Source organism: Sorex fumeus, unplaced genomic scaffold (genome assembly GCF_029834395.1).
Source record: "Sorex fumeus unplaced genomic scaffold, SorFum_2.1 ptg000019l, whole genome shotgun sequence".
Lineage (NCBI taxonomy): Eukaryota > Metazoa > Chordata > Mammalia > Eulipotyphla > Soricidae > Sorex > Sorex fumeus.
The window spans coordinates 31,781,157-31,853,245 of record NW_026606076.1 but is presented as its reverse complement, the minus strand read 5'-3'; the positions used below and the strand labels follow the sequence as shown (position 1 = coordinate 31,853,245).

General features: G+C 48.1%; 1 protein-coding gene and 1 pseudogene across 1 annotated transcript; one reads left to right on the top strand and one right to left on the bottom strand.

Annotated features, from left to right (window-relative positions):
• Positions 1-40,072: 40,072 nt before the first annotated feature.
• Positions 40,073-51,401, bottom strand: LOC130022179 (zinc finger protein 420-like). The gene is made up of 3 exons (XM_056112943.1): positions 51,396-51,401; positions 41,156-41,173; positions 40,073-41,071 (listed from the first exon to the last, which is right to left on the bottom strand). The coding sequence occupies exons 1-3, from the start codon at positions 51,399-51,401 to the stop codon at positions 40,073-40,075; spliced, it is 1,023 nt and encodes a 340-aa protein (XP_055968918.1).
• A 582-nt stretch (positions 51,402-51,983) lies between these two features.
• On the top strand, positions 51,984-57,320 carry LOC130022178 (uncharacterized; annotated as a pseudogene).
• Positions 57,321-72,089: the final 14,769 nt, after the last annotated feature.

Here is a 72,089-nt window from a genome sequence, read left to right as displayed (position 1 = left end):
AAAGCATTGTGAAATGATTTGCTTTCTACAGCTGGGTTTAAGAATTAAATGATGTCGTGCGGCCGCAATAGTGGCCGCGCGGTTTTGGATTTCTGCTATTTTACTTATTAACCCTGGAAGTATTTCTAATCAAAGTTAGATAGTTAAGAGATTGGTTTCTGTGCTCTGGATTCATGGCCGTGCCAGAGAGCCGCTCATGGGGGGCAACTGGTGACCTCGGTTGGGCGTGAAGGACGGACCGGAACGCCCCCCTTCCCATGAGGTCCCTGCCGCCCCCACCCCCGGCTCAAACCTGCTGTCCACAAGGCTCCCGTGCGGCCGCCATCTTTCTTTCCAGAGGTCAGGGCGAATGGGGCAACACCCTTTCCCTTCCGGGCAGGCATGCTGGCCCGGTTTAACACATAGTCCATTCGCTTTTCTGCTCCATGCATTTGGCTTTCTGCGCTAAGTCCTTGTGCTTCTGGGGACGTGGCCATGCTGGAGAGCCGGGAAGCAGAAATTCTTGACCTAGAAAATAAGACAAAAAAGTTGGGACGGGAGACAGTAAAGCGGGTAAGGGAATTTGCCTTGCACGTTGCCAACCCAGATCAATCCCTGGCATCCTATATGATCCCCGAGTACCATCAACAGTAATTCCCAACTGCAGGGCCAAAAGTAAACCATGAGCATCTCCAGATATGGTACACAAGCCAAACCAAAAAAATAATGAAGGGGCTGGAGGAAAAGCAGAGCCAGCACAGCATTTACTTTGCATGTGGCTGACCCAGATTTAATTCCCAGCATCCCATCTGCTCCCCTGAGCATCGCCAGGAGTAATTCCTGAGTGCAGAGACAGAAGTAACCCCTATACATCACTGAGTGTGATCCAAAACGAAAAATAAATAAATAAAGTGGGCTGGAGCGATAGCACAGCGGTCGGGCATTTGCCTTGCATGCAGCCAACATGGTGAACCCGAGTTCTATTCCTCTGCCCCTCTCGGAGAGCCTGGCAAGCTACCAAGAGTATCTCGCCCGCACGGTAGAGCCTAGCAAGTTACATGTTATGTATTCGATATGCCAAACACAGTAACAACAAAGTCTCCAATGAAGTCATTACTGGTCCCGCTAGAGCAAATCAATGAACAACGGGAGAACAGCAAAGAAAGAAAGAAAGAAAGAAAGAAAGAAAGAAAGAAAGAAAGAGAGAGAGAGAAAAGAAAAGAAAAAGTTTCAGCTTCCAAAACCTCACCCATTCACAGGGAATGAGCCACTAGGTGGCCGTTTCACACCACAACAGCCAATCAAAGCACAGAGGAGAAATGGGTTTCCTGCTGCAAGGGGGGGGGGGGGGGGATAGGGGCCTGCCCTTTGAAGTGAATCTGAAGTGAAGCCAGGGCAAAAGTCTCTGGAAAGAGGCAAGCTCATCCCAGTGCTGGCAGGTTTGAGAGGGCTAAGACCCGCCCTGTGCAGGTCCCTCAGCCCAGCACCCACCCACCTCTGAGCCCTTCCAGAGCGGGAGGTGATCTTGGCTAAGGGGACCCTCCAACGATCATTTGCTTACACGTGCGAACCCTGCACCACGGAACAGCCCCCGCTCCACTGCCCAAAGCCTCTGGTCCCCCTAAAGCCTTTGACATACCTCAGGAACTGCCTGGATGTCAGGAACGAGTGAAAAACAAGGGAGAAAGCGCCCCCAAGCTGGCCCAGCTCTGCCACTCACAGTGCAGGCGACTGGGAGGCCGCTAGTATCCTGCCACAAAATCGGCCTCCACAGTCCCCATCAAAGGAGCCGCCAATTCCTCCTCTAACCACGAGACCAATGGCAGCCTGAGCCAGGCAACCACAACTAGAAAAGAAAGGATGCTGAAACTACCAGTTCTGTGATGTCACTTCCGCACCTGCCAGGATCCTTAAAGGGCCATTTTCTAGATGCAGAGACCCTCTGTCCCCATCCAGGTAAATTGGTGCTTTAAGGGGGCTGGACTGGATATAGTAGTGGAGAGGCAGCTGCTGGAGTGGTGGGTCACACAGTGGGGCGCTGGGGTAAGGACAAGAGCCCTGATCCTGTACCAGTTAGTCAAACATTGAAACAATGCTCTCACAAACAGTCCATCAGGGAAAAAAATATGTGGGTTGATTCAAGGTCAAACAGGCAGGTTGGTACAAGGCACCTGACATTGAGTTGCGGGAGGAAGTCATCAAGATGGGGTGAAAGCAGTGACTCTGAAGCCAACCCTGGAGATGCAGAGAAGAACTGGCCTAGCACTAGCCCAGACAACTGGACAGACCCTGTAAAGGGGCTAAACCTATTAAGACCATAACAGAGCACTGTCCAGCCAACATGCTACCTCTTGAAAACGCCTGACCAGTGGAATCTTGCCTACAAGAAAAAACACAGGAGGCAGTTTCAGAAACACACCTTCAAATCCAGAGTATGAAAAAGAGAGGTAGTACAGTGGGGTGGGTGCTTGCCTTGTATGTGGTCAATCTGGGTACAATTTCTCATAATTCCAAATGGTCCCCTGAGCACTGTAAAAGCGAAAATCAAGGACTACGCTCTGCGCACTGCCAGGTGTGTACCACCAACAAACATAGTGATAGCACAGTGGGTAGAGCATTTCCCTTGCAAACGGCCAACATAGCGCACCCGAGTTCTATTTCTCCGCCCCTCTCGTAGAGCCAGGCAAGCTACTGAGAATATCTCGCCTGAACAGCAAAGCCTAACAAGCTACCTGTGGAGTATTCGATATGCCAAACACAGTAACAAGAAGTCTGAAAATGTGACTTTACTGGGCCTGCTAGAGCAAAATACATGAAAAATGGGAGGACAGTTTGGTTTTTTACATATATATATATATAATATGGAGTATTCGTATAATACATAATGAATATCATAGAAATTACATATATATCAAATTTATATCTATGTACATGTATGTACACATAAAAACCTAGAGTATATTCTGAACCTAAGAATGGAGGATAATAGGCAGCAAACCATTCCGGTCACTTTGGAGCCTTTTATGGCCTTTAAACAGATCTGAATCCTTTTTATCATTGGGGTGACTGTGAGATTGATGGATGTTTCCTAATTCCAAATAGAATGCTTATTTTATTTCTCTGATAATATTGAACTGACGGGTGGGATCCAGGAACCTGACCAACCTTGTGAGTAATCACAGGAAAATGGAAGGGCCTGCTAGGATGTGGGAAGCCTGGGGACTGTTGGGATGTGGGGAACTGACCCATATTCCAAACATTTGTCAGATATTTGAATCAGGGGGCCCCTTCCAACCTTTCAAACGTCTTTCTACACACAGTAAAGTTCATTTAAACTGTTTCAATTAGGGGCCAAAGAGACAGGACAGCAGGGACGAAGTTTCTCTTGAATTACCTTTAAGAGGGTCTCAGAGCACCACCAGGAGTAATCCATGAGTATTTCTAGGTGTGACTCAAAAAGACGGCGCATGCCCAGAACTGCAAACAGAGAAGCGAGTGAATGCGGGACTATGTGACCGAGCAGGCAAGGCTCTCCAGAGCAGAAAGGACAAAATAGGGGAAACACATGTCCTGGGATCTGAGCCACCATAGCTACTAGGGTGAAAACAGGGCCAGCATAACCTAGGGGACCCATGATGTGCCTGAGGTGGGAATATAGAGCACAGAGCCAAGAAGGCCTGGGCACCTCCACTGTGCAACAAAAATAAACAGGAAAGAAAATAAAGCAGCAGGATGGAGTAACAGAACAGAGGGTCGGAAGATTGTGAACCCAATCTTCCCATATGGTCCCCCAAGCACTGCCAGGTGCAACGCCAGAGTGCAGGGCCAAGAATAATCCCCAGAATCATTGGGTGTACCACTCCAAACAAAACAAAATACCCAGAAGCAGGTGTTCGACCCCCAGCACCCCATATGGTTCCTGAGACATGTCAGGAGTCATCCTTGAGCACTAAGGTATGAGTACTCTTTACCTGGGTGTGGTTGAAAAGCCAAATACAACAGAACTGAAATAAACATAGCCTAATAAAGAAAGTATTGGGCCCTCCAAAAAGGAGGGACAATACAGGATCCTCCCTGAAACAACTCAGAGACATTTGGCCCAAGAAGACTGAGTGCTCCTGTCACTGCATCATCTTATCTTGTCACTCTCTTCCTACCTAGGGATGGGATGTCCGATGGCATATCACCATCTTCTCCTGCATCTGATTTTCCCAAGGATCAGAGACCTGAAGGAGGAGTCACAGCAGTGAGCACTGGAGAGGAGCACAACCCCCAGCCCCGACCAATCACACCCTCGGGCACTGGCTCACAGACTCTCCTGGGGGACACTGCCTAATGCTACTGTCACCCCAGGAGAATCAAAATCGGTTGGCAACTGTTTTGCCTTTCACGACACAAGCTCTGGGCTTGGTTACAAAGGAGAAAACTCAGCCCTGCCTTGGCCTGAGGACTCCTCCCTGGGTCCCACAGAAGGCTCTCACAGGCACAGCAGAGGCTGACTCAGAGGCCAGATCACATGCATCAGCGCACCTTGCAGGCTAGCAGCAGGGCTACCTCCCACAACCATAGCTCAGAATGTGGCTCGATCATGGGGACAGCCCTTCTCCTCTTAAAATAACTCAATTTCTACACACACACATACACACTCACACACACCCTTTACTCCCAGTACTCACCTAGATAAACAGGGGACTAGACAGGGCTTTGCAACTTGATGTGAAGAAGCAGAAATTCCTGTTCTGGTAGACAGTAAAACTAGCAAGATGCTTGCCTTGTTGACACCACTCAATCCTCTGCATCCCTAAGCATCCCTATGGCCCCCAGAGCACTCCAGAATGAATACTTCAGCCAGCAGCCAGAGGAAGCCCTCAGGGTATCGTCGGGCATGCAGAGCCCTCCATTCCCCACACCAAAAATAGACCCAAAAGGAAACTAAAACCTCTGTAACCTGCGGATACACTGCTTCGAATGGCCCCATCATACCAGGGAAGCCATTGAAAAAGTCAGACGGTAACAGGGTCTCTTGGCATTGCAGGAGCTGCCACTCTGCCAAAAGTGAATCTGGAGATTTTACAGCAGCGAGTCTGGGACCTAGGTCCCAACGTAGGCCAGCAGGAGGTCAGAACGGTCAAGCCCCTGCCCTCGGCAGTTCCTTCACCCCAAGGCCCACAGCCCCCTTGCTCAGCCCCGTAGCCAACCGCCGGTGCTCAATCGCATAGCTGGAGGCGATTGTGGCCGCAGCAGCCCCCCAGGATCACTCACTCACATCCTCCTCCCTTGACCCAGTCAAACATCCACCGCACCTCAGGAACCACCTGGTATCAGGGAACAAGTGAAAAACAAGTGCAAAAGTGTCCCCAAGTTGGCGAGGACCCGCAGCTCAGTGTGGACACGGGGAACTGTCAGGCACTCACAGGAAATTGTCCCCATTCTGCCACAAAGTTGGCCCTTCAGAGTCCCACTTTCTCCCAGGGGCCCTACTCTGTCCTGTACCCATGTTAACAATGACACTGACCCAGTTTCCAGGAATAGAATCACCAGGAAGGGCCTCCTGTGATGTCACTTCTGCTTCCACAAGCAGTCTTAAAGAGCCAGACTCCAGATGTGGAGAGACCATTATGCCCACCTAGGTGGATCTGTGGCGCAAGGGGGATGGGCTCACATAAAGGGATGGAGGCAGCTGCTCTACTGGACGCTCACACAGTGGAGGGCTAGTGACAGGTAAGAAGTCCTATTGGGCAAATATGAGCCAAGGCTCTCACACACAGTCCATAAGGAAAAAAGCAAAGAGGGTTCATTCAAAACAAAAGAGGCAGATAGGGGGCAGGTGGTCAAGGAACAATGGGCTTCTCCAGGAAATCAACCATCAAGGTAGGGTGAAAGCAGTCACTCGAAGCCAGCACAAGAGCAGAGAGAAACTGGCCTAGTAGCAGCCCAGAGAGCTGGAGAGACGCTGGAACAGGAGCAAAGGCTCGTAAGAACATCAGAGAACACTGTCCACTCAATGGTCTACGATTGCCAACACGCGAGCAGTGAACACTCATATACAAAGAAAACCCAGGAGGCAGTTTCCGAACCCTGAGTGGGGCTGGAGAGATAACACAGCAGATAGGGCGTTTGCTTTGCATGCGGCCTGCCTAGGTTTGATTCCCAGCAGCCCATAGGGTCCTGTGAGCACTGCCAGGAGGAACTCCTGACTGCAGAGACAGAAGTAATCTCTTTTCATTTCCAGGTATGACCGAAAAAGCTAAAAAAAAAATAGACCCTGAACAACTGTGAATGTGGTACACAAGCCAAATCAAAACAATTATACTGAAAAAGTGTCATTTGCAAAACCCAGCCTCTGGCAGGAATCAAGCCATCATGTGGTCTTGCCATTTCACAACAGTCAAAGGACAGACAACAACAGGGGGGCTGGAACCCTTCCCTTTGAAGTGAATCTGAAGGTTCTACACGAGTGAGTGATGCCAGGGCCAAGTGCTCTGAAACAGTGCAGAGCAAAGTCCCATCCTGGGAGGGTCAGGACATCCAAGCCCTGCCCTCTGCAGGTCCCGCAGGCCCCGAGCTCAGCCCCTGCGCTCAGCCCCACGCCCACCTGCTGCTGACCATTCATGGAGCTGTAGGTGATGGTGGCCAAAGGGGACTCCCATGATCACCCACAGACACCGCAACCCCTGAACCCCCTAAAACCTCTGGGTTCCCCTAAAGCATCACTCATGCCTCAGGAAATGGCTGATATCAAAAATGAGGGAAAAACAAGCACAAAAGGGCCCCACCAAGCTGGAGTGGTCCTGGCACTCACAGTGCGAAGAATAGGAGGCACCGGGCGCTCACGGACCGCCACACACGTTCTTACAAAAAATAGGTCTTCACAGTCCCCCTTCCACAAAGGACCACCATTTCCTCCTCTACCACCTGACCAATGGCTGCCTGATTAGGCAAACACAATGGGAAGAGAAAAAATATCTGAAGGTTCCTGACCTGGGACGCCACTTCCACTGCTGCCAGAACCTGAGCCTTAAAGGGCCCTGTTCCAGATGCACAGACCCTTTTGCCCACCCAGATGAATCTGTGATCTAGGGGGATGGACTGGATAAAGGTGTGCAGAGGTGGCTGTGGAGACTTGTGGGTCACACAGTGGGAGGGTGGGGATAAGAAGACCCCAGATTCTGTACTCCTCAGTCAAACAATGACTCAATGCTCTCACACACAGTCCATCAGGAAAAAAGCAGCAGAGATGATTCAAGGTAAAACAGGAAGGTTGCTGAGTTTCTTGGGGAAGTAATTAAGATGGGGTGGAAGCAGTTACTGCAAAGCCAGCCCTGGAGATGCAGAGAGGAACTGGCCTAGAAACAGCCCAGAGAGCTGGACAGACACTGGAAAAGGAGGATAGGATGGTAAGAACATCAGAGTGCACTGTCTGGTCAACACACTACCCCTTGAAAACACCAAACCAGTGGACTCTTGCCTACAAGAAAAACCGTTTCAGAAGCACAATTTTAAATCTAGACTATGGGGCAAGAGGTTACTACAGTGGCTTGGGCGCTTGCCTTGCATGTGGTCAATTTGGGTTCAACCCTCATAATTTCAAATGGTTCCCTGAGCACCATTGAATTGCAAAGCCAGGAGTAGGCCCTGAGCACTGCCAGGCTGCACCAACATCATCATATATTCCGACCCTAAAAATGGAAGCTAATGGGCAGCAAGCCATTTTGGGCACCTTAAAGCCTTTTTTGTCCTTTAAGCAGATCTGTATCCTTTTTATCATTCTTGTATCTACTACACTGAGGGGTCTTTGCTAATTTTAAATACGACACTTAATTTTTTTCTGTAATATTATTAAACTTGGTGGGGGGATCCAGGAATGTGACCAACCTTGTGAGTAATCATAGATAAATGGAATGGCCTGCTGGGATGTGGGGAGCTGACCCATATTCCCGGCATTTGTCAGACATTTGATGCAAGGGGCCTCTTTCATACTTTCATATGTCTTTCTAAAAACAGTAATCTCTGAGTATTTCAAGATATGACCCAAAAAGACGGGAATAAAGTTCAACATTTAAAAACAAACTGTTTTTGCGGCACTTCATTAAAGAACCTTGCCAGGGCCATTTAACTAAGATAACACTATCTGAAACATTTATTCTTTATACTTACACAATGCTAGCTAGTATCTGAACACATGGGAGGCAGAGATGGCATGGGGGAAGGAGCTGGTCACACACAGCCCACCTGGATTCCAACCACAGTGACCCATAATGATCCTGAGTCCCCCAGGTAGGGATTACTGAGCTGAGAGCGAGGAGTAGGACTCAGCTGGGTGTGGCTCCAAAGAACATGAATCAGGAGGCCCTGAAGAACGAAGATGTGGCTGTTTTTCTGCTATAATCCCCAAAACCAAGGGCCTCAAAGCCAAGTCACAGGGGCTGGAGCGATTGTCCAGGGGGAGGGCTGTTTCCTTGCGTGGGGCCACCCCAGTTTCAATCCCTGCCATCCCATATGGTACCGAGAAACCACGAGGAGTAATTACCGATTGTAGAGGCAGGAGTGATCCCTGAGCATCGCTGGGTTTAAACCAAAAAGCAAAAAGAAAGTCAAGCCAGAGTCACTATAAAGAATGAGATAGTGGTGAGTCTCGACAGCCCTGAGCACAGGGGATTTTTTGCCTTTTAATTCACATTCCTCCTGGTTTTCACCAGAAAATCCAAAAAGTACATGTTAACATACTCATCAAGTTTAAATGCTGGAACCTTTGCATAGACTTTCCCTTATAAACTGACATCCCAAAATGTTTGTTAAACACTAAAGGATTATTTCTTTCCTAGCTGCACTTTTGTAGCACAGCATCCCATGGTACAAAGAAAACAAACTTTACCAAAAGGGGGCTGTTTTGACATTAAAAATTGTTATTAGGGCATTGACTTACGCAATATGAATTTTCTGATGTTTCCTAAGACCAGAAATAAACAAAGGCCTTCCCACATTCTTGATATATATAAGATTTCACACCAGTGTGAACTGCCCTATGTACATTTAGGCCAGAGGCCTGATGGAAGGCCTTTCCACATTCCTTACAAACAAAAGGTTTCTCTCCAGTGTGAATTCTCACATGACCAGTAAGGGTTGAGGAACAAACAAAGGCCTTCCCACACTCCTTACAAACATAAGGTCTCTCCCCAGTGTGATTTATCATATGCCGAGTAAGACTTGAGGATTCAACAAAGGCCTTCCCACATACCTTACATCCATAAGGCTTCTCTGCAGAGTGAATTTTCATACGATGAGTAAGGCTTGAGAAATAAAGAAAGGCCTTCCCACATTGCTTACAAACCTAAGGTCTCTCTCCATTGTGACTTCTCATATGCCTAGTAAGGCTTGTGGATGCAACAAAGGCCTTTAAACATACCTTACAGCCATAAGGTTTCTCTCCAGTGTGTTTTCTCATATGACAAGTAAGTTGTGAGGGATACCAAAAGGCTTTCCCACATACCTTACATCCATAAGGCTTTTCTCCTTTGTGAATTTTTATATGGCGAGTAAGGTTTGAGGAATAAGTAAAGGCCTTCGCACATTCCTTACATATATAAGGCCTCTCTTCAGTATGAGTAAGCATTGAGGATTGAGTGAAGGCCTTTCCATGTGCCTAATATTTATGGCATTTCTCTCCATTATGAATTTTCCTGTGTCTGGAAAGTGTGAAGAGTAAGAAAAGAGCTTCCCACATTGCTAACACAGATATGCTTTCTCTCCAGTATGAATTCCACAATGTTTTAAGAGGTATGAGGGTCTATTAGAGGCCTTCGCACAGTCCTTACATGTATGTGGTTTCCCTCCTGTGTGGATGTTCATGTCATCACAAAGGGGTGACGCTGGATTCAAACCATGCCCTTGCCGCCGACACTCCTGGGGATTCTGTCCACTGTGGGTTTCAAAGGGAACATCATGGTCCTGGGAACACGGGGAAGCTCCCCCACATTCCTTACTCTTGGACAGCATTAATCCATGGTGACTTTGCTTGTGGGCCTTTCGGTGTGAAGGACTCACTATAAACAGTGCTCCTCTCCCACATTCTAGGGACTGCCCCAATGTTGAGGTTTCTGTCTGTGGACCGAGAACAACAGACTGTGTGAACCTTTTCCCCGGGGAGGGATTCTTCAGAGTGAGGTTGCTCTCTCCATTCTCAACATCCTCAGAGGCTATCTTGCCTGCCTTAGCATTCCCATGTGGCTGAGGGCACAAATGCACACTCGAGACTTTTTCACAGTGTGAAGGGTCAGAGAAATTCCAGTCGGGCTGGCTGCTTCACTATAGAACAGCAGAGGATTCCAATTATTGTTCTATGCCTTAAGAGTCTCCATGTTAAATGAAATTGATACCTGCAGATTGGTTTCTAACATTTGCACCACACCAATGCAATTCCCGTAAGGTGGATGGCATTACCATGGACCAACCTAATGTTTCTGTAAGACAAACATAGAAAATTGATGAATGAGAGGCCATTAATTTGTTAAATATTTTTTCAACTCAATAAACAGGCAGGAATAACTCCCTCCACAGAAAACTGATGCACCGGATTCAAAAGAAAAATAAAACACACTAAACTCTGGGTTCAGTTCTATCTCACTGTGGAGCAGAGCCCGGAAAGCATTTGTGAAGAAATGCTGCATCCCACACTGCTGAGACTGACCACAGGGGACATTGAAAACATCTCACCACAGGCAGATTCTTTTCAGGATCAATGACTTTTTCTGTTCTGTAGTTTGTTTTCATTTGGGTGAGGGGGTGCACCATGCAGTGTCAGGGATTATTCCTGGTAGGTCTCTGTAAAACACATGGAGAAATGTGGATGGACCAGTTTAAAAGACCAACTCCTTTCACGATTACCATTTGTAGATACTTTCAATCAAATGAAAAAGCACGGCATTTACATGAAACATATTACAATTTTCCTTGGGTTTTGAGCAGAGATGTCATCACCCAGTGAAGATAAGGGTCCTCGAACTCAAGCATCATACCCTGAATTTCCTTCTGGCCATTCCCGAACTGCACTTTAAAAATAACATGCTGGTCCACTGACATTTTCCATTAGTACTATAATATTGATTACAAACTTGCAAATCTTACCGGCTCACTCATACTCACTGACTGAGTTCCCAAATCCTGAAGCCATGCTTTGAGTTCTGAAACGAAACACAATATACAATGTAAGAATTATTGAATGAAACATGCTTAACCAGGCAGTACAGCTTGAGGGCATCTCTATGGTCCTCACAGTCCAAAAGATCCAACAGAATAGGTAAGGTCCCTGGGGAGGATTGCTGTGAAAAGCTTGGCAATCCTACAAGACATTTTTTTCTTGTTTGTTGGGGTGAGGCCCTAAGAAATAAATGAACTGTGCTGGGTGCGATATTTCAGCAGGCAGGACACAGACACTGCACACACGTACAGTATTGGTCCCCAGCAGCACACAATGCCCCGGACCACAATCAGGATGAATAACTGAATACTCAGCCAGAAATAATCCCTAAGTGTTTGTAAGTATAACCCCAAACCAAAGCAAAACAAAATAAAAGGGAATGCCTTGCCATAGAGGCAGTGTGGACTGGGGGATGGGCGTGGAAGGGATACTGGGATTAGTGGTGGTGGAGAATGGGCACTGGTGGAGGGATGTGTAATTGATCACTGTATTACTGAAACCCAAGCACAAAAATTTGTAAGTATACAAAAGTACCTCATGGTGTTTCACTAATAAAAATGAAAAAAAAAAAAACTAAACTAAACCAAAATAAACAAAAATAAATTAACTGAAGTTGTGGGGCAGGTGCAATAGTACCAGGATTAAGACAGCAACCTTTGTGCCTGACAAGCATGTTCAATCCTCAGCACCCCATGGCCCCTGAGCACCCCCAGGAGTGATCCCTCAGCACAGAGACAAGAATATTCAAGTTGTGCCCCAAATAAAAGCAAAACCAAAATACATAGAAATTATGTGTAGTACAAGAAATAATCAGAGAACTCAGCATTGGCAGGAACCAGGAACATTTTAGAGAGACCTGAGCAATGGTACAACATGTGGGGAGCTTGCTATCCACGGGGCTAACCTGGGTCAATCCCCAACACTCCAGATTCATTAAAACCCACAAAGAGTGATTCCTATGGACAGAGCTTAGAGTAAGCCCCGAGCATCGCCAGGTGAGCACCAACAACAACAAAAAAAAAACAGGGAAGGAACTAGAGGAACAGCTACTGCATGGCTGTCCTCAGCAGGACATTCACAGCTACTGTTGGACACACAGTCACGGCCCAGCACAGGGAGCCCATACCGGTCTGTCCAGACAAGGTCGGCCCCGCACTGCTCTCACCAATGGTCGACAGGTGCTCGTAGGTCTCCAGCATCACGTCCCTGTAGAGCTTTCTCTGAGAGGTATACAGGCATGTCCACTCCTCTGGGGTGAAGCTCACAGCCAAGTCGGAGAAGGTCACCGTGTCCTGAGTCGACATACAAAGAGGGGCAGGAGTCAGGGTCTGTCCCCACCATGTCCCCTGGGCTGTGAAGCCAGGACCCCCAGGCCCTAGAGGGGCTCATGGTCTGTCCCCTCGGGAAGAACCAGTCTCCACCTGAACTCCTGGCAGATGGGTCCAAACTTCTCTCTAAGACAGCTGCGTCTATAAAAAGTGAGGATGTTCTACTAGAAGATTCCTGAAGGTGGTGGTCTAGCTTCTGACCCCAGGGAATTCCACCACTGCTACTATGAGCACTGCAGAGAGTGCAGTGCTGAGCACACAATCAGTGGGACACAAATGAGTGACCCTGCTTTCAGCTCAAAACACTAAACATACACGCCCTGCATCCCACAGCCCATGTTCCAGGGAGAAGGGGACACTCAATGTCCAGCCACCGACTGAAAGCTGTGCATGTACATATGTGCCTGTTGAACTCTGATCATGGTTCAGGGCCACTCCAAATGCCTCTCAAAGTGTCTTAAGCCCAACAGCTCTGATGGCCCCAGAGATCTTTTGCTCTGTCTCCCTAGGACCAGCACATGCCCAGAACCGCAAACCGAGGAGCCAATGAATGCTGGACTGTGTGATAGAGCAGGAGAAGCTCTCCAGAGCTAGAAGGACAAAATAGTGGAAACACATATCCCGGGGCCCGAGTTACTGTAGCTGCCAGGGCACACACAGGTCCAGCACACCCGGGGACCCATGATGCACATCAGGCACAGAGCCAAGAGGAAGCCCTGAGCATCTCCCCTGTGGCGCAAAAATAAATATGAAAAGAAACAAAGCAGCATGACTGTGTAACAGGACAGTGGGATGGGGATAGTGGGTAGTGCTGGTGATCCCCACCATTCCATAGGGTCCCCTAAGCAGTGCCAGGTACAATGCCAGAGTGCAGAGCCAAGAGTATAATCCCCAGAATAACTGCGTGTGGCTCTGAAAACAAAACAAAATACCCAGACACCAGCCTTTGATGCCCAGCACCCCATATGGTCCCTGAGACATGTCAGGAGTCATCCCTGAGCACCAGTAATCCTTGAGCTCTTGTGATCCAAAAGGCAAATACAATGAAACTAACACACGTGGCCTCAGACAGAAGAGAGCTGGGCACTCCAACAAGGCGGCAGGATCTTTCCTGAAGCAAGTTAGAGACAGACAGCCCTGGAAGCCTGACGCTCCTGTCACAGCATCACCTCATTTTGTCACTCCTACCTGGCGTCGGTGTGTCCGATGGCACCTCACCATCTTCTCCTGCCTCTGTTTTTTCTGAGGATCAGAGACCTGGAGGAGAAGTCAGAATTGTGACCACTGGACAGTAGCAAAATTACCAAGTTCTGACCAGCCACACCCTCGGGCACTGATTCACAGACCCGCTTGGGGGGCACTGCCTAATGCTTCTGTCTCCCCAGGAGAAGCAAAATGGGTTGGCATCTGTGCTGCCTTTTGCAACACAAGTTCTGGGCTTGGCTTCAAGTGAGAAAAGTCGGCCCTGCCTTGGTCTGGGGACTCCTCCCGGATCCCACAGAAGGTTCTCCCAGGCCCAGCCAGGAAGGACTCTGAGGCCAGGAAATCCCATGCATCAGCGCCCCCTTCTGGCCCCGTGAGAGAGCCACCATTTGGGCTATGATTGTATGAGGGAGCCCCTGTCTTCTTAAAAAAAAAAAAGAAAAAACAGGAGTTGGAGTGGTCGAACAGTGGGTAGGGCAGTTTGCTTTGCAAAGTGGCCAACCTGGGTTCGATTCCCAGCATCTCATAGCTTCCCCTGAGCACCACAGGAGCAATTCTTGAGACAGAACCAGGAGTAACCCCTTGCATCACCGGGTGTGAACCAAAAAAGCAAATAAAATTTTTTAAAAACTTTCTACTGGGGCTGTAGCAATAGCACAGTGGGTAGGGTGTTTGCCTTGTAAGCGGCCAACCCGGATTCAATTCCCAGCATCCCACACGGTCCCCCAAGCTTTGCCAGGAGTGATTCCTGAGTATAGAGCCAGTAGTAACCCCTGAGCATCGGCTGGGTGAGACCAAAAAAGCAAAATAAATAAATAAATAAATAAATAAACAAACTTTCTACAGACATACACTTTTACCAGTAGTACATGAACACACACAAGGGCATGCACACACACACACCCTTTACCCCCTGTACTCACCTCGATAACCAGCGATCTGGGTAGGACTTTGCAACGTGATGTCAGGAGGCAGATATTCCTATTCCAACATACAGTAAACCTGTTAGGATGCTTGTGTTGCTGACACTAATCAATCCTCTGCATCCCCAAGGCCCCCAGAGCACTGCCAGGAATAATATCTGAGGCCAGAGCCAGAGTAAGCCCTCAGGGTATCTCCGGGAATGCAGAGCCCCCTATTCCACACACCGAAAATAGCCCCAAAAGGAAAATATCATTGGCAAACCCAGACACCTGCAGATCCACCAGCCGGGCCTGACCTATGAGGGCAGCCGATGAATAAGCTGGACGGCAACAGGGTCTCTTGCCTTTAGGGGGGCTGCGGCTCAGCGCCTCAAAGTGAATCTGGAGATTCCACAGCAGCGAAACTGGGGCAAGGACCCAACATGGGTCAGCTGGAAGGTTCGGGAAGGCTAAGGCCCCGCCCTCGGCAGCTCCTGCACCCCAAGTCCCGCAGCCCCCGCGCTCAGCCCCGCGCCCACCTGTGGCTGCCCCAAAGCAGAGCTGAAGGCGACCGTGGCCACACTAGCCCCCCAGGATCACACAATCACACCCGCGACCCCCGCATCTCACTACAGCCCCCTATGAACCTCCCAAAGCTCCACACCCTGCAGGACTCCATCATACCTCAGGAACCGCCTGGATATCGGGGAACACAAGAAAAACAGGCGCAATAGGCCCCTTGAGCTGGCGTGGTCCCACGGCTCACAGCGCGGAGACGAGGAGGCTCAGAGTACTCACGGGAGGCCACCCCCGACCTGCAGCAAGACAAAATTGGCCTTCAGAGTCCCCTTTCACACTGGGGACCTACTCGGTCCTTCACCCACGTGAACAAGGACTCTGTGACCCGTTTCCAGGAAGAGAAGCACCAGGAAGGTGCCCCCGCTATGATGTCACTTCCGGTGCTACAAGCAGCATTAAAGGGCCAGACACCAGATGTGTAGAGAAGTATTAACCCCACCCAGGTGAATCAGTGGCAGGAGGGGGATGGATTTGAATAATGGAGTGGAGAGGCAGCTGCTAGAGTAGCTGGTCAGTGTGCGAGCTCGGATAAGAAGTCCCTTGATGCCTCACTGGCCAGTCAAATGTGGTCAATGCTCTCAAACACAAGGCAAGGCCATCAGGAAAACTGCAGCAGGGTTGATCCTGGTAAAACAAGCAGTTAGGGAGTGGGTGGGGCACAGGAAAGTGAGTTTCTTAGGATTGTTAATTTTTTATGGGGGTTTGATGTGAGCCCGCGAGATTCTGGGGAACATTAGAAATGCCTAGGATTGAAGCTCATTTGCCACAATGAAGGCAAGTTTCCATTGTTTAAAAAATTTAAATAAAGGGCTGGAGAGATAGCACAGCAGACAGGGCGTTTCCCTTGCACGCGCCCGACCCGCATTCAATTCCCATCATCCCATATGGTCCCCTGAGCACCGTAAAGAGTACTCCTGAGTGCAGAGCCAGGAGTAACCCCTGTGCATCACCGTGTGTGACCCAAAAAGAAAAGAAAATTGTAAATAAAAATATTATGTTCTCTCTCTGAGCAAGTCAAGTTCTAACCCCCCTCTGTTTATTCTCTGGCTGAACTACTTCATAAAAGTTTCCTGTTATTGTGTACCCCACAACCTGACACCCTAAATTTTTGACGGTGTTCTCCTCCCATTCTGTGAGAATGAGGAATGTGGAAGCAAGATTCATCTCGGTACCCCACTAAGGTTCCATCTGAAGGAATCTTCCGACATCAGATTGAGGATGCTCTGATTTCTTTCCTTTTTTATGTTTTGGGAGTCACAGCTGATGTTGCTCAGGGGTGACAACTGGCTCTGTACTCAGGAATCACTCTTGGCATAATTGGGGGTTCTTATGGGATACCGGCAAAGGTACCCAAGTCTGCAGAACACAAGACAAGTGCCCTAAGGGCTCTGCTACTGCTGCATGCCCCAGGCTGCATGCTTAATCCTTAATTACACCACACCTAACATGGAAGTTAACCCAAGGGCAGAAATTTTTACACTGTGGAACCGCCCCACAGCGGCATCTCGTGGCGGTTAAGCGGAACTCCCATTGCCCGAGATGCCCACCCTTAAGATTTCCAGCCATCGGATTTGCTTCAATGCTGGGGCTATTAAGAATCAAACACGCAGCCTGGGACCATAGTGGGATAACAGTTGGTAGGGCCTTGCATCGGTTTGGAGCTCTTGCACCCCATATAGTCCCCTGCACGCCAACAGAAGTATCTAACAATTGGCGGAACCAACCCCTGAGCATTACTGTGTGCCCCTCCCCCCCGAAACAGAAGCTTGCCGCCCTCCAGAGCCCCACCCACACACTCTCTGACCCCACAAGAGTCTCTGGTTTCTTAATTAGGTGTCCAGAATTTGCTATTCCTAGTGGGGTTTGAAGCCACATAAAAAAACATGATCTTCATTCCCTCCCCACCCACCATACTGACTATCTGGGCAAGTGACACTGGGTTCTTTATTGGGGAGAGGGGTCGGTGGCCACAACAGACCTACTGTGGGCACTCAAGAACCCTACATAATGCCGGGAATTGACCAGTGTTGAGCACAAAGCATTGCCTCCCCCCATCTTCTATCTCGAAGATCCCCATCTGAAAGGTTTCCTCTCTTGGTCACCCCCATACCTCATGACCCTGCATTTCAATAAAAGTCATTTCTCTGTTCTGTGTGTAACTGGTGAGGTCAAAGCAAGATTCAGCTCGTTGTTACTCCGGGCCTGAGGTGAAGGAATCCGCTGACAAAGAAACTGAGGTTATGGTTTTCGTTTGCTAGATTCTGGTTGGGGGCCACACCCGGCAATGTTCTGGCGTGACTCCTGGATATTCTTTCCTTAATTACCCCTGCAGTTGTTCAGGGCACTATAAGGGGGTGCCTGGGTTTGGACCCGGTTTAACTGCTGCAAGGGGAGCGCTTTTCTACCCACTTTCCTCCTGCTCTATTGCATGAGGCTTGATCCTTAATCATTGAAGCAAAACCCAGTTCTGAACATCTTCCCTGTAAACCCGGGACGCACCTCATCCCCTCTGTCACCACAAGACGGCGCTATGGAATATATTTGTCCCTGCCCAGGGTCCTTTCTCTCAGGAATGTTCACCCTGGCCCTCTCCCCCTTCCAGAACCTACTGAAGCTCCCCAGGACTCTTCAAGCTCTCTGCAGAGAGACCCCTGATCCTTGCCCAACTCTGCAGCCGCCAACACTGCCACACAAGTGCCCTGGCTTTATTTGTGAGTGGTCACAGCAGAACAAAAGGTGTGGGGGGTGCAAGGCTTTCTATGGTGTGGGGGATGGAACCCAGGTTGGCCAGAGGAAGCCAAGAGATTTCTCAGAGTTCTGTCTCCTTTATCTGACCCTTTTTCCCATCATGGTCATCCTCACACATCTTCCCCCTCTATACAGTTTTTTGCTTTTTGTCATCACACGGGATGTTGCACAGGGGTTACCGCTGGCTCGATACTCAGGGATTACTTGTGGCGGTGCTCAGGTGACCATAGGGGATGCTGGCTATCAAACCCGTGTCGACCACGTGCAAGGTAAACACCCAACCTGTTGCACATTTGGAAGGACCCCAAACATTCTCTTACTCCCTGCCAGAGTTTTGGGGATTCCATAGATTTGAGATGTTCAAAACATTGTGCTTGTGCCACTTTTGTGGCAGCCACGAAGTACACTTTCTGCACTCCCCACTCCCTTGGCCACACAAAAGAGGTTCTTCTGAGAGGTCCTGTTCTGACACTGTAAATGTTTATTAGTCATTCAATATGAATTTGACCATGTTTCCAAAGATCAGAGGGAAACAAGAAGGTCTTCCCACATTCTTTACATACATAAAGTTTTGTTGTGTAAGCCTTTTGATACGAGCAGTATCTGAGGATGTAGTAAGTGGGTGGAGATGTAAACAAAGGTCTCCCCGCATTCTGCACATGTATATAGTTTCTCCCCAGTGTGAATTCTCCTATGTACTGTAAGCTTTGCGGATCAAGTAAAGGCCTTCACACACTCCCGACATATATAAGGCTTCTCTCCAGAATGATTTTTCACATGCAGAGTCAGGGCTGAGGATTGAGTGAGGGCATTACCAAACACAAACATTTATGAGGTTTCTTCCACTCTTAATTTCCCTATGTGTAATGAGGAGTGACAGGTACTGAAGAGGTTTACCACAAACCTCACATATAACAAGCTTTTCTCCAGTATGTATTTTCTTGTGCTTAAAAAAGGCTTGAGGGACTGGATAGACAGCACAGCAGGTAGGGCATTTGCCTTGCTTGAGTCCTATCTTCCCATATGGTCCCTTGAGTACCGCCAGGAGTAACTCCTGAGTGCAGAGTCAGGAGTAAACGCTGTGCATTTCAAGGTGTGACCCAGAAAGCAAAATAAAATAAAATAAATAAAAACAAAAAATAAAAGGCTTGAGTAAGAAGCAAAGGGCTTCCCACTGTCCTTACATGTCCTTACATGGTTTCTCTCCGGTATTAACTCTGCTATGTATAATAAGGTCTCCATTGGAGACTTTGTTGTTACTGTGTCTGGCATATCGAATACGTCACGGGGAGCTTGCCAGGCTCTGCCGTGTGGGCGAGATACTCTCAGTAGCTTGCCGGGCTCTCTGAGAGGGGCGGAGGAATCGAACTCGGGTCGGCCATGTTGGCTGCGTGCAAGGCAAACACCCTACAGCTGTGCTATAATAAGGTATCAGGATTTATGGAAGACCTTCCCACATTCTTGACACGTATATGGTTTCTGTCCTGTGTGGATGTTCACATGGTCACACCGGGATAGTGCTGGACGCAAAGTTTGTTCTTGCTGCTGACATTCCTGGGGATTCTGTCCACTTCTGTGGGTTTCGAAGGAGATGTCAAGGTGTTGATGACCTGGGAAGGCTCCCCCACATTCCTTACATATGGACAGGTTTGTACCATGGTGACTTAGGAGACTGTTGGAGTGAAGGACTCTCTATAAACTGTGACCTCTCCCACCGTCCAGGGGCTTCTCCCCTGGGATGGTTTGTGTCCATGGACTGAGCACAACAGTCTCTGAGTAGCTTTTCCCAGGGGAAAGCTTCTTTGCAGCAAGGGCGCTCCCTTCCTTCTGGTCACCCAGAGAAGACATCCCACCTGTCTTGGCATCCACACGGGGCTGAGGATCCAACTGGTTGCTCGAGATTCTGTAACAGTGTGCATGATCAGACAACCCACCCAGGCTGGTTGCTTCCCTGAGGAACAGCAGAGAAAGCTTCCAATTAGTTTGCTGTGCCTGAGAGTCTACTCGTCCAGAAAATTCACATCTGCGGGTTGGTTTCTAACATTTAACCCCCTTGATTGAAATTATGACATGAGACCGGATTTTCCAAGCAACGGCTAATGTTTCAATTAGACGGACAAGCAAAAATTGACCGATGCGGGGTTACAGAGCTATATAAATTTTTTGAACTCAATGAACAGACACAGTAAGTGGAAATAACTCCCTCTGCAGAAAAATGAAGTACCAGTTTAGACTGAAAATAAAAGGGACCTGAGACTGGGTTTGGTTCCAGCTCAGTGTGGAGCCCAGGATACATGTGCGAAGGCAAAGATGCATCCCCACACACCCGAGAGGGACACTGTGAAAACATCTCACCTGAAGCAGATTACTCTCCAGGATCAATGAGGTTTTTGTTTCTTGTTCTGTTTACTTAGGTGGGGAGGAGGTCACACCGAGCACTGCTCAGGGATTCCTGCTGCTGGAGCTCTGAGGGACATGTGGAGTGCTGGGAAGGAGTCCAGGTCTCATTCCTGGTGCAAAGCAAGTACCCTTCCTAACGCAAAATCAATAGTGCTGCACCATCAGGTTCTTTTCAACAATCGCCACTTGTCTTTGCTGTATATCAGATCTAAAATCACAGTATTTCCTCTGTATTAAAAAGAGATTTCGGGGGGTCAGAGCCATACTACAGGTGTAGGATGTTTGTCTTTTATGCGGCCGACCTGAGTTCAATCTTGGATATCCCATATGGTCCCTTAAGCATCGCTAGGAGTAATTACTGAGTGGAGAGCCCAGAGTAACCACTGAACATCGCTGGGTGTGACCCAAAAAGCAAAAAAATAAATACAAATAAGGTATTTTTAGGTTTTAGAATTACTGATTTTATGCAGCAACAGGGTCGGAATGAAGATACGCGTTGCGTGAAGTTAGCCAGAAAAAGAAACACAAACAAAATGATGCACCCATCTGTGGAATGCAGAACACTGGATGCAGAAAAGTACTGTAAAGGGTGTGCTTAAATCATCCCTGATTCAGTGTTTAGAGACTGTTATAGTGCATAGAATCAGAGACATTCCATCGAGGCTGGCTGCTTCCGTGGAGAACAACAGAGGAGGATTCTAATTATTTCTTGATTTCTTGAGAGTCTCCATGTCAAAAAAAAATGTCGAGCCCTGCAGGTTTGGTGTCTAACATTTCCACCAGGCAAATCTAATTATCGAAACCTGTATGGCTTTTCCTGGAATGACAAAATGTTTTTGGAAGAAGGACATGCAAAATTGACAGAAGTGTTTGTCATTAACTTGTCCATTTCTTTCTCAACTCAATGAAGAACACATTACGTGAAAATAATTCCTATACAGAAAATGGAAGCACCAGTTTCAAACAAATAAAAATAAACCAGAGTCTGGGTTCGGTTGTAACTCAGTATGGAACTCGGGATGCATGTATGAAAGCAAGGCTGAATCCCCACAAAACTCAGAACACAGGGGCCATTGAAGACATCGAACCTAATTGAGTTAATGTCAGTTAATGTTAATCAATGAGGTTTTGGGGAGTTTTTTGTATTTATTTGTTGGGGCAGTGTCACACAAAATAGTGCTTATAGATCACTCCTAGTGGGGCTGTGGGGACCATATTGGGTGCTGGGTATAGAACCTGGTTCCATCCCTAGACAAAGCAGTTCACTTCCCACTACACTACTACTAGGGCCAAAAACCCAGTACTTTTCAACAATGTTCACCTGTGCTTACATTCTATAAAAAAAAACTCAGTATTATTTTGGTATTGAAAAAAAACAGAATGCCTTTAAATCTTAAAATTACTGAATTTATCACCCACTGAGGCTAAGAGCCTATTACTCTTGGCATAAGGCTGTGGATTTCCTCCCTGTGATGTCCAGAGTCTGGAGATCTGCTGACAGCAAAGGATACCAGGTGCCCCCATTCAAGCCACATGCTTGGTCCACTGAAAATCCCAGTGGCATAATAATTTATTCTGAACATGCAAACCTTTCCAGCTCACTTGTACTCGATGATCCTGTTGTACTGCATCAAAATGTGGTAATACTGAATCCCACATTTGGGGTTTGATTTCTGAAATCAAACAAAACAGAATGTAAGAGTTACTCACTGGATAGTAGAATGAGGTACAGCATATAGCGGACATCTTGATAGTTCTCACAGTCCAAACAGGCCCACAGAAAAGGGTAGATATTTTGGGTGATCACTGTGATGACCTAGACATTACCCAAACTAGCTTTTGGGTGTTGTATTTTGACCAGACCAGATACTGGGACCACATTAAATGCAGGGGATCAAAAATCAGTCAGCTGCCTAAAATGCAAGTGCGCTCCCTGCTATCCATGTCCTGATCCAAACTAATTTTGATATGGACTTATTCATTACTTTAACACAAAGGCAAAAATATCACTAAGAGGAACACGAAAGAACAGGAGAGAGACCATGTGCTTAGCTTGTGGCAGACAGGCTCAGATCTCAGATCCCTGAACACCTCGGGTACAATTCCTGAGCGCACGGCCAGGAGTTACACCTGAGACACACAAGGAGTCGTGTATTACTATGGCTGGGCCCAAAACCTAAACAACGATAAACTTCTTAGATACTCAAAAACATATAATGATCCTAGGGCAAAGATAAGCATGGTGTTAGAGAGGGCAGAGGGGTTCTGACTGCTCCAGAAAAGGGGACCCGGAGTTGCAGGCTCCACAGCCACCCTGCTGAGGCACATAAAGGAAGACTGAAGGCTGAGATTCCCATGGACTATTCTACACACCTGACAGATAAGGAAGATCAACGACAAAGCCAGGAAATTAAAGCACAGATCATTCCATGATGGACAGTCCAAGGGGGAAGAAGGGGAGCACGAACTTGGCACAGATGCCTGGATCCAGGAGCTTGAAGCCCTACGGCCTCAAACAGCAGAGAGCCGGGCACTCAGGCTCGGAGCCACATCCCACGTCTCCTTCCTGAAACAACCCAAGACCCGAGAAGCCTGTGCGCTCCTGTCACTGCACTGGGTCATCTTGTTGCTCTCATGCCTGAGGATGGTGTGGCAGAGGGCACGTCACCACCTCTTGCCTTTGTTTTTCCTGTAGATCAGCAGGAGTCTCCATGGAAAGACCTGAGCCGTGAGCACCAGAGGAGCAGAGCCAGCCACGCCCCCAACCAGGAAGTCCCTGCATTGGAGCAAGAAATGTAGTGACTTGCCAGACACTTGGTCACTGGCTCACAGACCCATCCGCAGGGATACACTGCCAGATGCTCCTCCCTCTCCAGGGGACAGAGAAGTGGGTTGTGACCAGGCTGCCTGTTGGGACAGGAGGGCTTGTCTCAGCCTACAGGGGAGGAAACTACAGCCCTGCCCGAGCCCCGGGAATCCACTCAGGGCCCTACAGGAAGGTACCTAAGGCCAGGGACTAACTCTTAGGCCAGGAGCTCCCATGCAGAGATGGCCCCTGCAGGTCACAGTGACAACAGGCCCATTAGTGGCTCTGCGTGGGGGCAGTCACAGGGACTCAGGGTGGACAAACCTTCAGCTGCCCTCTTGTATAATGGGCGGGGTCATGGGCCTGGGAGCTTTCTTCCAGGGAACAAGGTCACTCCTGCACTCGGGTGAGTCCCAGGTGCCCCATATCTGATGTGCTGGACCTACGCCATCCTGGTCCTGATTTACTGTAATACCGAATCATCACATGAGCCTCCTCCAGCACTTGCTCCTGTTTTGCAAGAACAGCTCTGAAAACCATGTAAACAGTGTCTTGTATCACAAAATTATCCAAATATCCAGGGTGTTTACTATGAGCCATGATTTTACGTGTGTCTAACAACTGGAATTTCTGGAGTGGGTTTACTTTTTTTAATGTAGGAGTACTGCTATTTATTCAGTCACTGATTAGCTGATTGAATTGTGCATGAACTCCACCTTACTTTTTTTCATTTTTTTACAATTTTATTTATTGAATCACCGTGAGAAGTTACAAAGCTTTCGGGTTTAAGTCTCGGTCATACAATGAAACACCCGTACCTTCACCAGTGCCCATTCTCCACCACCAAAAACCCCAGTATACCCCCATCCCACACCCTCCCCCTACCTATGGGGCAGATGATTTTCACATTACTCTACTTTGATCACATTCAATATTTCGACACCAGACCCACCATTATTATTTGAGATTTTACCCCAACACTCAGATCTGCTGAAAAGGCAACAGTAGACAATTTGTGTTCTATTGCTGGTTATGAAAAACATATGATGTCGTGTGGCTGCAGTAAGGCCATGTGATTTTGAAATTCTAAAATTTTAACACTTAAATCTGGAGGGATTTCTGACAAAAGCCACTGGGTTTTGAGATTTGCTCCTGAGTCTCTGGGATCATGGCTGTTGAGCAGCTTGATCAGGAGCCAGAAAGGCCATTTGTGGGCGATGACTTGGGGTCTTATTTGGGTGGGGAGGACAAGCCCGGCTCCACCCCCATCCCCTGAGGCCCAACAAGTTTCGTCACTGGGGGCCCAAGCCTGACTCTCCAATGGCCTCTGGAGGATGACGGCCACTGAGCCGCCAGGAGGAAGCAGGTGGAAAAACAGAACCCTTTCCCCCCTGGGGTGGCCCAGCGACAGCAACCTACTGCAGGGTCCGGATACATTTCTGCCAAAAGCTGCTGGGTTTCAAGATTTGTTTCTGAGTATCTGGGATCATGGCCATTAAGCAGCTTGATCAGGAGCCAGAAAGGCCGTTCGTGGACAATGACTTGGGGTTTCATTGGGGTGGGGAGGACAGGTCCATCTCCACCCCCATCCCGTGAACCCCAAAATGTCTCATCACAGCGGGCCCAGACCTGTCCGTCCAATGGCCTCTGGAGAATGACAGCCACTGAGCCTCCAGGGGGGAGCAGGCAGAGGGACAACACCCTTTCCCCACTGGGGTGGCCCTGGAACAGTAACCTACTGCGGGGTCTGGATGCATTTCTGCCAAAAGCCACTGAGTTTCGAGATTTGTTTCTGAGTCTCTGGGAGCAAGGCCGTTAAGCAGCTTGATCAGGAGCCAGAGAGCCCGTTCGTGGGCGATGAGATGGGGTCGCGTTGGGGTGGGGAGGACAGGCCCGGTTCCCCCCGCCCCATCCCGTGAGTCCCAACAAGTTTTGTCACTGCAGGCCTGAGCCTGACTGTCCAATGGCCTCTGGAGGATGACAGCCACTGATTCGCCAGGGGGGAGTAGGCGGAGTGACAACACCCATTCCTCCCTGGGGTGGCCAGGTGACAGTAACGTACTGTGGGGTCCGGACACATTTCTGCCTAAAGCCACTGGGTTTTGAGATTTGTTTCTGAATCTCTGGGATCATGGCCATTAAGCATCTTGATCAGGAGTCAGGCCATTTGTGGGCGATGACTTGGGGTCTTGTTGTGGTGGGGAGGACAGGAGCGGCTCCACCCCCATCCTGTGAGGTCCTGCGTGTCTCGTTACAGTGGGCCCAAACCTGACTGTCCAGTGGCCTCTGAAGGATGGCGTCCACTGGGCCACCAGGGGGAACAGGCCAAGGCATGAAACCTTTTCCCACCTGGGTTGGCCCAGCACCGGTAACTTACTGCAGGGACCGGACGCATTTCTGCCAAAAGCCTCTGGGTTTCGAGATTTGTTTCTGAGTCTCTGGGATAATGGCCATTAAGCAGTTCAATCAGGAACCAGAGAGGCCATGCCTCCAATTCTATAGCTGAGCCGGAGGTGGTTTGTGGGTGTGTCTCCCACATACCTAACTTTTGGCCGTTTACATTCTTGGTTAAGCTTTGCCCCAAATTTTTGGGGTCTGGCTAAAGGCACACCAGCAATTTTCGGGTATCTGGAAGTCTGAAGTCGCCATCAGGCTGCTGATGCACTCGCCTAACAGGTACAGACTGACCTGCTGGCGGCAACCATACCCCTTGGGTCTACTTTTAAACCATGAATATAAAATCTTGTGGATTGGTGTGGTAATACAGCAGATAAAACATTCACCTTGCACTTGACTGACCCAGGTTCAATACACTAGCACATATATGGGCTCCAGACCTCTGCCAGAAGTGATCCTTTAGCTCGGACGTAGGAATAAGCCACAGACAAAGAAGGGTGTTTACCAAAAATACTGCAACATCAAAAGGTAACTCTAATGAAAGGAAACAAGAACAACAAATACTCAAGTGTGAATTCTGAGGCACCCTTCCCAGGTTGCCAGATGTGAAGAATACTGAATTGGTAGGTCCCATAGTATGAGGTGTCTGGTGTTCCGCTCTCCAGAGAAACAAAGACACGGGGACCACAACAACTGATGGCAGATGGACCAGAGCACAGTGATCCCTTAATTCAGAACCGAATAGCATACTTATAGAACATCTGAGGGAGATCGAGGTACAGGACTGCATGTATTGTGATTTACCATTTACAGAGGTCAAGCTTTTCAACAGAGGCAATTCTTTGGGGGGGTCGGGGTGGGGGAATTAACTCAAGGAGATGTTCTGTCTGATAAATTCACTCGGGGGTTACAAGATCTGTGTTGCTTTGCTCTTTCCGTATGTGTACGTATTAAAGAATCAAGTTTACTTCTTATCAATATTTGCAGTTATCTGGATACACACAATAAGAAACATTCCAAAAATTACATCTCTGGGTCCAGGAACTAATGTTAAAAGATGACTGTGCGTTTTTTCCATAAATTCCACATGGAGCGCTTAGTCTTGTTACCCAATGGGGTCTGGTCTTTTAGGTCATGACGAATTAGAAACTACACCGTACTTTATGATTTCTAGACTGATTCTAGATACTGAAGCCAATGTAGCTTTGATGCTTGCCCCAGGTCAAACCAGAGATTCTCGGTTGGATCCAGTTTTCTGGAGTTAGAAAATACAGTAAGTGAAGCCTGAGTCAAGTAATTATGATGAATGCCCAGAAGTAAATATATTTTAAAGTCAATTAAACCTCAAATATTAAGCACTTCATATTAACTTTATTCCTTTTTGAAGCAAAGAGCATTGCTCTATAGTAATAGATTATACTTTATATATGTTAGAGGGGAAAGAGAAATGCAAATAAATGACTACAGATACAAAGAGCAAAGTCACCAGAATGTTTGACTTATAAGTTAAAGATAAACTCGGGGGACTGGGAGTGCTCTAAGTGCTCTAAAGAGTAACCTTCTCTGAGGGGAAGAAAAGTTGGCAATTCACTGACCAATTCTGAAACACTTAGGGTACATATCCAACACTCATATGTAAAGACAAATTCTAGAGTGAAACATTTAAAGCAAGTCCTTAGGCCCCCTTTTCTTTGTTTTTTATGCTGCAGAAATCTGTATTTTCTCTTAAATACTAGTAGTCCTTTTTATTGTTCTCACATCGTATGTGTGTGTTTGTCTCTGTGTGTCCATGTGTTTCAATTTTGGACCACAACTGGCAGTGCTCACGGGTTACTGCAGCTCTGGGATCAGGGCTCAGTCCTACTGGGGCTGAGGGACTATGTGAAATACCAGGTGTAGATGGAACTTGAGTTGGCCGCGTACAATGCAAGCACCCTACTGGCTGTACTATTGCTCTGGCCCTTTCTAACTTAATTATTTCCACCGCATCAGGACTGACCCTAACCAAGGCTTCGAGAACACCACCATACAACCCAGAAATCAACTATTTCTCTTAAAAAAAAAACACAAAGGGGCTGGAGAGATAGCACAGTGGGTAGGGTGTTTGCCTTGCACGTGGCCGACCCAGGTTTGATCCCCAGCATCCCATATGGTCCCTTGAGAACCATCAGGAGTAACTCCTGAGTGCAGAGCCAGGAGTAACCCCTGTGCATCGCCGTGTGTGACCCAAAAAGCCAAAAAAAAAAAGTTTCACTTGCAAACCTCACCCAACCACTTGCTCACACATGCGAAACTTGCACCCTGGCACAGGCCCCACTCCACTGCCCAAAGCCTCTAGGTCCCCCTAAATCCTTTGCTATACCTCAGGAACCGCCTGGATATCAGATACGAGTGAAAAAGAAGTGCAAAATCGTGCCCCCAGGTGCACCAGCTCTGCCACTCACAGTGCAGGAGACTTGGAGGCCGCTAGTGTCGGGCCACAAAATCGGCCTCCACAGTGCCCCTATCAAAAGAGCCATCAATTCCTCCTCCACCCATGACACCAATGGTGGCCTGAGCCAGGCAACCACTAGAATAGAAAGGATGCTGAAAGCACCAGTTCTGTGACATCACTTCTGCACCCGCCAGGATCCTTAAAGGGCCAGATGCAGAGAGACCATCTGTGACCATCCAGGTGAGTTGGTGCTCTTAGGTGGCTGGACTGGATAAAGTAGTGGAGACGTAGCTGCTGGAGTGGTGGGTCACAGTGGGGGGCTGGGGGTAAGGACCAGAGTCCTGATTCTGTACTGGTTAGTCAACCATTGAAACAATGCTCTTAAACACAGTCCATCAGGAAAAACACATATGGTTTGATTCAAGATCAAACAGGCAAGTTGGTACATGGCACCTGACATTGAGTTTCGTGAGGAAGTAATCAAGAATGGGTGAAGCAGTGACTCTGAAGCCAGCCCTGGAAATGCAGAGAGGAACTGGTCTAGCACCAGCCCAGAGAACTGGACAAACACTGGAAAGTGGAAAAGCCCGGTAAGACCATCAGAGAGCACTGTCCAACCAACACGCTACCTCATGAATACACCTGACCAGTGGACTCTTGCCTACAAGAAAAAACACAGGAGGCAGTTTGAGAAACACAATTTCAAATCCAGAGTATGGACAAGAGGGGTAGTACAGTGGCTTGGGCGCTTGCCTTGTATGTGGTCAATCTGGGTTCAATCCGCAGAACTCCCAATGGTCCCCTGAGCACCATCAAATTGAAAATCCAGGAGTAAGCCCTGCGCACTGCCTGGTGTGTACCACCAACAAACATACATACATATATATATGGAATGATAGAACAGCATGGGAGAAGAAGCTGGTCACACACAGCCCACCTGGATTCCAATCACAGTACCCCATAAAATGATCCTGAGTCCAGGTGATCCTGGGATTGAATCTGGTCGGTTACAAGCAGGGTGAGATTATTTTGTCATTGTTCTGTTCACTTTGAACAAGAAAAGTTATGAGCCCTCTTTGCTCTGTCTGTGGCCCAGCTCTTTGGAAAGGTCTCCAGTTATAGTCAACTCCACATGTCATCACCCCACTTTCTGAGGATACCCCAACCCTCTTCTACATAGAAAAGGGGTCAGGGATACAGCAAGATACAGCTCAAAACCAACGAAGTTAGGGTGGTGGAATCTGCCATCACGGGACTGAGGCTGTTTTGGTTTTATTTGGTTTGTTCATGGTTTGGAGACCCAACACCAGCAATGCTCAGGGTTACTCCTGGCTCTGCACTCAGGAATCACTCCGACATGATGGTGGGGCTCAATGAAGAGCCAAAGAAAGAATCTTCTTGGGGATCGAGTGGGTTGATCCCGCTTTGTCTCTGGACCACGAGGGGTGCAGAGGATTGAACTGACGTTGAAAGTGCAAGGCAAAGTCATTTAGTTTCATTTTTATTCTCTTCACTGAGCTAGAAACCTTCTGAAGCCACTTTGCTATGTCTGTGATCAAGCCATTGAGAAATATTTCCTGTTATGGGCAACCCACACCCCAGCACCCCACATTCTGAGGGAGCCCAAACCTCTACTACAAGGAAGAGGCAGCATGGATACAGCAAGATACAGCCCAGAAAACCCCACATTGGGGTTAGGGAATCCCGCAATAAGGGGCTGGGGCTGTTTTGGTTGTATTTGGTTTGTTCATAGTTTGGGGGACACAAATCCAGCAACAGCAGAGGTTCTCCTGATGTTGCATTCAGGAATCCGGCATGATGGTGGGGCTGTATGGAGAGCCAGAGAAAGGACCGGGGCCTGTGACTGCAAGCCAAGAGCACTAACCGCTCTGCTCCCGCTGCAGCGACCCAAGTGGCTTGCTTGATCCTTAATGACCCTATTCCTAACATTGAAGCAAAGAAATGGGCTGGAAATCTAAAGCATGGGGAAGCTGGGCCACGGCAGTTCTGGTGATACACCACGAGATGGCGCTGTGGGAGTTTCTGTCCCTATCCGGGATCGTTTGGGCGTTTGCCTTGCAGGCAGCCAACGTGGCCGATCCTAGTTCGATTCCTCTGCCCCTCTCGGAGAGCCCGGCAAGCTACCGAGAGTATCTCGCCCGCGTGGCAGAGCCTGGCAAGCTCCCCATGACGTATTCGATATGCCAAACACAGTAACAACAAAGTCTCCAATGGAGACGTTACTGGGCCCACTCGAGCAAATCGATGAACAACGGGAGGGCCTTTACCTTTACCTTTTATTTATTTATTTATTTATTTATTTATTTATTTTCATTAGTGAATCACCATCAGGTACAGTTGTAGACTTACAAATTTTTCTGCTTGGGTTTCATTTATACAATTATCGAGTACCCATCCCTCCACCACCACTGATCCCAGTTAGTCCTCCCATTCCCATCCCCCCATCCCCCCCTGCCTCTGTGGCAGGGCAATCCCTTTTGTTCTCTCTCTCCTTTTGGGAGCTGTGGTTTGCAAATGAGGCATTGAGTGGCAATCATGTTCCGTCTAAAGTTAAATTTCAGCATGTATCTCCCATCTTTGGAGGATCCTCCCAGCACCCTTTATTTGGTGCTCCTTCTCTATCTGAGCTGCCTTTTTCCCTAGCGTGTGCAGCTGGCCTCCATGCCATGGAGTAAACCTCCTTGCGCTTGTCTCGGCTATTCTTGGATGTTAGTCTGAAAGAAAGGGACAGACATAGAAAGATCGCTTTCATCTGGGAAACATAAGTTAACAAAACATGCTCGTTTCTCTAAGAATTTTCCACCCTTGGTTTTGCTTCAGTGTTCAGTATGGGGTAATAAAGGATCAAGCAAGCCTCTTCCACAGGTGCAGCAGTAGGAAGGAAAGCCTGCGGTTGCTTGTCTTTCAGTTGAGTAATCTGGGTTCGATTCCAGCCTCAGATCTTTGTGGGTTGGATAGCTGAATAGCCTTGGGGGTCAAGTGGGTTGCCCTAGCTTTGTCTCTAAACCTGGAAGGGTGCAGAGGATTGAACTGAACCTTTAATGAGCAGGGCAAGGTTATTTTCTCACATTAATTGTTCTTTTCTCTCTGTACAAGAAAGGTTCTGAATGCACCTTGTGATGCCTGTGACCGAGCCCTTTGAATGTTTCCTGTTATGGGCAACCTACATCCGATCACTCCACATTATGAGGATACTCTGTCTTCTACACCGTTGTGGGGAAAGGAAGAATATACAGTTCTGACACCCTCAAGTCGGGGTGATGGAATTCGCCATCAAGGAACTGAAGCTCTGTTTTTTACTTTTCTTTCTTGTTTGTTCCTTTATGGTTGTGACCACACCCGGATATGCTCAGGGCCTTCTCCTGACTGCACTCAGTAATCACTATAGGCATGACTAAAGAACTGTAGGGGAAGTCTATGACTATACCCGGGTCCTATGGATGCAAGGCAAAAGCCCTATCCGCTCTGCTCCCGTTGCAGCATCCCAAGATGGGTGCTGGATCCTTAATGACCCCAGACTTTATATGTAAGCAAAGAGAAGGGCTGAAAATCTTTAACATGGGAAAATTTGGACCGCGGAAGTTATGCTGAAACGCCATGAGATGGAGCTGTGAGCGATTCCGTCCCTCTCCAGGCCCATTTCTCTAAGAATTTTCACCCTTAGGTTTGCTTCTGTGTTAAGTATGGGGTAATTAAAGATCAAGCACGGAGCTTCAAAGGGGCAGTGGTCAGAGAGCCTTGAGGGTGCGAGTCTCTCACATAGGTGACCAGCATTTGATTCCAGCCTTCAGATCTTGTGGGATACATGGCTGAATCACCTCGAGAGTTGAGTGGGCTGCTCATCTTTGCCTCTAGACCAAGAGGGGTGCAGAGGATTGAACCTGATGTGGACAGAGGAAGACAAAGCTGCAAGGCTGGAGCGATAGCACAGCGGGTAGGGCGTTTGCCTTGCATGTGGCCGACATGGCCACCTGGGTTCGATTCCTCCACGCTCTCGGCAAGCTCACAAGAGTTTCAGGCCCACACGGCAAAGTCTGGCAAGCTACCCGTGATGTATTTGATATGCCAAACACGGTAACAAGTCTCACAATGTTACTGGGCCCCCTTGAGCAAATCAATGAACAATGGGAGGACAGTGACTGTGACACTCTGAGATAAAAAACATCTGAAGCCACTTTGTTATGTCTGTTACGAAACCATTTAGAAATATTTCCTGCTATGGGCAACCCACACCTCATCACCCTACGTTCTGAGGGTACCCAACCCTCTTCTACGAGGAAGAGGCAGCAATAATACAGAAAGATACAGCTCAGAAACACCCACGTTGGGGTGAGATAATCCTTCAATAAGGGACTGAGGCTGTTTTGGTTTTATTTGGTTTGTTCATGGTTTGGGGGCAACAAATTCAGCAACGCGCAGAGGTTCTCCTGGTTCTGCACTCAGGAAGCTTTCCGACATGATCATGGGGCTGTATGGAGAGCCAAAGAGTGTGAGAGCTTTCTTTCACTTGGGTAACCTTGGTCCAAATCCAGTCTTCATATCTTGTAGGGTACATAACTGGTACATAACTGGACTCACTATAAACAGTGACTCTCCCACAGTCCAGGGGCTTCTCCCCTGGAGTGGTTTGTGTCCATGGACTGAGCAGAACAGTCTCTGAGTAGCTTGTCCCAGGGGAGCGCTTGTTTGCAGCGTGGGCGCTCACTTCCTACTGGTAACCCACAGAAGACATCCCACCTGTCTTGGCATCCTCATGGGGTTGAAGGCGTAACAGCTCACTCGAGATTTTGTCACAGTGTGCATGACCAGAAGAATTCCACCTGGGCTGCTGCTACCCGAAGAACAGCAGAGAAGACTTCCAATTACTGTGCTGTGCCTGATAGTCTTCTGGTCAAAAAAATTCTAGACTTGCAGGTTGGTTTCTAACATTTACCCAACTCGCTTGCAATTCTGACACGTGGATGGATTTTCCAGGCAAAGACCTACGGTTTCAGCAAGATGGACAAGGAAAATAGACTGACAGCAGGTCACATAGCTGTGTAATTTTTTCCAACTCAAAGAACAGACACAGTAAGTGGAAATAACTCCCTCTGCAGAAAATTGAAGCACCAGTTTAGAGTAAAAAAAAAGGGGGGCCCGAAACTGGGTTTGGTACTAGCTTAGTGTGGAGCTTAGTGGGATAGCTTAGTGGGATACACGTGCGAAGGCAATGATGCATCCCCACATAGCCGAGACAGACCTTTGAAAATATCTCACCTGCAGCAGATTCCTCTCGAAGATCAATGAGTTTTCTGTTATCTTGTTCTATATACTTAGGTGGGGAGAGGCTCACACCAGCATTGCTCAGGGATTCCTGCTGCTGGAACTCTCAGGGCCGAGAGCGATAACCACGAAAAAACCGCCTTTCTTCGAACACTCTTGAACTTATTCGCCAACGTGGCTTGGCACATGCCTCAGGAAACAGCAAGCGAACGTCCAAGCTCGCAAAACAATTTAGAGAAGCCATCAAGGATGACCTCAAAGACAGGAGAACAGCAATGCTGGTAGATGCTGCAGAAGCTGGGAAAAGCCTTCGTAATGCCCGCCTGTGATCGCCAACTACAAGATCAAGATGACTACCCTCCAACATCCTGATGGATCTATCTCATCTTCAAGAAGGGCAATGGAGAAGATTATTCATGACTTCTACTCAGCTCTCTTTAATAGCCACGTCAACTTTCCCACATACCACATTCTGCACGATTGACATATTGTTCCCAATGTTCTCCCTTCCAAAATTCAACACGCCATCTCTTTGGTAAAGAAACAAAGAGCACCTAGCCCAGACACGATCAGACCTGAACACCTGAAGAACTTACATTCAGTACTCATCAATACACTGGCTCGGCTCTTCACACGCTACCTGTCTGAATGCAAGGTTCCATCCCAATGGAAAACCAGCAAGACTGTACTACTATAAAAGAAGGGAGACATCCACAACATTGGCAACTATCGCGCAAACTGCCTATTGTCATCTGCAAACTGTTCACTCAAGTCATCTTGAATAGGATTAGCAGAACACTAGATGAAGAACAACCATGTGAACAAGCCGGGTTCCGAAAAGCATTCAGTGCCATCTAAAATATCCACAAGATTAGTAAGCTCATTGAGGTTTCTCAGGAGTTCAAGATGCCGCTCTGTCTAACGTTCATTGATTTAAAGAAGGCCTTTTTTCTGTTGAGATGGAAGCGGTCATAGAAGCCCTAGCCAATCAGGGTGTACAAACTCAATACATCAGGATCCTCCCTGAGCTGTATTGAGGATTCACTACCAGGATCTAACCATTCCACAAAGAAGTAATTATCCATGTCGAGAGAGGGGTTGGGCAGGATGATACCATTTCACCAAAACTCTTCAGAGCCTCCATCGAGAACATCATGCGATGATGGGAATGGGAAGGAATGGGAGTTAAGATAGATGGTCGGCAACTACACCACCTCCGCTTTGCTGATGACATCGTTCTAATAACACCAAACATCAGCCAAGCGGCACAAATGCTGACCTACTTCGACCATGAGTGTGGAAAAGTCGGACTACAGCTGAATCTTATGAAGACAATGGTTATGAGAAACAGCCTCGTTCCTGACACTCCATTCGCTCTCAATGCACCACCATCTCTGAATGCAACAGTTATATATACCTAGTTCGAGAAAGAAACATGATGAATGACCTGGTACCTGAGATATGCAGGAAGAAGAGAGCGGCTTGGAATGCCTTCAAGAGCATTGAAGAAATAACTAAGAGGACAAAGAACCTCCAGCTTCGAGCACATCTCTTTGATTCCACTGTGCTTCCTCCATTAACATATGCCTTAGAGACCTGGGCCCTACGAAAACAAGATGAGAACGCTACTCAGGTCTCTCAAAGAGGAATCGTAAGAGCTATGCTTGGAATATCACACATCACTCAAATGAGAGATATAATCTGGAGTTCTGATCTCCGTCAATGGTCAAGAATCAGGGACGCTGTCTCATCTGCCTAGGCATCAAAAATCAGATGGGCTGGACACGTAATGAGGTTTACAGACAACCACTGGCCTAGAGCCATTACTGACTAGATTCCACGGGACGTCAAAAAGATCGCGTGGACACCCACCTACAAGATGTTCAGACTTCTTTGTTAAGACCCTGAATGATTGGTTTGGGGCTCTGCATGTTCCTAGAACAAACAGATGCCATTGGGCTACACTACCACACAACAGGCAGGCATGGATAAGTTACTGGCATCCACTCTAATTAATCGATGAATAAAGGGGAATCAAGTGATATATTTTTTAGGTTTTATTATTACTGCTTTTATGCAGCAACACGGTTGAAACTGGAAGATACCATCTTGAGAGAAGTTAGCCAGAAAATGAAACAAAAACAGGATGATGTTCACTCATCTGTGGAATACCGAACACGGGATGTGGAAATGTACTGTAAAGGGGCTGCTTAAATCATCCCTGATTCCAGTGTTTAGAGAGAAGCCGGACAAAGAAGGAAAGAAATTTGGGGAGGAAGAGAGCCAGAAGTTTACAGGGATCAGGGATTAATTTATGCCAGTGACATGAGTGAGGGGTGTAGCCATTTCCACAAAACACAGATGCAACAGAACTTAAAACTAGAGATCTAAGCTGTAACCACTGAAACCTAGTCATGTGCTTGTCCAGATGACAGGCAGGGGTAGAGTGGGGACTGGGGTGGGGACGGAATATGGGAACACGGGTGGAGGGAAGCTGATGCAGGGATTGGCGTTCAATTATTGTACGCCTAAATACAACTATCAATAACTTTGAAAATACTGGCACTTTAATGAAAACTTTAAAAAACAATACAATAAAATAAATTTCCATATTTCAGGACCCACTGAGGTTAAAGACCCTCTAGTCCCAGCATTAGGCTCTGATATTTTTCCCGTGAAGCTGAGACCATAGATGTGGTTGTGGGGATGGAGGAGCTCAGCAATCCCCCAAAAAATCCTTTTGGATTTTGTTTTTAATCAGACCCAGTGATGCTTGGGATACCATAGGGGATGCTGGACATCGAAGGTAGGCGGCATCTGTAAGGCGAGAACCCACCGTGATGCACTGCTGTTCTGGTCCGACTTAACTTCACTATGGGCTCACAGTGACAATTTAGCATAAAGGTAAAGGTAAAGGCCCTCCCGTTGATCGTCGATTTGCTCGAGCGGGCCCAGTAACGTCTCCATTGGAGACTTTGTTGTTACTGTGTTTGGCATATCGAATACTCTCGGTAGCTTGCCGGGCTCTCCGAGAGGGGCGGAGGAATCGAACTCGGGTCGGCCATGAGCGATAGCACAGCGGGTAGGGCGTTCGCCTTACAAGCGGCCAACATGGCCGACCCGAGTTCGATTCCTCCGCCCCTCTCGGAGAGCCCGGCAAGCTACCGAGAGTATTCGATATGCCAGACACAGTAACAACAAAGTCTCCAATGGAGGCGTTACTGGGCCCGCTCGACAATTTAGCATACACACAATAAAACATTTTTTGGTGCGTACAAGCGTACAGCAGGTATGCATTTGCCTTGCATGAGATTGACAGGGGTTGATCCTTGAATACTGCCAAAAGCAACTTACAAGAACCACCAGTAATAACTGCTGAGCATCCCCAGGACCCAAAACAAAAGAAAACTAAATTTCTTCCCATATTCAAAAAACCAAGGCAATGATCCAAAGGCCAATATATGCAAGGTGTCACATTGACTGAGCGGAGTCCAGAAAGAGCACCCAACCCTTTAGGTGAAAATTCAGGCTTGTTTTACAGCCGGGAAAACAAGGGCCTTGAAACACATGGACTACTCGACATACCTGAGAGATGAGGAAGAATGACAACAAAGTCAAGAGGGCAAAGCACAGGATCTCTCCGTAATGAACAACTCCAGGGAGAAGACACCCCTACCCCATGCCACACCCCCACATAATATGTTCTAGGAATGAGAAGAGGACACTAAATATCCAATGATTAACTCAAAGATGTGGACTGGAGGACTCCTGTGTTGGCCACATGCAAGGCAAGCATCCTACTTGCTCTACAATTGCTCTGGCCATTTCTAAATAAATGGGAGAAAACGGGAAAAAATGGGAGAGCAATTGCAAAACTTTCAGGTTTAAGTATCGGTCATACAATGAAACACCCGTCCCTTCACCGTGCCCATTTTACACCAGTAAAAACCCAAGTATACCGCCATTTCACAGCCTCCTCCTACCTGTGGGGCAGATAATTTCCACATTCTTCTCTCTACTTTGATTACATTCAAAATTTGGCTCAAGACCCACCATTATTATTTGGGATTTTACCCCAGCACTCAGATCTGGCAAAAGCACAACAGTAGACAATCCTTTTTCGATTGCTGGTTATAAATAACATATGATTTTGGAATTCTGAAATTTTAACAACTAAATCTGGAGGGATTTCTGCCAAAACCTGCTGGGTTCCAAGATTTGTTCCTGAGTCTGTGGGATTATGGCCATTAAACTGCTTTATCAAGAGCCAGAGAGGTGGTTCATGGGAATGACTTAGGCTCTTGTTGGGGTGGGGAGGAATTGACCAGCTCCACCCCATCCTGAGAGGCCCCACGTATCTTCGTGAGTGTGGGCCCAAACCAGACTTTCCAAAGGCCTTTGAAGGATGGAGGCCACCAAGCCGACAAGGGGGAGCAGTTGGAGGGACAGCACCAATTCCCCCTGGGGTGGATCTGGGACAGTAACCTACTGCAGGGTCCAGAGACATTTCTGATAAAAGGCGCTGGGTTTCGAGATTTGTCTCTGAATCTCTGGGATCATGGTCACTACGTACCTTGATCACAAGCCACAGAGGTCAATCGTAGGTGCCAGACAACCCGGGGTTTTATTTGGGGTGGGGAAAAAAGGGCCGGATCCACCACCATCCTGTTAGGCCCTGCATGTCTCCTTACTGCAGTCCCAAACCTAACTGTGCAGAAGCCCTTAGAGATGGCGGCCACTGAACCGCCAGGCATGAAACCTATTGCCACCTGAAATACCCAGCTTTGGTAACCTACTGTGGGGACCAGACACATTTTGCTGAAAGCTGCTGGGTTCCGAGATTTGTTTCTGAGACTCTGGGATCATGGCCGAGTGATCAAGAGCCAGAGAGTCCGTACATGGGCAGCGACTCGGGGTCTCATTGAGATGGGGAGGAAAGGGCAGAGTCCACCCCAGTCCCATGAGACCCCGCATGTCTTGTCACTGCAGGCCCAAACCTGTCTGTCCAATGGCCTCTGGGAGATGGTGGCCACCGAGCCACCAAGTGGGATCAGGCAGAGACACACACCCTTCCCCCCTTGTGGTGGTCTGTCGCCGGTAGCTCATTGCTGGAACCGGGCGCATCTCTGCAAAAAGCAGCTAGGTTCCAAGATTTGTCTCTGAGTCTTTGGGATCATAACCTTTAAGCAGTTTCATCAGGAACCAGAGAGACCTTGCCTCCAATTATATAGCTGAGCCGGAAATGGTTTGTTGGTGTGTCTCGCACATACCTAACTTTTGGCCGTTTACTTTCTTGGGAGACTTTGTTCAAAGTTTTTGGAGTCTGGCCAAAGGTACAGCAGCAATTTTGGAGTATCTGGAAGTCTGACGGTGCCATCAGGCTGCTGATGCACTCAACTTACAGGCACAGATTGACCTGCTGGCGGTACCATACTCCCGGGAAGTAGAAATTCTATATATGGAGAAAAAACACCAATAGTGGGGTTGGACTCACTGTGAAGCGACTAGGATGCTTGCCTTGCTGATCCAGGACAAACCTCCCCATCCCATAGGAACCCAGTAGCACCACAGAATAATTCCTGAGATTCACAACCAGAAGTAAACCTTGAGCATCAAAGAATCCCTTCCAACTACCCTGAATAAAAGCAGCTATTAAAATTAATCCAAAGAGGGGCTGAAGTGATAGCAGAGCGGGTAGGACATTTGACTTGCACGTGACCAACCCAATTCAAATTTCAGCAACAATATGGTCCCCTGAGCTTTACCAGGAGTAATTCCTGAGTGCATAAGTCGGGAGAAACCCATGTGAAACACTGAGTGTGACCCAAAAAGCAAAAAAATAAATAAATAAAATAAACCAAAGAGTAAATTTTCAGAGGAAAATACCTCCCACTTGTCCAAACACACGCCAAAGTCCCAAACCCAGCAGCACTGAAGCCAATGAAAATGACCGATGGCAAAAGTGTCCCTTTCTTGTGGGGGCTTCCCGTGAACATATCTGGAGCTTCGATAAGTGTTATGTCCAGTCCAAAGGCTCCAAACAGGGTCTTTCGCAGTCTCGAGTAGGGAGGAATGAAATCGCAAAGACCCCCCACTCTCTGCAGGCTCCTCACACCAAGGCCTGAAGTCCATGTGCCCACCGTCCCAGTGCCATCTTGGACCTGGATGTGATCGTGGCTGCAGGGGCCCTCAGGAAAACGCACTCTCACCCATGACACCTGAGCCACAGAACAGCCTCCAATGCATCCCTAAAAAGCTCCACATCCACTAAAGCCTGGATATCCAGAACAAGTAAGAAACAAACGTGAATGCACGATACAAGTAGGCATGACCTGACGCTCTGTTTCCCAAACCGGGATTTGCAGGGTGCTGAAGCATTCCAAATCCTAACCCAGGGAAGACTGAAGAATGAAGGTTTACCTGTTTTTCCATTTTCAAAGTATTCAATGCTGCATCTTGGTTGATTTCTGCCATAATTCCCGCTAACCAGCCCCTCTGGGCCAAGCCGGAAGCATAGCAAACAATAACAGAGTAGTGAGACATGACAGCTCTTAGCAGGAAGGTGTTTCTGTACCTGTTTATTCAGTCACCTTCCTCCTTATTTTCATCACCACGACCCATTATTTACAAGTTAACACACAAGCAAATCCAAGCACAAGAATACTGGCATAGGTGCAGCCCGGGTGAAAATCAGCAGGCTTCAGCAAAGGACTTCCCACATTCCATACAAATATACGGTTTCTCTCCACTGTGAATTCTCCTATGTACAGTCAATTGTGAGGATGAAGTAAAGGCCTTCCCGCACTCCACACATATCTAAGGTTTCTCTCCATTATGAATTCTCATGTGTAGAGTAAGAGAATAGAACCGTGTGAATGACTTCCCACATGTCTGACACTGATGAGGTTTCACTCTGAGATGAATTTTCATATGTGAACTAAGTCTTGAGGCTCCAATAAAGGCCTTTCCACATTGCTTACATATATATGGTTTCTCTCCAGTGTGAATTCTCCTATGTACACGAAGTGTTGAGGCTTCAGCAAAGGCCTTCCCACATTCCTTACATATATACGGTTTCTCTCCAGTGTGAATTCTCCTATGTGCAGTCAATCGTGGGGATGAAGTAAAGGCCTTTCCGCATTCCTTACATATATATGGTTTATCTCCAGTGTGAATTCTCCTATGTACCCTAAGGTTTGAGGCTCCAGCAAAGGACTTTCCACATTCCTTACATATATACGGTTTCTCTCCAGTGTGAATTCTCCTATGTGCACTAAGACTTGAGGCCAAAGTAAAGGCCTTTCCACATTCCTTACATACATAGGGTCTCTCTCCAGTGTGAATTTTCCGATGTTCACTAAGTCTTGAGGCCAAAGTAAAGGCCTTTCCACATTCCTTACATATATACGGTTTTACTCCAGTGTGAATTCTACTATGTACACTAAGTCTTGAGGCGTCAGCAAAGGTATTTCCACATTCCTTACATATATACGGTTTCACCCCAGTGTGAATTTTCCTATGTAAACTAAGTCGTGAGGCTACAGCAAAGGCCTTTCCACATTCCTTACATATATATGGTTTCTCTCCAGTGTGAATTCTCCTATGTATACTACGGCTTGAGGATTCAGTAAAGGCCTTCCCACATTCCTTACATATATACGGTTTCTCTCCAGTGTGAATTCTCCTATGTATAGTAAGTCTTGAGGCTCTAGCAAAGGCCTTTCCACATTCCTTACATATATACGGTTTCTCTCCAGTGTGAATTCTTCTATGTATAGTAAGTCTTGAGGGTCTATCAAAGGCCTTTCCACATTCCTTACATATATACGGTTTCTCTCCAGTGTGAATAAATGCATGTTTATTGAGGCTTGACAACTGAGTAAAGGCCTTGCCACACACCTGACATATATAAGGCTTCTCTCCACTATGAGTTTTCATAGGTCTGTTAAGACTAGAGGTCTGAATAAAGGCCTTCCCACATGTCTGACATTCATGAGTTTTTTCTCCTGTATGAATTCTCCTATGCATAATAAGATGTGATGATTCATCGAAGGCCTTCCTACATGCTTCACATGAAAAAGGTTTCACTCCTGAATTTATATTCATATGGTCATGATGGAATAACCCTTGACTCACTCTTTGTTCTCCGGGCTGACTTTTCTGGGGATTCTGTCCACTGTGGTTTTCTAAGGGAACACCACAGTGCTGAAAACATGGGGACGCTCCCCCACATTCCTTATATGTAGATAGGTTCTGCTCACGGTAACTGTGGTTGACGGTATGTTGCTGTGAGGGACTCACTATAAACAGTGCTCCTTTCCATAGCAAGTGCCTCACTGGGGAATTTTGTGTCTGTGAACTGAGAATAACACACTCCAAGGAACTTTTTCCAGGAGAGGGCTTCTTCAGAGTGAGGTAGCTCTCGCCATTCTGATCACCCTCAGAAGACATCCCGCCTGTCTCGGGGTCCTCATGGGGCTGAGGGCAGGACTGCTCTCTCGAGACATTATCATACAGTGCAGGATCAGAGACATTCCACTCCGGGTGGCAGCTTTCCTGTAGAACAACAGAGGATTCTAATTATTGACTAATTCACTGAGTCTTCCTGTCAAAAATCTGAGCCCTTCAGATGTGGTTTTGATGCACCGCACAAATGCTATTACTGACATATGAATTGTCTTACTATTGAATAACTTCATGTTACTGTAAGTTGGACGCACAAAATTGATGGATATAGAGTCAGTAAATTCTGTGACTTCCTCCCCTTTAAATTAATGAAGGAATACAACTGGAAACAATTCCTTCTATAGAAAACGGATGCATCCATTTCAAGAGAAAATGAAATACATCCACATGTGGGTTTGGTTAAAGCTCAGTGTGGAACCTGTGATGCAGGGGTGAAGACAACGCTGCATCGTCCCACAGCTGAGACAGACCACGTGGCCATTGCAAAGCTCTCACCACAAGTGATGGCTTTCAGGATCAATGAAGTTTTTTTCCTTTGTTTTGTAGTTTCTATTTATTGGGGGTTGGGTGAGTGGAGGGGCACACCATGCAGTGTCCAGGATCAGTTTTGTCGGTCTATGCTGTCTATAAGGTGTGCTGGGTAAGGAACATCTGTCCATGTGCAAAGCAATTATATTTCTCACTGCACCATCTCTAGGGCGCAGAAATTAGCTTTCTAAACAACAACCACTGTCAAGCAAATCAAAACTCACAGTATTTTTAAACATGGTTGATTTCAGCACCTAGTGAAGCTAAGGGTCCTCTACGCCAAGCATCAGGCTTTGGAAGTCCTCCCTGCAATTCCCAGCCTTCCACCTTAACAATCACATACTTGGTCCACTCCTGCTGGCATAATAATATTTATTCTGAATTAGCGAATCTTACCAACTCACTCGTACTTGCGGACCCCATTCCCAAATCAAAGTGCTGTAATGCCAAATCCTGAAGCCGCAGTTTCAGTTCTGAAACTGAACAAAACATGCAATTCAAGCACTTGTCAAAAAATATAGCAAAATGATGTCATGTAGTTAAGAGTACATCTCTGTGGTTCTCAAATTCCAAAGAGTCCCACACTAAAGAAAAGATTCGGATAGTGGAAAACTGTGAGGATCTTGGCAATTCTTCACTAGGTATTGTTTTTGTTTTTGAGCAGACCTGGTAATGTTCGGAGAACCAGGTTATTGAACACATTATTGAACAGATCACCTTCAGGCACTGCAAGGCATTCCCTGCTGTACTATCGTTCAGATCCAAACTAGCTCTGTTATGGTCTTACTTATTCGAAAGCCATGGAAGCAAATTACAGGATCATTCTGTGACTGACATTCCAGGGGAATGAAGAGGAGTGTGTATGCGGGACAGAACCAAGGATTCAGGAGACCAAGGCCCCGATCTCAGAGGCGTGTTTCATACATGCTCAGGACACCCATACACTGCACAGGGCCTGAGCCAGGAAGGGTCCTCAGACACTCACCTGCACACATGCCTCTCCTCCCCGACCTCAGGGCTCCTCCTTCCAGCCAGGAGATCACCGCAGGCTTCATCCCAGAGTGCCCTACCCCGACAGAGACAGAGGCATGGATAAGTGACAGGGAAAAGGTGAAAGGTAAATCCCCATGTTTTCCTGATATAACTTGGCAAATATATGAAAGACATGAACAGAATGTCCATTTCCAAAATGCCACATATTTCTAGTTATTCAAGAGTTAAGACCCAAGAAAATATCACAAATACTCTAGACCTGGCCTTGTGTATGGCGGACAGGGGGTTGCTCAGCACAATATGTTGTTGGTTTTTGTTTTGTTTGGGGTCTCACCTGGCAATGCTCAGGGGTGACTCCTGACTCTGTATTCAAAAATCACTGCTGCTGGTGTTCGGGAATGACATGGGTTGCCGGGGATTTAACCAAGTGCGCCGCTTGCAAGAAAATCACTTTCCTCCCTGTATTGTCTTTCTAGGCCCAGCAGCACATGGAGTTTCCTGAGCCCCTCATGAACTAATCAAGGAATTCAGTAAAACTAAGTGCATAATAAATCTGGAAATGGCTAAGGGTGGCAAGAGACCCTTATTTTTTAAAGCTAAAAACTGTATCCAGAAAGAGAGTAGAGCAGGAGTTTCTCACGGACCAGGTATGATACCCAATATCTCATAGGGTCCCTCATGCCAGTCAGGAGAGATCCCTGAGTGCATAATCCAGGAGCAAACCCTAAGTCCTGCTGAAGTCTCACAAGAACCATTAGAAGTAAATCAAAGCACTGAAATAGGGCAGCGTCTAATGAGTTGAGAGACGAGATATCAAATCCCCTGTGGTGGGAGAGAGATAGTACAGCACATAGGACAGAACCGATACACACACATGTGGGTTTGATCCCTGGCAGCCCATATGGTCTTGGAGCAAGGCCAGGTATGGATCCTGAATACACAGGCAGGAATAATTCCTAATCCCTAAGGAAAAAATTAAATGCAAAAACAGTTGTGTGACTGGTGCAAAAGTACTGGGGGTGAGGCACCAACATTTTAAATTACCAAGAGGTTTCAGTCCACGGTACCTCATGGCCCCTGAGCAGTCTTAGCAGTCATCCCTTAGCACAGAGCCAGGAGAACTGTGGACTGTGCCCCCAAACAAAGGCAACAGCAAAACCAATTAAACATACAAAAGTTCATGTAGTATACAAAGTAAATTGATTCACCAATGGATGGATCTATTTAAAAGGACCTGAGCGATAAATGGGATAGGGATCTTCCCATGGACACAGTCGAAATGGATTGATCTGAATCACTCCATAGGTTCCGGCTACCCCACACGAGTAATTCCTGAGGACAAAGCTGACAGTAAGCCCTGAGTATCCACAGGTGAACCCAAAAAAAAACACGAGGGAGGGAAGAGCTACTGCATGGCTGTCCAATATCCCAGCCCGTCACAGAGCTACTGTTGGACACACAGCTGCCACCCAGGAAGCCCTCGCAGGTCTGTTCAGACATGGTTGGCTCCACACTGCTCTCACCGACAGCCTGCAGATGCTGGTAGGTCTCCAGCATCACGTCCCTGTACAGCTTCCGCTGAGAGGCCTTCAGGCATGACCATTCCTCCAGGGTGAAGTTCACAGCCACGTCATTGAAGGTCACGACATCCTGAGTCAGCACACGGAGAGGGTGGGAGTCAGAGTATATCTTAGCCTCATTCCCACTACTCTGATGCCAGGACCCAGGGTCCTATATTGTCGCTGGGCCTCTCCCCTCCGAATGAACCAGCCTCCATGCACACGCATGGCTGACGGGCCCCAGAAATCACATAAGGCAGCTGGATCTGTTAAAGTGGGAGGACGTTATACAGAAGGTTCTTGGATGTATCTGCCTTTCCTGGTAACCCCAGGGCCAATTCGAGCACCACTGGTCTAGTGAGCACTGTAGAGAGGATCACCTGAACACAGACTTGTACGATCCAAAACACTATCCCTGGGTGTAGCAAAAACCACTGCATGCTCACCGCTGCACCCCCAAAGCACATGGCCACTAGGATTGAGAACATGAAGTCCATATAGACAATTACTCAGAGCAGTGCATGCCATGTGTGCCTGTAGGAACTCACTGCTCAGGACCGCCCCAAATCCCGCTCAAAGAATGTAGAAGTTTCTTTACCCCAGCATCTCTACTGGCCTCAGAGATCCTTGTCTCTTTCTCCTTGGGATCGGCGCATGACCAGAAATCAACACACAAGAATATGTGGACGTAAGACTATATGACCGAGCAGGTAGTCTCTCAAAAGTAGGAAGGACAAAACAGGAGAAAAGCAAGTCTGGGGGCCCAAGTCACTGTAGTTGTCAGGGCGCAAACGGGGCCAACACACCCCAGGGTGCTCTGAGGCCCGTCACTTGTGAATCCAGAGCACAGAGTCAAAAGGACAGTTGATGACAAAAACAATGCAAAAGAAGCCAAAGCAGCAGGTTGGCGTAACAGGACAGCTGTTCCGGGGACAGCATGTGGGACTGGTGATCCCCAACATCCCATATGGTCCCACAAGCACTGCCAGGGGCAATGCCAGAGTGCAGCACAAGGAATGATTGTGAGAATCGTTGCTCTGCCATCCCTAATAAAACAGAAAACCCAAGATGAAACCTTTGGACCTCCAGCATCCCATTGGTCACCTAGACCTGTCAGGAATGAGCATTGAGCACTGAGCTTTGAGTACTCCTCATGCACCACTGGTTTGGCCCCAAAGCCAAATAAAACAAAACAAACATACACAAAAGCAGCTTCAAACAGCAGAATGGGACGATCCGATCGGAAGTCTCATCTTGGAATCCGTCCAAAAGAAACTCAAAACAGAAGGCCCAGGAAGCCTGGGCACTCCTGGTACTCATGTCATTCTATCCCTCTACTCCTACCTGGGGACGGTTTATTAGAAGCCGTGTCACCATCTTCTACTGTCACTGTTGTTCTGAGTATCAGCAGGAGGCTCCAGGTGTTGTCTGCTCAGAGAGAGATGAAGAGTCAGGGGTGCTTTGCAGCTTGATATGAAGGAGCTGAAATTCATGATCCGGAGAAAGAAACACCAGTATTGTGGTTAGAAGGCAATAATGTGAATTGGGTGCTTGACTAGATAAACCGATCAATCCTCTGCATCCCATATGGCCCCCAGTAGTGCCAGGGAAAATATCTGAGCTTAGAGACTCGAGTAAGCCATGAGCATCTCCGCGTGTGTGCCCTCTCTCCCCCCCAAAGTCTAAAGAAACAAAAATAGCCCCCCAAATACAATTTCATTGGCAAAACTCAGCCACCTGCAAGTCCCCTTCCCCCAACCCCCGCATGACCCGGGCTCTCACGGCAGAAAATGAAGATGACAAGCAACAGGTCTCCTGCCATTAGGTGGAGGGGCTGAAGCTCTGCCCCTCAAATCTGGAGATTCTACAGAAGCGAGCTTAGGGCCGATGGTTCAAACATGGGACTGCTGGGAGGGTTGGGACGGCCAAGCCCCTGGCTGAGTCCCACATTCACCCACTGTTGCCCCATCCCGGAGCTGGAGACGATCGTGGCCAAGAGGCCCCCCAGGATCACGCACTCACAACTGCGACCTCTGCAACCTGATACAGCCCCCACTGCACCGCCAAAGCTCTGCATTGCCCTACAGCCTCCACCGCACCTCAGAATCCACCTGGATGTCAGGGAACAAGTGAAAAACCAGCACAAAAATGCCCCCCAATCTGGCTCAGACCCTCCACTCACAGTGTGGAAATGGGAAGGTGTGGGGTGCTCACAGGAGGCTGCTCGAATCCTGCCACAAAATATGCCTTCACAGCCCCCCTTCCAGGATGGGGTGCAAATTTACTTGTCCTTTGCCAAGTGAGCAAAAGCCCCAGTGTCTGTGTCAGGGATGGAAAATGAACCATGACACACTTAAGATATCACTTCCATTTCCATAAGGTTCCTTGAAGAGCCAGAGTCTAGGCAATGGGAACCTTTTTGCCACCCAGGTGAATCTGTGCTGCAAGGGGGATGGACTCAAATGAAGGAGTGGAGAGGCAAATGCTGAACTGGTCGGTCACACACTGGGGGCCTGGGGATAAGGAGAAGTCCCCTGATCCTGCAGTTGTCACCAAACATTGAACCAATGATATCTAGACACACAATGTTACCCTGAATCTTGTCAAATGATCCCTGAGCTCAGAGACAAGAGTAAACACTGAGCACTGTAGGGTGTGGTGAAAAATATAACAAGAAAAAAAGGCAAATTCTACCGAAGGGGGGGGGGAAATGATATACAAAGAGAAATTCTAGAGTGAAACATTTAGAGTCAAATTTCTGGTCCTTAAAAATCCCCTATTCTTGGGGCTAGAGAGACAGCACAGCGGGTAGGGCGTTTGCCTTGCACGCGGCCAACCCGGGTTCGATTCCCAGCATCCCATATGGTCCCCTGAGCATTGCCAGGAGTAATTCCCGAGTGCAAAGCCAGGAGGAATCCCTGTGCATCGCCAGGTGTGATCCAAAAAAGAAAAAATAATCCCCTATTTTTCATCTATCCCTGCTACAGAAACTCACAGTTTCTCCTGAATCCCTATTGTTCTTTCACCATTGTTTGTGCATATATGTGTATATATGTGATTTTGTGTGATTTTTGTTTCGGGGCCACAACCGGCAGATTCAGGGCTTACTCCTAGCTCTACACGCAGGAATCACTCTGGTACAGACCATATGGGATGCAGGGGATAGAACCTGGGTCGATTGCTTGGATGGTTAAGTCCTTACCCACTGTACTATGGCTCCGGCCTTAAGTAACTGTGCTCCTAGCACAACCAGTGGGATTCCTGAGCAAATGTCCTTACTCCTCGAAAACCAAAACTTTCTTGCTTAAAAAAAACAAAACCCTTTACCCTGGTTGGATTCTAGTTCTAAACAATTTAGGTTTAACATTGGGTCATCATTTCTCCTCTGCTACAAGGAGCTTAGGCTTACTGAGTAACACCCATCCCAATCTCTTCCATTTCCATAGTATTCATCTTTAACTTCCCTGTGCTCTGCTTCCACTATACGTCAATCACCCATTTCCCATAACCACAACCTGTGAATTGTAAAGTCAGATTCTTCAGAGATCTCTGGATTTTGTATTTGGAAGTGAAATGTTGACTTTCTATTTCCTTTATATCCTCTGCAGTTTACTTTAGACAAATATCTTTTTTTGATCCTGGAGAAGGATCAGTGCAGTCCCAGGTAGGGAAGATTGTGCTGGGAGGATTGGGATGGCCATGCCCCCAGCCCTCAGCTTTGTATAGACAAAGGAAGGCAATACTATGCTTTTGTAACTTCAGAGTTAATTGACTGCAGATACTATATACTCCTGGGCATTGTCATGCTTATGAGACTTAAGCCTCAGCTGCCCTTTGTTCTTAGCACCTCAAAAGCAAGAGACTGGATGGACCCAGGAGAGCTGTGAGCTACCCTGGCATTGAAAAGGGACAGATAAGCACCATAACATAGGAATGACTGATCATTTACGCAGATAAACATATGGCAGAGGAAATTCTCATGGGGAGATCTACCCAAGGAGACACTCTGTCCCCCAGGGACATCTACTTTGCTTTTATCTTTTCCTCTAATTGCATAAGTTATCAACACTTGTAGTTGTTTGGATAAACACAGTAAGAGACAAAGATCCCAACACTTAGTTCTCTGGGCTTTGACAGCAAACGAGGCTTTTTTTTTTTAACATTTTTTTGCTTTTTTTGGGTTACAACCGGTGATACAAGGGGTTACTCCTGGCTCTGCACTCAAGAGTTACTCCTGGCGTTTCTCAGGGGACCATATGGGTTGCTGGGAATTGAACCCAGGTTGGCCGCGTGCAAGGCAAACACCCTACCCGCTGTGCTTCCTCTCCAGCCCCCAGAGCAAATAAGGCTTTTAACACTTACTTCTATGGGCTCTGAGAGCAAGCAAGGCTTTTACTGTAAATCCCAGATTAAGTCTTCAGGCCAGTTCAGCTTGTCCTTCCCCATGGGGGTCCTGTCTCTAACACTGTCACAGTTTGCATCAAGACCCTGCATACGTGCATTCTAGAATGTTCCATTTCGAAGCCGGGGTAGTTTTTCCACTTGCCCCAGGTCCATCCAAGTCCCATGGCAGAACCTCCCTTTTGGTGTGGTAGGAACTACAGCAACTGAAGCCCGAGTCAAGTAACTATGACCAAGCAATTATGCCCAGGAGTAGATATACTTGAGTCCATCAAGTCCCAAATATTAGGAGTATAAGCATTGATGGTCTTTCTGTGTTTAACCAAAGAACAGTGCTGTAGATTAAAAACATAAAAAAGCTATAGGGGAAACAGGAAAGCAGGTACAAATACACAGCCACTTCAACTACAAAGCAGTACAAATACAAAGTTGAGAATTACCAGAAAGTTATGGTTTATAAGTAATCAAGACTGACCTGGGAAACTGAGACAACGCGAGGAAAAATACAAAGGACATGTTAAAGATAAACTTTAACGAAATTAGGGATGTTAGCAAGGACATGATAAGTTTTTCTGGGAGGAGGAAAAGGGGCAATTCAGAGATGAAGCCTAAAAGACTTGGGTTAATATCCAGCAGATCACCAACAGCCTGGCCCCTTCTTCGATCCTCTGTCACCCTTCACCGGCCAGGGTGGGTAGACCAATCATAGCCACCAAAGGCACGCAGCGCATGTCCAGACATTATTTGAACACAACTCTCAGTAACTCAGTGTAATAGCCAAGTTTTGCCTGATCAGGGAGAGAGGAAGAGTCAGGGTGCAATTTTCAAGTTGATTTTAGGATACAGAAATTCTACATTAGAAAAAAATAACAATGTGGAGTCAGAGATAGTAAGCTGGGAGGGTCGCTTCCCATGCTGACCCAGATCGATATTCGGCATCTCACATGACCCAGAAAGAACATTAAAAAAAAAAAAAGAATTCCAGAGTGCTGCTCCTGAAGTAAGCACACATACGTGCCCAAAATACAACCAAAAATAGCCCCAAAGTAAATTTTCAGTTGCAAACCGCAACCACCCCTAGAACCCCACCCAAGGGGTGGTCTGGAAATCAAGGCTACTAATGAATAGTGACCGAGGGCTACAGTGTCATTTGCTATTAGGGAGCTGCCCCCCTGCCCCTCAAAAATGAACAGTCCTTTTATAGTTTTGGAGGCACCACCGGCGATATGGACGAGGAACTTGACTCTGCGCTCAGGCACCCGTCCTGGTCGAGCTTGGAGATTGATCTTAGGTGGCCAGATGCAAAGCAAACATTCTAACTGCTGTGCTATCTCTTTGGTCCTCTAAGTGAATCTGCAGGTTCTACAGCTGTGAGGCCAGGGCCAAATCATCCAGGACAGGGCCCAGCGCAGTCCCCTGCTGGGAGGGTAGGTATGCCCAACCCCGACGCTCTGCAGTCCCCGCGCTCGGCCCCATGCCCACCTGCCGCCGGCCCACGGCGGAGCTTCAGGGGTCACCCAGAACCACGCACTCACACCCTCGATCCCTGAGCTCCAGTACAGCCCCCACTGCACTCACCAAAGCTCCACGTCCCCCACCAAACCCTGGCAGGCTCAGGAACCACAGGGATAACGATTGAAAATGGAGCTTAAAAGTATCCTTACCACTGGCTTGGCCCCGCCCCTCAGTGCAGATGAAAGATAGCCGCATGGCAATTGGGCCCTAGCAAAGCAAGTCCCAGCCCATATCCTGCCCTGAAGCTGCACCCGGATGACAGCACCAAGTACCCCCATCTTCTTCTTGTTGCCCCTGGAATTCGCCACAAAAGACCACAAGGCCGGAAAAGGCCTAATGAAGTATTTCCTTGCCCTCAGAATCCGCCTAATAAGGCCACAGGCCCAGAGAGGGCCTAATAAGGTATTTCCCTGTTTTTGGAATCCACCTAATATGGCCATAAGGCCAGAAAAGGCCTACTTAGCTGCCCGTTGGGATGGCCTGGTGACCTGTACAGAAGAGAGTGGCCGGTGCTGATGGCTTGTTGCAAAATGATTGGCTGCCTGTGCGCAGCTTCTAATGTAATAGTTCAAATGTATTGGATGACTTGTGCATGGGCTTTCTGAAATGCGCGGGAAGATGCCCTATAAAAAGCCCCCTTTGAAAAGGCCCGGGGCTCTCAGCCACTGACTGTTTGCGGTCATGCTGTGAGCCCAAACATTCTTGAATAAACCTCTTGCTTTTGCATGGACTTGTTCTCTCAGAGTTTTCCTTGACAGGTATGGTTGTCCTGCGCTCAAACCCTAACATCTGCGGGCTCGCCCGGGATTGGGAGCAAAAGGACCCTTGCCCACCTGATCAAGATCTCCCTGATAAGACGTTTCGGGGTGAGTAAGGCGCCTGTACTCAGCGATCACTAAATCGGTGTGTATGTGTGTCGACCGGTCAGGGGATTCTCGCAGTGGCTATGAGATTGGGTCCGAGAGGGCCCTCTGGCTGTGGCGAACAGACGTGATCCGAGACCAGAGGCCACGACCCTGGGGGACGCCCCAGTGGTGGTAGAACCCCGGGGACACCCGAAGGCTCCGTTTGGGGTGAAGGAGACACGGACGCCTCCTTCCAGGCAGAGCGAGACAGTGAAGTTTTTACCGGTACCCCTTCCAACAGCTGGAAGACTTCTTCCCTTGGCGTGTCTGTGGACGACCCTCCTGGGTCGCTGTGTGACTTCCTGTCTCCTTCTCTCTCTTTGTCTTTATCTCTTCCTCTCTGAAGTCTCCACACTGGCCATGGGGCAGACCCTCCCAACTCCTCTTTCCCTTACTCTGGACCACTGGTCGGAGGTCCGTAAGCGAGGATCTAACCTCTCTTGTTTCGTTCAGAAAGGAAAGTGGCGGACCTTCTGTTCGGCCGAATGGCCGACCTTCAGAGTCGAGTGGCCGGCGGATGGAGCGTTCGACTTGGACTTGGTCCGAGCAGTACAGGACGTTATTTTCAGACCTGACCCACTTGGTCACCCTGACCAACAATCCTATATTCTTCTTTGGAGGGACCTTTGTGAGAACCCCCGTCCCTGGGTAAAGCCGTTTCTTTCCAAACAGACACCGAAAGAAGAATCCAAGGTCCTCATGGTCCAGGGAGAAACGCCTTCGCCGCCCACTAACCCCAGACCGCAGATCCCGTCAGCCCCGATTCTCCCCAAGTCGCAGGGGGACCTTATTCTTTTGGATTCCACCCCGCCTCCTCCTCCCCCTTATCCAGCTGTGCCACACATATACGCAGATCTCCCCCTTGCAGCAGGAGGAGACCTGGCTCCGGCTCCTCCCCTGCAGGCAGTAGGAGCTGGGCAGAATGCGTTGGGGAGGGAGCTGGAGCCCACTACGACGGCCGCTGAGGGCAGGTGAGGACAAGCCCAAACTCTCCCAGCCTGGTCAGGAATACTCGAGCCCCCCCGGCCAAGGCACCCGTGCACGGCGACGACGAGCTCCACAGAAGGAGCCTGAACCGTTCGAGACTCATCCCCGAGAAACAGTTGCTCTCCCCCTGTGTCCATATGGTCCCATGATAGACGATGGGCATGGGGGGTGGTTGCAAACTTTACAATATTGGCCCTTTTCTACCTCAGATCTTTATAACTGGCGGAATAACAATTCCACTTTTTACGAGGACCCCACCAGGTTGGCTGGGCTGGTTGAGTCTATCTGCCACTCCCACCAGCCTACCTGGGACGACTGTCAGCAACTTTTGGACACTCTCTTCACCACCAAGGAATGGGACCGGATTCTCCTGGAAGCCCGCAAGAATGTTCCAGGAGATGATGGGAGACCGACCGCACTCCCTAACGGCATTGAGGATCAGTTCCTGCTGCGTCGCCCCAATTGGGACTCAACAACTTACAAGGTAGGGAGCATCTGTCCAATTATGGCCAGATTCTGTTGGCGGGTCTCCGGGGAGCCTCCAGGCGCCCCACTAATTTGGCCAAGGTAAGGGAAGTGAGTCAGGATCCTGATGAATTCCCCACTAGGTTCTTGGAAAGGCTCATGGAAGCCTTCCGGAGATACACACCCTTTGACCTCGAATGTGAAGAGCATAAGGGGTCGGTGGCCATAGCTTTTATTCGACAGTTCGCTGCAGACATTCGGAGAAAACTACAAAGACTAGACGGGATCCAGGATCTGACCTTGTGGGACCTAGTTAAGGAAGCTGATAAGGTGTATCTCAAGAGGGAGACCCCAGAAGAGAGAGAAGAGAGAAAGGAGAAAGAGAGGGAAGAAAGGGAACGCAAGAGAGTTGAGAAAGGAGAAAAGGGAAAGACGGAGGGATCAGGAGGTGACAAAGATACAAGCCGCTATGTTGCAGCCAAGCAGGGGAGAAATTAGAGGGCCTCCCAAGGGGTCCTGTTGACCCCTGGGGCAGGAATTCAAGACCCCATGCTCACGACTGCGGACAGACCAATGCGCTTACTGTAAAGAGTTTGGGCATTGGGCCCACGAGTGCCCCCAGAAAAGGAAAGGAGAAAAGCTTGTAAACTTGCTGGTCCTTGATGACTAGGGTCGTCGGAGCTCGGACCCCCTCCGCGAGCTCAGGGTAAAGTTTGAAGTGGAGGGGACCCCCATTGACTTTGAAGTAGACACGGGAGCAATGCACTCGGTGCTGCAAAAACCTCTAGGGAAACTGTCAACAAAGAAATCTCTAGTTCATGGGGCAAACGGCAGCTGCTACCGACCCTGGACCACCAAACGGATCATGAATTTGGGAAAAAGAGAGATCCAGCATTCATTCTTGGTCATACCAAATTGTCCTGCTCTCTTACTGGGAAGAGACTTGCTAACCAAATTAAGGGCCAATATCGCCTTTGACCCAACGGGCTCCAAGGTAACATTCCAGAATCCATTAGTTGGATCTGTGGAATTGGACGATACCCCAGTGACTACCATACTAACCCTGAGGGCAGATGAAGAATACCGACTGTATCAGGCCGCGTTGAAGGAAGCGGATGCCTGGTTAAGACAGTTTCCTGAGGCCTGGGCAGAAACGGTGGGGATCGGCCTAGCTACCCAGCAACCTCCAGTGGTGGTGACCCTCAGAGCCACTGCCACCCCAGTGCGGGTTCGTCAATACCCGATGAGCAAAGAGGCTAGGGAAGGGATCAAACCTCACTTTCATAAATTATACCAGCAGGGGGTGCTAGTGCCCTGTCAATCAGCCTGCAACACACCTCTGCTCCAGAAGCCGGGGACAGGGGATTACGCCCTGTACAGGATCTCCGGGAGGTAAATAGCAGAGTAGAAGATATCCACCCCCACTGTGCCGAGTCCTCATAATCTCCTCAGTTCATTGGGGCCGAACAAAACTTGGTACACTGTCTTGGACTTAAAAGATGCCTTTTTTAGTCTGCCTTTGCATCCTTCCTGCCAGCCTCTCTTCGCTTTCGAATGGACTGACCCCGAAAAGGGGATTTCAGGTCAACTCACCTGGACGCGACTACCACAGGGGTTCAAGAACTCCCCCAACATTTTTGATGAGGCACTCCATGAGGACCTGAACGCCTTCCGCCGGGGAAACCCAGACGTAACCCTGTTTACAGTACGTAGATGATCTGTTGCTGGCGGCCGAATCTGAGGAGGCCTTGAGTGCGGGACACAGACTCTGCTCGCCGAGCTGACTAGACTCGGATACCGAACTTCTTTTCGAAAAGCTCAGCTATGCAAGAGAGAGGTAACGTTGCTGGGCTATAAGATTCGGGGTGGGCATCGCTGGCTCACAGAGGCCCGGAAAAAGATGGGAACCCAGATCCCCGCCCCCAGTTCCCGCCGTCAGCTAAGGGAATTTCTAGGGATGGCAGGATTTTGCCGACTGTGGATCCCCGGGTTTGCCTCCCTAGCCGCGCCTCTGTACCATCTTACCAAAAATGATATTCCCTTTGAGTGGGGGCTTGAGCAACAGAGGGCATTTGATGACATCAAGAAGGCTTTGCTCAGCGCACCAGCATTGACCCTTCCTGACATAGAAAAGCCCTTTACCCTCTATTTGGATGAGAAAGGAGGGATAGCCAAGGGTGTATTGACTCAAACCTTGGGACCATGGAAAAGGCCGGTGGCCTATTTGTCAAAAAGGTTGGATCCTGTCACTAGTGGATGGCCCCGGTGCCTGAAGGCAATAGCAGCTGCGGCCCTCTTGGTAAAACACGCAGACAAGCTGACGCTAGGCCAGATAGTGATGCTGATAGCTCCACACACCCTGGAGAGTGTGGTTCGCCAGCCACCCGACAGGTGGCTCACGAACGCCCGCATTACATACTATCAAAACGTCCTGTTGGTCTTTACTGGGTAACTTTCAGTTCCCCTTCCATCCTGAACCCCGCCACCCTATTACCCGATAAACAGCAGGAACCAGTCTTACAACTTGCCAAGACATCCTAGCCGAAGAGATGGGAGTAAGGCGAGATCTAAAGGACTAGCCCCTGCAGAACCCGGATGATACCTGGTACACAGATGGGAGCAGCTTTCTCCCGGACAGAAGGAGGAGGGCGGGGGCAGCCGTGGTGAGTAACGAAGCTACCATTTGGACCAAAAAATTAACTGAAGGAACCTCGGCTCAGAAGGCCGAGCTCATTGCCCGGGCCAAACATTAGAACTGGCAGAAGGTAAGAGAACTACAATTTATACTGACAGTAGGTATGCCTTTGCCACTGCCCACATACATGGGGCCATTTACCAGCAGCGGGGTCTTTTGACATCAGCTGGGAAAGAGATCAAGAACAAGCCTGAGATCTTACGGCTCCTGGCAGCAGTCCTCCTCCCTGCTGAAATAGCCATCGTCCACTTCCCGGGTCATCAGCGGGGATCAGACCCGGTGGCCACTGGGAACCGCAAGGCAGATGAACAAGCCCACTGGGCAGTTGCTTTCTCCCCGGCTGCGTCAATCCAGGTGGCCGAAGAAGGGCTAGAATTGAGGAATGACGACGGGCAAGAGGCAGAGGCTCCACAGCAAAGCGGTGACGGGCATGAGGGGGACGACCACCAGAAGGCCTTGATTTACTTACAGACTCTTCACAAACTCACTCACTTGGGGCCCCAGAAAATGGCTGAATTACTGAAAACCCAGACCTTTGGCCTGACCGTTGAGGAGGAACAGCAATTGGCCAAGGCCATAGTAGCGAACTGTGAGGCTTGTCAAAAGGTTAATGCCTACCCAGCAGGTATGGTAGTTAGTGCAGGGACAAGACTCGGGGGGACCGACCGGGGCAGTATTGGGAGATCGACTTCACAGAAATAGTTCCGGCTAGATATGGATTCAAGTATCTACTTGTGATGGTGGACACTTTCTCAGGATGGCCCGAGGACTACCCGACAAAGGGAGAAACTGCACAAGTAGTAGTGAAGAAGATTATGGAAGAAATCTTCCCCAGGTTCGGTTTTCCCCATACTATAAGGTCTGACAATGGGCCGGCCTTTGTGGCCCGAGTAAGTCAGGGACTAGCTAAAGCACTGGGGATAAATTGGAAATTGCATTGTGCATATAGACCCCAGAGTTCAGGACAGGTAGAAAGGATGAACAGAACCATAAAAGAGACCTTAACTAAACTACCTGTAGAAACCGGCTGGAAAGATTGGACCATGCTCCTACCTTATGCCCTGTTCCGAGCCCGAAACACCCCTTCCCCGACTTTGCTAAACCTGACACCCTTTGAGATCCTACATGGAACTCCCCCTCCGGTGAGGGACTTGAATTTATTTGATGGCATGATCCCTTTGTCTACCCCTCTAATTGCCAGGCTGAAAGCAATCGAAACAGTCCAACACTCGGTCTGGAAGCATTTGGCCGCCGCGTATCAGCCTGGTGACCTGCAGGTGCCACACTGGTACCAGGTCGGGGACACAGTCTACGTCCGCCGACACCAAGTCCGGACTCTGGAACCTCGGTGGAAGGGACCCTACCTGGTGATCCTGACCACTCCGACTGCCGTGAAGGTCGATGGCATCGCCGCATGGATCCATGCCTCTCACCTCAAACCTGCCTCTCCGACCAAATCTACCTGGAAGCTGGAGAAGACTGAGAATCCCCTCAAACTGTGCATCTGCCGTGTGGCTAGGACTGTGGACTCTCCCCCCCATGACCTGTAATCCCCACGCTCCCCAGCACTTGACTTGGGAGATGGTATCCCCTACTGGACAAGTGGCCTGGCCCGTCAAGGGGACTTACACTCCGAGTACGTGGTGGCCCACTTTGCACCCAGATATGTGTCAGCTTGTCTTGGGACTAGACACCTGGGATGTGGGGAAGGAGGAAGTAATACCAGACAGAGGTGACTCCAGAGCAAATGCTGGCCATGCAGGAGTAGGGGGAACCATCGGGTGTTTGACTAGGGAGAGAAGGTGTCACCTCGGGCTGCAACAATTCTATATCTGTCCAAAAGATGGTAGAGATCGTTAAGGGAAAAGGACTTGTGGAGGGCCGGAGGCCCTTTATTGTAAGGCCTGGGGTTGCGAGACCACAGGGCAAGCTTACTGGAAGCCTGCCTCCTCATAGGACTGGATCAAGGCCGCTTGGGGCTGGAGCGGTGTAAGGAACTTGAGGGGCTGTAATCAGGGCGGCCCCTATGATAATACCCTCAGCATCACCTTCACTACCCAGAGCAAAAGGCAGGAAAACCTTCTCCAGTGGCTTAAAGGGAGAACTTGGGGACTAAGGATCTATGTCCCTGACTTTTCCCATCCTGACCCTGGATTCTGGTTCACCATTAGTTTGAGACAGGAGGCTGTGGACCACGGGGCGATTGGTCCAAATAGAGTTCTCCCAGATCAAGCTGGCAGTAAATGGATCACTCCAAGAAACGAATGATCCCACCCGCTGTGATTGGAGTACCACCCACAAGCTTACACTTGTCCAGGTCTCAGGAGAGGGAACTTGTCTAGGAAAGGTGCGCTCAGGTTATAACCCCCACATCTTCGGCTCAGTACATCTTACCAGCAAACAGTACCTGCTGCGCCTGCAACACTGGTCTGACCCCGTGCGTCTCCACCCAGGTATTTAAAAGCAGCCGGGACTTCTGCTTAATGGTACAAATATTTCCCAGACTGACTTACTACCCTGAGGAGGAATTCAAAGAAGTACAGCTGGGAAAGACTTGATTCCAGAAGGAGCCTGTTAGCCTTACCCTGGCAGTTTTGTTGGGATTGGGAGTAGCCGCAGGGATAGGTACTGGAACTGCTTCGCTAATCCAGGCCCCTAGACAGCTGGAACAACTGCACATAGCTATTAATCAGGATCTAAAGGCGATCGAAGGCTCCATATCGGCCTTGAAAAAAGCCTAATATCCTTGTCAGAAGTAGTCCTCCAAAATAGGCAAGGGTTGGCCTTGTTATTCCTGAAGGAAGATGGGTTATGTGAGGCCCTAAGGGAGGAGTGTTGTATCTATGCTGACCACAATGGTGTGACCAGAGACTCTATGGCCAAGTTAAGAGAAAGAATACAGGCCCGGGAGAAACATCTGCTGGATCAGCAGGGTTGGTTCGAAGGATGATTCCACAAGTCCCCATGGCTGACCACTTTACTCTCGGCCATAGCAGGACCTCTCGTTCTGCTCCTTCTAATAGTGACAATCGGCCCTTGCCTTCTTAGTGGCCTGCTTGCATTTATACAAAACCGACTGGGAGAGGTCAAGCTATTAGTGATGAGGCAGCAATACCAGGCATTACAGAATAAAGGTCTCTAGGATTAGAAGACCTACTAGAAGAAAAGGGGGGAATGAAAGATAGCCCCATGACAACTGGGCCCTAGCAAAGCAAGTCCCAGCCTATATCGTGCCCTGCAGCTGCGTCCTGTTGAAATCACCAAGTACCCCCATCTTCTTGTTGCCCCTGGAATTCGCCAAAAAAGACCATAAGGCCGGAAAAGACCTAATGAGGTATTTCCTTGCCCTCGGAATCCACCTAATAAGGTCACAGGGCCAGAGAGGGCCTAATAAGGTATTTCCCTGTTTTTGGAATCCACCTAATATGGCCATAAGGCCAGAAAAGGCCTACTTAGCTGCCCGTTGGGATGGCCTGGTGACCTGTACAGAAGAGAGTGGCTGGTGCTGATGGCTTGTTGCAAAACGATTGGCTGCCTGTGTGCAGCTTCTAATGTAATAGTTCAAATGTATTGGATGACTTGTGCATGGGCTTTCTGAAATGCGCGGGAAGATGCCCTATAAAAAGCCCCCTTTGAAGAGGCCCGGGGCTCTCAGCCACTGACTGTTTGCGGTAACGCTGTGAGCCCAAGCAAGCTTGAATAAACCTCTTGCTTTTGTGTGGACTTGGTGTCTCAGAATTTTCCTTGACAGGTGTGGTTGCCCTGCGCTCGAACCCTAACACAGACACCGGGAGGCGTGGAGCGGGGTGCTCACGGGAGGCCGCTAGTGTCCTGCCACAAAACTGGCCTTCACAGACCCCTTCCACGTGGGACAGCCTCTTCTCCCTTCACCTGCGTAACAAATGAATGCCTGATCCAGCGTCTTGCATGCAAACACGTAAATGCCCTGCTGTGACGTCACTTCCACTTCTGCAAGCAGCCTTAGAGGGTCAGTCACCAGCTGTGCAGAGAACTAGGAAAATTGAGGTAAATGTGTAAGGCTGGTTTGCTGGAGTGAAAGCACAGTGGACAGGGTGTTTGCCTTGTTCGCAGCTGACCCAGGTTCAATCATCTGGATTGTATATGGTCCCATTTTGGTGTATAATAGATAGTTAGGATTTTACTGCTTCCAAAGTGTAAGTTTCAAAACATTTACCCTCAATGTTTGTGTAAATCAAATGGAAAACCGAATACAATGAGTGCAGATATGCTACAGCGAGTGAAGTGCTTCCTTGCATGTGGCTGATCTGGACACAAATTATGGACAGCACAGCGGGATGTGACTACCAGAACATAACACAGAAGGGCCTGAAGAATGGAGCTTTGCCTGTCTATCCAACGTAAAAAGGGCTCACCACAGCATCCTGGTTGATCTCTGCCATGATCCTCTGCAAAGCAGGGTCTCTGAGCCAAGTCAGAGTCACAGCAAAGAATGAAACCATGGTGGGTCTTGACAGTACCCAGCAAAATGCAATGTTTGTACCTATTTACTTCTTATTTAATTCCTTCCACCTTGCCTTATCACTAAGAACCATTATTTACCAGTTAACATACTGGGAAGTCCACATGCCAGGACATCATCATAACCATGGTGTAGGTGATAATCAGCAAGTACCTTTCACTTTGGTACTACTATCACAAGAAGCTTTCACACATAACAGGATTATTTCCTTCCTTATTGTACTTTTGTATCAATCCCCCACCCACTTGTTGAAACTAAAATTGTTTTACGTCAGGGCACTGTTCTGACGCCGGCCATTGTTATTATGGAAGTGATTGATCCAGCATCACTTTTAAATTTACTAAAGCTTGAGGGAACGTGAAGACCTTCCTACATTCCTTACCTACAGGATTTTCTCCAGGATTCTCTTTAAAGCCGCAGGTGCAAATAATGCGCTTTCCACATTCTTACATAAATATATATATTCTTACATATATAAATATGTATATTTATATATAGATTCTCTCCAGTGTGAATTCTCCTATGCATAAGGCCCCAGGATCCAGGATAGTCCTTCCCACACTCCTGACAGATATAAGGTTTCACTGCAAAATGACTTTTCACATGCGCAGTAAGGGCTGAAGTCAAACTGGACACCTTTCCACATCCCTTACACTTATGAGGTTTCTCTGCACTGTGAATTTTCCTGTTCAGAAACCTATGCCCATTGCATCAAAATGTTCCTCCAGTCCTTTCATATATAAGACCTCAATCCAGGATAAACTTTTCTCACACAGCAACGCTTGAGGTTTGAGTAAAAATCTTACCACACCCCTACATGTTTTCTTCGAGTATGAATTTCCCTATGTTTAATAAGGAGTTAGGGGAAAGTGAAGGCTTTGCCAAAGTCTTTACAAACATAAGGTTTGTCTCCAGTATGAAAAATTCAGTGTCACAAAAGGATTGTGAAATAAGCAAAGGCCTTGCCACACTCCTTACATAAATATATATATGTATATATATATGGAATCATGCACTGTGTGTTTTCTTATGGACAAAAAGGTTTGAACAGTAAGTGAAGACCCTCCCACAGTAGTGACACAAATAGTGTTTCACTCCCCTGTATGAACTTTCCTATGCTCAGAAAGACCTGAGAAGAAATGAAAGGCCTTTCCACCTAACTCATATATAAGGGTTTTCTATGAAACATAAATTATGAAAACTAAGACTTCAGGAAGAAATAAAGGCCTTCCTACATTGCTCCCAAGTATAAGTTATCTCTCCAGTGTGAGTTTATCTGTGTACTAAGGCTTGTGGAATAAGCAGAGACTTTCCACTCCATATATGCATATGGTTTCTTTCCAGTGTGACTTTTTCTGTGCATACTAAGATGTATGAGTCAGAGAAAGGCCACAGCACATTCCTTACATGCATACAAACTCTGCAGTATGAAATCTCCTGTGTAAAAGCTATGAGGACCCATTGAAGGCCTTCCCACAGTCCTTACACTTAAACGGTTTCTCTCCTGTCTGGATGTTCACATAGTTCCACCGGGGTGATGCTGGACTCAAAAGTTTGTCCTCAGGGCTTACATTTCTGGGGATTCTGTCCAATATGAGCTTCTATGGGAAAGTGATGGTGCTGAGGACATGGGAAGAGTGATCTTTTGATCACCCCCAGAAGACATCCCACCTGTCTCAGCATCCCTGTGGGGATGAGGGTCAAACTGCTCACTTGAGCCTTTATCACAGTGTGCAGGAAGAGACATTCCACTAGGGCTGGCTGCTACCAGGTAGAAGTACAGAGAAGGATTCCAATTATTAGTCTATGCCATGAGAGTTTTCATGTCAAAAGAAATCAAGCTCTGCAGTTAAGCAGCTGGTAGGGTACGGGACAATGAGTTTCTTGGGGAAATGATAAATCCTGATGGGGATGAAAGCAGTGACATCGAAGCCAACCCTGGCGATTCAGAGAGGAACTGGCCTAGTAGAAACCCAGAGAGTTGAAGACATGGAACAGGAACAAAGGCTGGTAAGAACATCAGAGTGCAAGGTCCAGCCAACGCTCTACCCCTTGAAAACACGCGAGCAGTGGACTCTAAGCTACAAAGAAAACCCCAGGAGGCAGTTTCAGAAACATGATTTCAAACTGAGAGTATCAGGATAGTACAGTGTGTTGCATGCAGTCAATCTAGGTACAATGTCCAGAATTCCAAAGGGTCCCCTGAGAACCATCTGACTGATAGATGGATGGAATTTTGCTCTATCCAATCATAAATGTTTCCTTTTTTACCTCTAATATTAGTAAAGTGATATGGGTGGGACCGAGGAATGTGACCAACCTTGTGAGTGATCACAGGTAAAACGGAATGGTCTGCTGGGAGGTGGGGAGCTTGGGACCTGACCCATATTCCCACTTATAAAAGATTTCATCAAGGCGCCCCTTCCATCCTTTCAAACGACATTTCTGTGCACAGTTACTTGATCTAAACTTTCCAATTGAGACCAGAGCAACTGTAGATCTGGGTAGGGTGTTCCTTGCACATGGCCAACCTAGGTTCAATCCCCAGGATCCTGTAGAGTCTCCCGGAGCACTATCAGAAATAATACCTGAGTGCAGAGCCAGGAGAAACCACTGAGGATCACCAGTTATTGTAGGATAATAGTGGTCTGACCTTGCTCCCTGGCCAGTGAGAGCTTATGTTTGTTGATTGCCCATAACCTTTCAATTACCTTTGTCTCCTGATCGAACTTTGACTTGTAAATATTGTCTTTCTCTTCACCTCCTAGACATCTGCTCTTTTGACTGAAGCCTCACTTGCCCTTACTTCCTCAATCCCCAAAAGAAGGGTCCAATGAGGGACTAGATGGACCCATGGCAAGTGGTGAGCTAGCTACCCTGGCATCGAAATGGGCCTGGCCAAGTACCATAATGCTTATCTATAAGAGCTTGGTCATGGACAAATTCTGTCATGAATCAAAAAGTAATAACTAGACTTTGACCCTGATAGGATTAGGAGTGATTGATCCGGCCTGAGGACTGTAGTCTGAATCTGTGGTTAGAAGTCCCAAGGAGAATCACCAACAAGCCTAAAAGTGTCTATTACTGTGTCCATACACAATGGTAATCATTAGGAAGTAGAACTAAATATGTCAATTAAGTTGCTGGTCTAAAGAGAGGAGTAGCATACCTTAAGGGCTGCTTTTCCTTCGTGGGCTGCAGGTGATGGGGAAGTCTGGAAAACCATTTTTCATTGAGCTTCCCGTGGGGGAGGCGTGAATTGGGGTCGTGGTGAGAGAAGGAAAAGAGCAGTTTCAGGGAGACAGGGAGAATGAAGGAGACTGAAAAAGGGGATGGTACTCCTCCATCCAGATTCCCTAAATTCCAGTATGTAGGCGTTACACCCACCAACTGCCCCCGGCGCTGTGTAATCCCATCAATGGCAAAGACCCAGAGACTATAAAACCCTGCTCCTGGAAGAGAACAGCACAGTCTCCTACCTCCGCCTCTGGCTGTCTTACTAGGGCCTTTTGAAGGAGTGTGTGTTGAGTTTCCCTCCCTACCCCGAGAAGAGCCCCGGCAGCTGAAGATCTCTGGTTCGTGCCACAGCCATGCTTATGATGACTCTCCACAAGTTCAGACAAGCCTCACGCATGAAGGAACCAGCAGAGGAACCCAGGTGTGCAGGACCTGGGGCTTAGATCTCCAAGCTGCTAGTATTGGGACTGGGCCTCCTCCACCCAGATCTCCTATCTTCCAGTATGTAGGCATTACACCCACCAACTGTCCCCGATGCCATGTAATCCCATCAATGGCCAAGACCCAAAGACTATAAAACCGTGCTCTGGGAAGTGCACGGCCACACGAAATCTTATTATCTAGTCTTACTCTGGAAAAACTGGCAGGCTACCAGAAGTATCCTGCCCACACCACAGAGTCTGGCAAACTGCCCATGGTGTATTCAATATGCCAAAAATCAGTAACAATGATGGTTCTCATTCTCCGGACCCTGAAAGAGCCTCAAATGTGGCACTTCTTAAAATCTCTGGTATAGGAAGAAGGAGACATTACTGGGGCCTGCTTGAGTCAATCAATGGACAACAGGATGACAATGATACAGTGAGAGAAGTAGAGACAGAGAGTTAGAGGACATGGTTGCGACTTAGAGAGAAGGCTGAGAGCTGAGAGTAAGAGTGGCTGGGGAGATTGGAGAGGAGTCACAGAGAGCATTGGAGAGCGAGTTAGAGAGAGGGTTGGATAGAGCAGGGAGAGACAAGAGACAGAATAAACTGCAACTAATCAGTAACCAGCCTGGTCCTTGTTCTACTTCCATTGGTCCAAAGCAACAGCTGTCCAGGGTGGAGAAGTGGCTCAAGAGCACCAAATATGGACAGTGAGAGAGACCCGCCAGGAGAGACCAGGAACATCTGTCAACGTGTAAATCCTGTTCAAACCCCCAATTCTCATAGGGTTCCCCAGGCCCCCCTGGAGTGACTCCTGAGTGCAGAGTCAGGAGTAAGCCCAGAGCACTTCTGGCGGTGATCCGAGAACAAAAACACAAAAAAGTGAACTGTGGGGGACTGGAGCAATAGCACAGCGGGTAGGGTGTTTACCTTGGACACAACCAACCCAGGTTTGATTCCCAGCATCCCATATGGTCCCAAGCATCGCCAGGAGTCATTTCTGAATGCATGACTCAAGAATAACCCCTGTGCATCACCGGGTGTGACCCAAAAAGAAAAAAAAAGTGAATTTCTGTAGTTAATCAGAAAAAAGAACACAACTTTCTCGACTTAGCATAAAAGCATTTTTATGATGGCTATAGAGATAGCACAGACCACAAGTTGCTTGTCTGGCACATAGCTGACCAGGGTTCAATCCCTAACACCTCACAGGGTCCCCAAACCTATTATTATCAATGAGAACAGAGCCGGGGTAAACTCTAATCTCCATTGGGTGTAGCCAACCAAAAATATATCAATAAATTTAGGTGCCAGAGCTATAGTCTGGTAGAGTACTGGCCTTGTACACGGCTGACCTGTATACCCCGGCACCACACTGAGTACCGTTTGGTACTTTTGGCAGCAAGCACAGGGTATGACCATATATCTATATCTATCTATCTATCTATCTATATACACACACACGCATATATACGTGTGTGTGTTTGTGTATGTGTTTATCTATATGTATATCTATATCTATCTATATATATGTATATATATATATATATATATATATATATATGTAATTTGTTCAGAAGTCAACCTCCACCAACCAGTTTTGTAGAATGCAGGTTTGGAATTTGGCGCTACAGGTGGCAGAACTTTGAGCTTACCTGAGTGGTGCTTGGGAAATCCTGCATTGTACAGGAGACTGCACCACGGCAGACTGCTTGTAAGGGCAGGTCCTGCATTCCTGGCCTATCTCTGACTGCACGAATTCAAATTCTATATAAATAATGTGAACCTTGTGAGAAAGATACAGGCAGGGGGCAGGGATGAGGTCCAGCTGGGAGATAGAGGTCAGGGCAGGGTTGCTGGCACCTGGGGCCTCCTAGTGCAAACCTGAGCCAGAAGTACAGGCTGCAATTTCAAAGGTTTGCAGCGGCCCGAAAGAGCTGACAGTAAGTGGGAGGGCACTTGTCATGAACGCAAAAGACTTAACTTCACAACCAGAATTGCCAAGGAGTGATCCCGGAGCACTGCTGGGTTTGGCAAAATCCCGCATAGCCAATCCTCCTCCTGCCCAAATAAAGGCAATGAGGAGATATCTGCCAACAGAAGAGGTGTGAAATCTAGTAACATATTCTGAACAGTCAGTCCTCTGGGCTTGTTGTTTTGTTTTGGGACCACGTCCAGAAATGCTCAGAGCTTACAGGCCAGGTTTTCAGACTATGATTTTACTCCTATGGGTACGTGATTTTATAAAGGAAACAGAGGATGAAAAACTATACTTGGAGCCAGAGTGATAGTACAGTTGGCAGGGCATATGTTTGGTCCCCGGCATCATATACAGTCCCCCAAGCACTCCCAGGAGTGATTCCTGAGTGCCAAGCCAGAAATAACACCTGAGCATTACTGCTGTGTCCCAAAAAGAAAAAAGAAAAGAAAAAGAAAAGAAAAATTAAATTTAGCTCAAACAAGATTTTAAAGTCCATAATTTTGCTCAGAGCCTCCAATTCCTTCATGTTCCCCTAACAGCCATCTGTTGTACGGGCTCAAGAAATTTCACATGCAAGAGCTTTCAAGGAAGGTATAAACAGGAGAGAGCACACCAGACTGAAGCAGATGCCAGCCACCTGGAAGCCCAGAGGGCCTCCCCTGGTATCCAGTGTCCACTAGTCCCCTGAGCACAGAGCAGGGCACAGACCTCAAGTACCACCAGGTGTGGCCCCAAATCTCACCTCATCTGCTCCCCAAGTTGTGAGATACACCCAAGGAGAGGAGCTCAAAGGGATAAGCACCTGATTTACTTTTGGGGGACATGGCATGGCTCCCCCTGCATCTCAGACACACAGACACAAGAGGAGGAGAGTCTCTGACTATCACCAAGTTTGTAGCAAATGGAGCGCGGGGGGGAGAGGGGAGAGGAAAAGACAGGAGAAACACTCCAACCCCAAAAAGATGCTTAAAGAATGCTCATGTGTCAAGACAAATTCTGAAGTGGGAGGGTTGGAGTCATACCTAGTGATGCTCAGGGGACAATATCACCTAGTGATGTTGTGGCAGGGATAACTCTGGTCACCGCAAGAAAGACAAACGCCCTCGTGGCTTTACTACTGCACCAGCCCCTAAGAGAGACATTAAGAACCTATTGCAGCTGGTCCCCAGAACACCCCTTTCTGCAAGTACTCACTTCAACAGCAGGGCACACCCCTGGTCTTGGAGAGATGGACAGTGGAGATGCTTGGAATTTGGACAGGTGAGGCAGAAATTATTTTTTCTGAGGAAACATAATCACATAGGGTTAGCAAAGCTAATAATTTGATAGGGTGCTTTTCTTTCAAGCAGCTAAGCCGGGGTCAATATGCAACAGTACATAGGCTCACCCACTCCAGCACTGCTAAAAATGATACATGAACTGAGAACCAAGAGTAACCCCTGAGCACTGAGTGCTGCTGTAGCCAAAAAAAGTACAATAAATTAAGTAATGAAGACATTTCTGGAGCCGGAACGATGGTACAGCAGGTAGGGAGTTTGACTTCCGTGCAGCCAACCTGAGTTCGATTCCCGAAATACCATATGGTCCCCCAGCACTGCCCGGAATGATTCTTGAATGCAAAGCCTGAGTAAACCCTGTGCATCGCTGGGTGTGACCCTAAAAATCCGAAAGAAAAAAAAGAAATTTCTGTGTAAAGAGATTGGAGATACAGTATAGCAGGTGAGGTGCTTGTCTTGCACTCGGCCAATCCAAGTTTGAATCCTGGCATCCCATACGGTGCCCTGAGCCCAGCCAGGAGTGATCCCTGAGTGCAAACGCAGGAGAAGTAACTGAGTCTTGCAGTTGTACTTCCTACAGACTAAATAATTATTTTATTTAAATGAATAAAGGTGTGGTGCCCAATAGTGACCCTAACTTGCATTATTAGAGAGTTTTGGGCACACCCTGGAAGTGCCCAAGCTACGTCTTGCTAAGATTGCATATTTGGTTGCAAGACCCTCTGTAGCACCACCCTGATGCACCCCTCCAGAACACAACCTGAGTTGCCTTAAAGCTCCACACCTTGGGGCCTGAGTGACAGCATAGACAATGAGCATTTCCTTTGAAGGTGGCCAACCTGGGTTTAATTCTGGGCATCCCTCATGGTTCCTACCACCACTATAAGTGCTTGCTCAATTTAGAGCCAGGAGTAACCATAATGCCTGGCTGGGAGTGACCCAAAATCCAAAATAAATAAAAAGGAAAGAGAAGCTCCCCACCTCCCTGAACTCCCAGAACACACTGAATGCACAAAAACCAGTGAAAATCAAACGCTTTTGACCCCCAAGCACATAAAGAATATGCCCAGCCCCCCCCCCCATCCAGCCCCGCCACTCCCCAAGAACGACAGAACAGAGCGGAGGATGCTTTTTCCTTCATGCTACTGACCCAGATATGGGGTACCCTGATCAACCCCAGGATTGACCCCTGAACACTTCCAGGTGGGGCTTAACACCCCCCCCAAGAGGAAAAAGAATGTGCCTCCAGGTCCCTTTCATGAGGGAATCCCATGCTTTAGCCCTAATCCACAATTAGCCTAAGGAATGAAAAGGGGCCAGTAAAGGGATGTCCCGGGGACACTGCTGGGATGATCCATCCACCCGTGTGACTGACCAGGTGCTGGAGTCGCCCTGAAACTAAGATAACGCTGAGGTGCCCTCACACGCCCCATCAGATCTGGGGGGAGACTGAGGCTTCCTCTAGCTCTGACACTTTCTGCTTTGTGAGGGGCCCGAGCGATGGGTCAGCAGGGAGGGCGCTGGCCTCGCATCCCGACACCCCAAAGGGTCCTTGGATCCCCAGGGAGGGAGTCCTGAGTGCCACCGGGTAAGGGTCTAAAACACGTAAAAAAATTAAAACTTTTTTTTCTATTTTGTTTGTTCGGATATTGTCCTTGTTTCTGGAGCTTTCAGAACGACCTTTCTGCTTCAAATTCGTTTTTCTCCTCGACCACGTGCTTCCTCTACCCACCCACCTTTTTTGAGGGTCTGGGGGGCTTTGTTCAGGGGTTACCCCGGGCTCTGGGCTCATTCCAGGCCGTGATCGGACGCTGTGGGGTGCCGGGATCGAACCCGGCTGGCCGCGTTCCCCCCTTATGCATCTTTCTAAGTAAGTTCTCCTCAGTAAAAACAACCCTGTTTCCCTCAAAATCAATTTATAAATAAGATAAACCTTTCGGCAGGAGAGCTCGGTGCGTCCCGGTGAGGGGCCACCACCCCGGGCCACCGTCCTGGAGCGACCCCGCCGCTTGCAAGACCGCGGAAGTTCAGGGTGCTCAGAGCGAACACTCGGCGGCTGGCTAGGAAACCAACCTTCCGGGACCCCCCCTGCCTCCCCTGGGTGCCCCCTTGCCAGCTCCTCACCTTCCGCAACCAAGCAACCCTCCGGCACTTCCACACAAAACGCCAAGGCCCGGTGGATATAGGACCCGGATTTTGTGACGTCACCTGCACGTTGGCCCAGAGCCGTAAAGGGCCAGGCTTCAAATATTCCTGACCAGGTAATTCCCTGGTCAGAAAGGTTCATTTTTCCTCGTTTCCTAGATAGGATCAGGTGATCCAGACATCAGGGGGTCGCCAGGTTTGGGATAGATGGGAGAGTGATGGACTGAACAGATAGCATGTCAAGCAGAGAGACTTTGTATTTATGAAGGAAATAACATTCACAAACATATTTTGCAAACAGCCACCAAGACCAATTGAGTACCGACGTACATGTATATATTCATTTACAACCCTCAGCCACATGCTAGAAATAGGTCCCCAGGATTCCTCCTGGCAAGTGCCAATGAAAAAGACGTTTCAACAGGGTCCCACACCATTGGGGGCTGAGGAGCTGCCCCTCAAAGTGATCTGGCAGTTCTACATACACATATCTACACCGAAAGCTGTGGGACAGGGCCTGATACAACCCCTGGTTGAGAAGGTTGGGATGGTCAAGACTTCTTCCATCAGGAGGTCCGGCATCCTCAAGACCCACAGCCCCCCATGTTCAGCTCTGCACCCAGGCCATGCTGCCCCATCGCAGAGCTGGAGATGAAGATGCCCCCAAGCTCACACCCGAGACCCACGTGCCATGACAAATCCGCCCAATGCAACCAGCAAAGCTCTACATTCTCCTAAAGCCTCTGGAGCAAGGCAGACCCCAGGAACCCACTGGATATGGATGGGGGGGAGTAAAAAACAACCACAAAAGTGTCCTAAAAGCTGGCACGGTTCCGTTGGTCACATTACAGGTACTGGAGGTGAGAGGTCCTCATGTCCTGCCACTAATTGGCTTTCAGTGCCCCCCTTCGACTGAAGTATGACTTTGTCCTTTAAACGCTTGCCTGTATGAGGCCTGATCCACTTGACATCTTTAGGAAGTAAAGGTGCACATGGAAGACTCCCATCTGTGACATCATCCATATCACCAAGGAGCCTTAAAGTGCCAGGTTCCAAGTGCAGACAGACCATTATGGCAGCCCAGGTGAATCAGTGCAGGGGGCATTAGTTCGGATAAAGGAGAGGAGAAGCAAGTGCTGGAGGGGCTGGTCACAGACTTCAGGGCAGCGAGTTATCGCAGAGTCCCTTGGTCCTGTACTTGTCAAACATGGAACCAATGCTTCCACACACACGTCCGTCATAAAAACAAAAGCAGGTTGAATCAAAGTAAAACAGGAACAGGCAAGTAGGTTGTGAACGGCTCCTGGGAAAATGAGTTTCTCTGTGAAGTCATTAATCAAGATGGGTGCAGTGAATCTGAAGCCAGCCTTGAAGATGTAGAGGAACTGGCCTAGCAGCAATCCAGGGAGCTAGAGAGACAATGGACAGGATCAAAGGATGGGAAGAACATCAGAGAGCACTGTACAGTGAACACTCTACCCCTTGAAAACATGCGAGCAGAGAACTCTCACCTATAAGGAAACTCCAGGATGCAGCTTTAGAAACATGTTTTCAACCAAGAGGAAAGGGGTTAGTACTGTGGGAAAGAGTGAGTTCTATGGGGAAAGAGGTTAGTACTGTGGCTTAATGCTTGTATTAAACATGGTTTTCCTGAGTTCCATTCCTGGCATCCAAAACAACACAAACTCCTAAGAACTGCCAAGTATGGCATGAATTACATAAAACATACTTCAATAAATAAATCCCATGTATGGACCAACCCTAAAAATGGAGACGCATAGGAGCTAATGGGCACCACAGCATACCAGAATATTTTGTAGACTTTGTCTTTTGGACAGACCAAAAACAGTTTTAATCATTTCGGTGGCTAGTAGGGTTGAGATTATACCACTTGCAAACGCAAGGTTTTGTTATCTTTTCTCCTAATATACCTGAAATGAGGAGAGTGGAATCCAGGAATGTGACCACCCTTAATAGTTAGTCATCACAGCTGATGTTATTGCCTGCTGAGATGGGAGTTTGGGCATTCTGCCAGGTTCCCACCATTTGTAAAATATTTTGATCAAGGGGCCCGTTCCATCCTTTCATGGAACCATCAGAAATCTTAATGTACACAGTCAAGTCCATTTCAACTATCTCTAATCCACCCTATTAAAGAACAATGACAGGGCCATTATCCTAAACTTTTCAGAAATATTTATCATGAATGTTAAGGGAAATCTAATAAAAATCTGAATACAACAGTGCAGTGCAGAGCTGATACAGCGGGAAGGTGCTTGATTGCACAAGACTGATCAGGATTCAAAGTCCAGATCCCCATAAGGATACCTATGTCCTCCCTCGCAGGTGTGGATGAGCTCAGAGCCAAGAGAACGACCTGAGCAAAGCGCTCCTCAAAACATAACAGAGGAAGGCCTAAAGTGTGGAGGTTTGCCTCTTTTTCCATTCTAAAGGAATCACTGCAATATTCTGGTTGATCTCTATCATAACCCCTTCCCCAACCAGTGTCTCTGCCTCAAACCAGAGTCCAAGCAAAAATGAAACACTGGGCTGGAGTGATAGCACAGCGTGTAGGGCGTTCGCGTTGCTCACAGCCAGCCCGGGTTAGATTTCCAGCATTCCATAGGGTCCCCCAAGAACCACCAGGAGTAATCCCTGAGTGCAGAGCCAGGAGTAACCCCTGTGCATCTCTGGGTTTGACCAAAAAAACAAACAACAAACCAAAAAAAACAAAAAGAGTGACACTGATAGCT